This window comes from Notothenia rossii (genome assembly GCF_949606895.1).
Source record: "Notothenia rossii genome assembly, chromosome: 1".
Taxonomy (NCBI): domain Eukaryota; kingdom Metazoa; phylum Chordata; class Actinopteri; order Perciformes; family Nototheniidae; genus Notothenia; species Notothenia rossii.
Window position 1 is genome coordinate 31,030,653 of NC_136912.1, and position 72,089 is coordinate 31,102,741.

A 72,089-nucleotide genomic window follows, 5' to 3' on the forward strand; every position below is an offset into this window, starting at 1 on the left:
AAAGGTTCATGGTACAATGCATAAGCTTCAAATCGAGAGACTGAAACTTTATTTTCCTTTACCGTTCTGTTTTAGTTTCACAATAAAGTTAATAGTCATATTATGTTTGATATTATTATGTTGTATTAACTACACCACTGGTTTTTTAACCCGCACCGCCTAGTGGTTAAAGCACGTTATTGAATTTTGTTGTTGAATACGTTTTATTTGATGAAAACATTTAAATATTAACAGTAGCCTACATACAAAATTGGGGGAAAGTAGAAGCCATGATAGAAATATAGAATATAAAATATCAAGAAGATACTGTAGTGATCTCTACAATAAAAAAGTTTAGTGCAGGAGGTCCAAAGATATCAACAGGAGGATGTACAAAACAGACAAACTAATAAGGCTTTATTGAAACATTAAAGAATACTTTAAGTTAATGTCTTCTTTTGAATAACAAAAAAACGTTGGGGTTATCCACAGATACATATGAAGTCTGACAAAGTACTTAACGTCCAATATATTGCATAGTTTATTTTGGCACTTGACAATCACCTTCCCTGAATTTGACTCAGGTGTAACTAAAGTCTGATTTAAGGGTTGTTTATATTTCACATCATTAATCTGAATCTGCAAAGTAACTCAAATAAATGTAGTGGAGTAAAAATACCAGGTTCATACATGCCAACCTTTCCAAATCCAAAAGAGCTAGGTTTGCGCGTGGCAAATGTGCATGCCCAAATTAGGTAATCAGAAGAAATGGAAGTAATTACATGTATAAACCATGTATTTAACATACATTGCATAATTTTATGCATTTTTCAGAAAAAGTGGTAGTTTGTTAAACAGTGACATCAACGACATGTCTGGTCTGTAAAATGCCCGAAAAAGTAATGAATGGGAAATAAATATCCCAAAGTCTCCACATTTTATTATATTTTTAATGTGTTTCTGGTCCTCTTTCAGTTGAGACAGTGATGAAGGATGTGTCAGGATGTAGAACACTTGTGTGAACATTGGATAAAGCCAGGTTCATATTCTTGTTTCATGTTGTTGACATATTAGAGTCAAAGGTTTGCACAGAGCGAAATATCTTTGTGTTGCGCGATATATCAGAAAATACTGCATTCAAAAAGTCATTTCCTGCATTTTTCTACTGATAAAGTGTGATATAAATAATGTACAGGCTTTCTAAACAGAGACATTAACGACATGTTTGGTGTTGAAAATGTCAGAAAAAGTAAAAGAATGGGAGATATCCCCAAATCTCAAAATTGTATTATATTTTGTGTGAGTTGGTGGTTCTCTTTCAGTTGAGACACTGTAGGATGCTTCCGAAAAAGACCAAATACTGGATGTCTTTCAGTCGCAAACATGTGTTTTCGAGACACTGATGTTAACGGGGAAATCCTGCAGGACTCAAATGCCTCGACGGGGGTAACGCTGCCTTTCCCGCAGCGTTACCCCCGGTCTGCACGTTGTTTCTCTTTCAGAAACACAGAGGACTGTTTGTATGATGCGATCACAGACACGCTGCAAACGGTGTGCGCCAAAAGTCGAGTCCAGTGTCTATGGAGTGTCATTTTTATTTGTTATAGTTTGGGAAGATTGAAAATCGGTATGGAAAGCCAGCTAAGTCGGTAGGCGGTAGAAACATGTCAAAAGCGGTAGACTACCGCCCGAATCGGTAGGGTTGGCAGGTATGCAGGTTAACCTCTGAATTGTAGTGGAGTAGAACAAAGTAGTATGCTGCTTTAAAACCTCTTAAGCCCCACGGACCCGGTTCCGAAAAGTCATTTGCAGGAAACAACGTCTAAGGAACCTTAATATTTAATAAACTATGAATATTTTATATCCATATAACGGGAAAAAAACTCATTTAACTGATCTTTTTAATTTTAATTTTTTTTAAAAACACACAATGCTAACAGTGAGCCTCTGAATTAGCCCCGAGCAAAAAATGTTAACCTATTACTGCACCGAAAAACACTCCTAGCTCCCTTATTACTTATCCTAGCTGCACATCCAACACATCGTTTATGATTGTAAAGACACAGAATCTAATGGTGCCCACCTCAACACTGAAAGATACAAACTCGCGACGTTATCAACAAAAACGTACATCAAAACAAGTGGCGCCAGGTAGCCCACAATGCTAACATGGCTTACCTTTGTCTTTGTCTGGTCTAAACTGGTCTTCAATGGCATTAAAACGATAACAACGATGATGTAGTTAATAGGTTAATCCAATGTGGCAGTGTCCCCTTTGAAATGTTCTGATAATCTATAAGCAATAAAACTGCAATTCCGTTTTAAAATAGTAGAGCAGGCCATTCCTACGCTCTGTAGCTTCATTGAATGCACGAAGACGTCACTTTTTTTTAAAAACATGAGTGTGTGCAGGACGATTTCCCTTCGATTCTATTGGCTCTAACGGTCAGAAAGAGATGTCACATGTCAGACTCGAAGAAGGGGGGCCAGAGATAAGGAAAATCCACCCAAATGGCCCCAGAAGAGGGTTTTTTTGCTAAATCTGTCTACAAAGGTCAAATATCACTTGTTTTGCATCAATCTTGATACAGGGTACTTATTATATGTTGTACTTTGGATTCCTAAAGCTTTTAGTCTACTAACCCATCATCCAAGGTTAGTTTTCACTATAAGTACAAAATATTATTTGGACGGACACTATAATTTACAGTTTTTTACCATGTTCAATCTGAATTTTCTTTAAAATAAAAAACATCTATATTGATTCTGACTTTTCTACATCCAACTCACAGGTTTATCATTACTTTGAGAAAAAAGATTATTAATTTAACCCTTTTAGAAGGGAAGATATGGTCATTTGTCCTGGGAATGTCATTTTCGAGCCTGAAACCTGAAAAACAGGCTTGAGTATCTTATCTTATCTTATCTTAAGATGATCGATGGCTACTGTCATATTTGCAAAATTTGCCTCTAAACCTTGACAAGTGCATGTTTCATGTGGACCCGGGAGCTGGACCCGTCCAATTCCAGTTTTGGAAAGTCTGCCGTGGTTCCATTCCATGTCATAGAGTTTGACGCTCAGCGTAACCTTGTCGCACTGCCACTCCAACATCCAATCACAGGGCTTGATGACTAATCACGGGGTTTGTAAAGCAAGGCGGATGTTGTATTCCCAAACGATAGCTGGGGATTCTGGGTAGTGTAGTTTCTTCGGAAACTGTAGTGTTTAAACTCCGAAAAAACAATTTGTTTCTCTGAATCGAAGGTTAAAAACACAAAAGCATCAATATTGTGTAATTAACAAGGATAAACTGATGTTTTTTAGTGGATGAGTAATGCAGGTATAACTGTGTAATCATTTGACAGTGAGGGGAATATATCCGGTTTTATTATGAAAACTTTGACACCGGAAAAACTGTTTTCACCCATGCTAACTTTACATGGAAGCTGCATACACGTTATCCTGGCGAGACTAGGGGTGTAACGGTTCACAAACATTTCGGTTCGGTACGTACCTCGGTTTTTAGGTCACGGTTCGGTTCGGTACGTTTTCGGTACAGCAGAAAAAATGATAACAAAACATAAAATATATATATATTTTTTTTTATTATTAATAAACTGTGAATAATGTATTCACTAAAAATAAATACAACATATAATAAAATAAACATCAAGGTGCAGCATTTCGATGAACTGAAATAATCTGTATTTGAACGTTACTGTACTAGTACTCACAAAACATAAACTATTAGTTTTGGGTTTTTAATTATTATTAAACTGTGAATATTCACTCATAAATACAAAATATAATAAAATAAACGTTAAGATGCAGTATTTCGATGAACTGAAATAATCTGTATTTGAACTGTACTAGTACCTAAGCAGCCAGTTTGACATTATGACTTGCTTGTCATTGTATTTTCATGTTTTTTTAAAGAAAAATAAACTTGTCCACATTGCTTGCCGACAGGGCAGATCTGCTGGCACTAACAATGTCTCCTGCTGTGGAGGACCCCCTCTCGCTAGGGACAGAGGTAGCAGATACAGCCAGGTAGCGCTTTGCTAACATGGCAACATAAGGATATTTGGCGTTTGTAATAGCTTGGCTCGGTCTGAACTTTTTGCGAGTGGTGGAGGCTTAAATGCTAGTGGGAGTTGGGTTTGCACTTCAGTCTTTTTTCTTTTGGTACCGGTGATATTCATGTTCGGGTGATGCCTTTTCAAATGAGTGTGCAAGTTTGATGTATTGTCAGCCGCGTAACCAATTTTAGTTGAACAATGCCGACAAACAGCTTTGGTTCGGTCCACCTGTCTTTGTCCGTCATCCTTGTACGTAACTGCGAAACCAAAATGTTCCCAAACCGGAGACTTCAATGATGCTGGAGGATTCAAATTACTCTGAATGCTGAGACGCAGCACCTGAGATTACTTCCAAAAAGTTTTTCACGTTCTCAATTTTTTACGTTTAACGTTCGGTACACTTCGGTACACATGTGTACCGAACCGATTGGCCCGTACCAAATAATTTCGGTACGGGTACGTGTACCGTTACACCCCTAGGCGAGACTTTAAATCATCTTTGTAATATCTATCAAACTATAGATCCTACACATCGACTGGACGTGGATTCTAAGAGTACAATATACACTTCTCGCCAGAAATCGAATCAAAAAGCATTTTAATGGCCAAACTATTCCACAATTTAGGATTTTCCAGAGAGGGTTATTTGTGAATAAACGACCCTCCAGGACGTTTGCAATGAACGGGCCGGGAGCATGTTGGAGACGAGAGCACCTCTAGTGGTCGTGTAAGAAACAACATACAATTTAAAATATGTCTCTGGGTCGTAATAAGGGCATGAACAATCGGCCTATATGGTCGTTTTTTTGTAGGAGGACAGGCTGCAATGTATTCAATCCTTAATCTAAACAAAGAAAATGTATTTCTCCTTTCCACCACAAAAAATAAACGACTTGTGTAATATGAGCGGACTAAACATTTTGTAGATTTTAAGTTTCTTTCTATAACAGAACTGTTTTTGTACAGAGAATATACAAATCTTTAAACAGTCTGCTCAGTCTTCTGCTCTCTGCGTTGTAACTAAAGTGCAGTGTGAAGCATGTTGACCAGTGAACACTCTCCAGTCACATAATATCATTAAGACATATGTGAACTATGTCTGTGGACTGTAACCTTTGCAGACACGTTGACACGCTGCTCAGAGTACAGCGCAGAAGTGTGTATTGCCGTGTGTCTTAGGACCATTTACATACATTTATCTTTAGGTGTGTGTGTGTGTGTGTGTGTGCGTGTGAGCACAGGTCCATATTTGTATGTGACCCTCCTCACCTCAACTGTACATGCAGGGCATATGGAAAAGAACACGTCTCAGGTTATGGACAGTTTACTTGGATGTATGTCCTATAGCGTCCAGCAGACTGTATACTGTATGTGATGGCAACAGGGATATTTCTGTCACGTAATATGAAGCAGCTTCTTGTCAACCTGGTGAACCGGGCCCTGGTCATGGGAGGACACGTGTGGCACGAGGGCGGGGGATAGTGTGTACAGTGTATGTGTGTGATAAAGACTTATCTTTGTGTGTGTTTGGTTGCTCTCTGTGTACTGTACATTATGAATTTGCTGCATAGATAGGTCATGTGTAGGGGGTTCATTATGTTTCCCTGTGAATGAAAACTCATTGTGTTTATTACTCTGTGTATTGGCGTCACTTTGAGAAGTGATGGCGGTAATGAGGCGGTGTGTTTGGAGGTAGCAGGAACCGAGACTAAATTTTGTGCTCGGGAGATAATGAAACAACAGCTTGAGGTTGACCGTGTAGAGCTGAGAGGTCAATTCAGCTATGAGGAAGGCAAATATTTTCCCGCATGAACTGTGTTTACATTTCAGTTTAGTGAGGGCAAAGCGCCTGTTTTCCTGGCAGGTCAAGGGAGCGTCCTGCAGACATGTACATTTTGGGTCCATAAATTGTCTTTACTCAGAAAGATTCATGCTTGAAGATGTTTTATCAGGCCTTTTATGACATGGTGAAGTGTTCAGTACTTTAAGATTTGTTAGGCTATATCTCCCAGCACCTGTCTTCACTGTAGTATTTGAGCTGTAAAGGTCATTGTTTATTCCCGTGCAAGATGATGATATTCAGCTTTAGGTGGTCCCAGAAGGACTCCTATCTGCTGCAAACTCATTCTGGGATGTGTTCAGTGGGTCTTTCTTTTCATATATCAACACAACCGGCAGAACAATCATCCTCAATCACCCCTTTTCTGTCTGTCACTCGGAAACCCCATTCCACATTGGCAGTGCTCCCAAAAGCTAACGTGGCATCACATTCTTGACTAAACGTGCATAAAAACAAATTAGCCTGGCCCATACAATTTGCAAAGAGATGTGTGCAGCCAGCCAGCAAATAGATGTCATTCCAAACCAAGGTCATGATGGTATTGAGGCTGGAAATTTAGGATTGATGTTTGCACATGCCGAGCTCCTCCACTTTTCACTCTCAGGCTGACGGGTTTGATGCCGGCTTATTGGACAAGAGAGGCTGAGAGCGAGAAGGCACAGACACTATCCTCCACCACCTTGTGATTTAGAGCAGAATTAAAGTCTAACTTAACTACATTTTCATGCCTATTGGAAGCGATAAGTGCTTCCATACATTTGAAAGAGAGTTTTTGAGAGTTTTTTGTGCCAAAACCATTATTTACAGTTTGAATTAATGGTTTAACCTTAAAGAAAGTATGTGGGTGGAGGACAATGTCAGTTCCTAAAGACGTGAAATAATTGAGGAAAGTTCATTTTCCAGTTTCTGATCTGATCTGAAATTATAGTTTTAAGCAGATATGACATGACCCTGCTCAATACAACCACTCAATTATGCTATAGTCTTTCATCACCCTGTAGCTCTTACAATATTTTACACTTTTGATGGCGGATTATTTCTCCCCCTTTGTACTGTTAAAAGATGTATGACCTGTGTGTTTTCAACATCGGCTTTACATCCTCATTGTTCGAGGAATTGTTTTTACATTTATGGGAATGGATGTCCGTTAGGCTGCAGTGTGATCGATCTTCTTAGTAGTTAGTGCTAGCTGCTGCAGCCTAGTATTAGCAAGCCAAGCTACCTAATTGATACGCATAAAATATCGCTGATTTTTGGTTCTACGCTCAACAATGCTTGGACTCATAAATTCATGTTTTCTGTACTACTGTTGTCTAACATTTATTAGCCTTATCTCAACATGATCAGCTCATTCAGTCAATCACAGACATAGAAAATATACATACTATTGTAGCCTATGGTTTTAACTTGGGAGTATGAGACTGCAAACATTACGACATTTTCTGTGGCAAACTACTGAAACATGTCATCATAAATTATTCAATGTAATTCAAAATACTTTGTTGGTCCGACAAAGGACAAATTGAAGCAATATAAAATGCATATTACGGCTGTATTTTGTGTCTTGAAAACAATCTGAATAATGACAATATGGAAAGAAAAGTATATTTAACAAGGAGTATTATCGCCAATATATTGCTAGTCAAAAATATCCATCACTTACAGGAGCACCGTATTTCCAAAAGTGCCAATATGCAGGTGTCTTTATCATATTCACACAAATATTCAAAAACAGTTATCGTGAATTTGTGAGAAGTCAGGAAGAATCAAGGGAATGAAACACGTTAAGTACTGTATATGTTTTTGAGTGGTCAAGGATCCACACAGAACAATAATTATTCAATCCATTGTAGTATATCATCAAGGTATGTATTTTTATAAACGTTTGTATTTGTTTTACCTCATTTAAGTCATTGGGATGCATAGTAAATATACAGCGTGTTAAGGCGGAAGAGGCTTTTCACCCCTGCATGGTATGCAGAGCGGGGCTGTGGTGAACGGAGCAGGGCCGGACTAATAAGTCCCCAGGCTATGGCAGCCAGGCCTGTGGTAGGTGGATGATGGATCTCAGTGCCAGGGTACATAATGTGGGACAGGAGAGCACAGGGGTGAAGGACAACACTCTGCCCTCTCTCCTTAATCAGATGCAGATCAAGCTAAAAGCAGCGGAGCAGCAAATCCCTCCTCTCACAGCAAGCCTCTAGACCCTCGCACAATCCCCTCGCACAATCCCCTCGCACAATCCCCTCGCCTTTCGCCTCGCTCCTTCCCCTCCTTTTCCCCCTCCTCCTCCTCCCTTCATCCCTCTCTCTTTTCTTCTGATTGTCTTAGCAACAGAGCTTAGGGAGCGAGCCAGAAGGAGGAGATGGATGCTCGGGGGCCTTTACCACAAAGATCATATAGGATAAGTGCAAAAGCCCATTGTGGCTTGTTGATAAAGTATTGATTTCTCCGCAAGCTGCTGTTTACGAATCACCTTGCTGGGAGTGACCCGCGAGACCTTAGGGTGTGAGGTAGGAGCGTGTGAGGGATGAGGGGGAGGAATGGGGGACATGAGGGGGTAATGTGGGAAAGGAAAAAAATAAGGTAGGCAGAAAGAGAGATATAAAAGATAGATAGGAATTGATTGGGGACAAACATGGCCGTTAATTGAAGGGACGGATCAATGATGGTGGATTCTTGAAATTGGGGGAAAACGAGGCAGGAGGCTCTGATATGGCGGACAACAGACGACCAAGCATTCAAGCATTCAAAAGTGTGCTGCTGACACACTCAAATGGACACTGTCTTATTTGCTTTGATGCCCCTTCTCTTTGTCTCCTGTGAGATGGAGGCCTTGGCCACATAAGAATATGAGGAATGTTAATGTCATCCGCAACCTAGACGCCGCTTCCTGTCCTCTGTTTAGGGAATGATGGTAAACAATGTGGGTAAAGCCATTTGTAGCATCCAGGCTATAGTTCCAGGGTGACTGACACAGACAATGTCACTAGCCCTTAGGGTAGAAACAGGCCATACACTCTCAGTCTGAAGAGTTTAAGCCCCCTTTCAGACCTTTTCTTTTCTGACCCCCATCCTTACCCAGTGTCAAGGTGAAGGCCTTGGATTGTGTGTGTGTGTGTGTGTGTGTGTGTGTGTGTGTGTGTGTGTGTGTGTGTGTGTGTGTGTGTGTGTGTGTGTGTGTGTGTGTGTGTGTGTGTGTGTGTGTCTGTCTGTGTGTGTGGGGCCCCTCAATTCAGATAGCTGCATTATCCCCATCGATCTGATCAATAGGCCACCATTTAGTGAAAATGTGACCTGAGCATTGTTCTCTCTTGTCTGGGCTATATGTCATTCGCAAAGTCCTCAATACCTAGACAAAATAAATTAAAAAAGGTAATTAAAGTGTTGACCGCTAGGAGAATAATCCCATGATTTTCAGTGTCAAAGTCAAACCCTTTGAACACCCGTCCACAATCTCATCTCTGCTGACTTTGCTACACTATACCTTCTTCTTTAGTACCAAAAAAACCAAACGCTCAAATTTCACTGAGGGATAAGCACGAGTACTCAACCCAGTATCACGGCAAGACGTGAACATGTGACGATTTACCATGCTGGGAGACGTTAAGATGTCACGATTTCCTCCCTTCAAACGTGACAGTTATACGGTATTGTTAACATGGCCCAACCAGTGGATAAATAACCGGAAATGCCAGGCAAATGCTCTACCACGACGGTCAGTTGTTATTGTCAATATTAATATAATAATGATTTATTTTTTAATAGTCACACTCGATTTTGCCGATGTTCTTGTTGCCCCAGCTGGTCGACACCTCTTTTAGCAGAAACAAATGCTATATTAATGTATTAAATCAATGTTAATCCATGTGTGTGGTTGTGGAATTAACGGACGTGACGTTGTGCGATTGCGTTGCCAGGCAACAGCTTGGGTTCATGTTAATTTACAAACTCTTCAACTAGAACCCTAGTTATATTTCAAAACATTTTAAAAGGCATCACTAAATACTTTAATGTAAATGAAAATAAAAATGTGAAGGAATGTGTGTATAACAAAATACATCGGTCATAAACAATACCGGAAACAGACGTGAAATCCGAAAACATTTAAAAAAATAAATAAAATACTTTTCTCTTTAAAAGTCATCACATGAATGCATTGTAATACACGGTTTGGCTGCATTACTGTACATATTACACATCTGCCGTAGTTCTCTATTTATAGAGCCCTGATGAGAAGACTTCTGGACAAACAGGAAGAAATGCCGCCGAAACGGAATACGTGACGTGGATCATGAATATATCAACAATTGAACAACATCTTACATTTATTTTCACACAATACATCTCATTGCAGTATTAATACTAATTCGGCTGACTTTTAGATTTGATCCAATTGGTAGATAGGCTGTATTTACACCATAACGGTGCACAGCTGATAGACAGGGACTTGTCGTTTTCACATTTTCTTTGAATATAAGAAAGTAAATACTGAGTTGAGAGAATAGTCATGGGTTTTTGGGTGATGGGAGACACATCTATGGAATCACAATTTAAATAGCTTACCATTAAATGACGGATATACCTTTCTGTCTGCAAATCAGATATTAATGTGTAGAAGTAAAACTGTCATGTCAAATAATATAGCAATATCCTGTAAAATTATGTGAAAACATGAATAAAACTACACATCTTCAGATACTATACACACATAAGTGTCCTACACTAATAATAAAAAGTTATTATGGAATTGTATGCTGTGTGTATTTATTTCACAATAACGTTAATAGTAATATTATGTTTGATATTATGTTTTATTAAGTAGACCACATTCTGATTAATGATGTGAAATATAAACAACCCTTAAATCAGACTTAATTACACCTTATTCAAATTCAGGGAAGGTGTTTGTCAAGTGCCAACAATCAGGCAAAATATTAGTTGGTGCTTGAGAAGACTAAACATTTATCTGCAGATCTCTATAAAGTATATTCATTACTCGTTATTCTCTACTAATAGTTAATTAAAGACTGTATATAATGGCTATTTTGCACATCCCTTTCAAGATTTCGAGGTTTTCAAAGGTTTATTGACATATCATATTATACACAACTACGGTGTAATTGTGCAATGAATGAAAAACTTGGGTTGCAGGTTCCTCAACAGTGCATTACAAGACGTCATCTATCAATATGTGTGTATACCTCCACCATTAAACTGTCATATTCTGCACATTTCTTATACTATCTACATACATAAGAGTATAATTCATATGTATAATATCAGTTAAAATAAGTGCTTCAACATAGTTGACATTGCAGGAAAGCAATATATTAGTACTTTTTCAGGCTTGCTTAGGATTGCTTATTGCACAGCTAGCGTTAGCTATATTTACCTTGTTTACAGTTAGTGGTCCTATGTGTTAATATGTGTATGTTACACTTGCATGTATGAGATCATTAAGTGCTTTGTAACTTAATTTTGTATAGTTTCACTCCGTTTGAATATCAGTGGACTGCAAATAAGTCAATAAAGGAGCATGGCTGCTCATTCCCTGGCTCTCAAAAGAGTTTGGCTTGCTGTTTAATCTATGTTCACACTGAGACAGTACAACACATGGAGAGAACAGTACACCTATTGTGTAAGTACATACAAGCAGGTCACACAGCATGATCACAAATACATAAACTCTGTTAAAAAAAATCTGTTTTTATTAAAACATACAGGCTGCATTATGTGTTCTCAGCCTTGGAGAAACTTGACATGTTTTGGTATGTATCTGAACCTTTCTTCAGTGGTTCATTAATAAAACAGATATTTCAACGTATGCCTATACTTTGTTCATGTGATAATGTATTTACAAAGTGTGAAGAGGAGGCAACTTTAGAATAGGTTACATGTTCAGGTCAATTAGAGTCAAACTACTAGCTTATTGGTTATGAACAAGACCTCACTTTAAAATAGGGAACATATAGAAATACCTAATTAGAGTCAAACTACTAGCTTATTGTGTCAGGGTTGAGTGAAGCAGGCAGGACCCAAATGCAGATTTAAACAGAAAATACCTTTATTTCAAGGCTAATATAACAAAAGAACTCTTCCCAGTGAACACAGTCAAGACAAACAAGAATCTCACAAAGACTAACAGGAAAAAACGAACCTAAATGCACACAGGACTAATCAAAGAAACAAGAGACAGGTGAGGAGGGAGGAGAAAACACAGGGGCACCAGGTGAACACAATCAGGAAATCAGACACAGGAGGGCAAACACAGAGACAGGAATGAACAGACAAGACAGGGGGTGAACACTTTTCAAAATAAAACAGGAAACCAGAGACAGACAAAACACAACACAGACAGACTGTGACATATTGGTTATGAACAAGACTTCACTTTAAAATAGGGAACATATTCTTAGATAGAAATACCTAATTAGAGTCAAACTACTAGTTTATTGGTTATGAACAAGACTTCAATTTAAAATAGGGAACATATTCTTAGATGTAAATACCTAATTTTGAGTTATTTAGACACAATTAACACTTATAGTTTCATGTCTTGTTACATCAGAAGAGATCATATTTGTTAAGTGTTATTATGGGAGAATAACTATTCTTGTGGTACTACTGGCTTATTAGGCCCATATTGAGCAGAGCATATTAAGACCAAAACATGTACAACAACTTCCTTACTTGCAATAAATAAGCACTAATTAGAAGGTTATTGAGGAAAAACTCTCAACTAATGGCTTATTACTTGTAGAATATGGTCATGTAGAATAAGGCATTAATAAGTGTTTTATAATAACTAGTAAAGAGCCAATATACTGCTAATATGCATGCTAATTAACAACTAGTTGATGGTTAATTTGTGTGCCTTAATATAAAGTGTTACCTAAAATTCAATAACGTGCTTTAACCACTAGGTGTCCCTTTCTATCAGCTGTGCACCGTTATGGTGTAAATATAGCCTATCTACCAATTGGATCAAATATAAAAGTCAGCCAAATTAATGTTGATACTGCAAGGGGACGTATTGTGTGAAGAGAAATTGAAGATGTTGTTTAATTGCTGATATATTTATGATCAAATCACGTATTCAGTTTCGGCGGCAGCTCTTCCTGTTTGTCCAGAAATCTTCTAATCAGGGCTCTATAAATAAAGAATTAAGGCAGATGTGTAATATGTAATGCAGCCGAACCGTATATTACAATGCCGTTACAGTATGTGATGACTTTCAAAGAGAAATGCAAGCACACTCGGAATAAAGTATTATTTTAGTTTTAGTTTTCGGATTTCACATCGAATAAACACCATATCCCAACGTGCATTGCGGCTAAAACATCCAATCATCAAGCTGAGGATCTTGCCTCTGTTTCTGTTGTTTATGACGGATGTATTTTGTTATACACACATTCTTCACATTTGCATTTTAATTTACATTAAAGTATTTTGTGAGGCCTTCTAAAATGTTTTTAAATATTCTAGTTGAAGAGTTTGTAAATTAACATGATCCCAAGCTGTTGCCTGGCAACGCAATCGCACGTCCGTTAATTCCACAACCACACACATTGATTAACATCGATTTAATACATTAATGTAGCCTTTGCTAAAAAAAAAGAGGTGTCGACCAGCTGGGGCAACAAGAAAATCGGCAAAATCGAGTGTGACTATTACAAAATAAATCATTATTATATTAATATTGACAATAACAACTGACCGTCGTGGTAGAGCATTTGCTTGGCAATTCCGGGTATTTATCCACTGGTTGAGCCATGTTAACAATACCGTGTAACTGTCACTGAACTGTAACCGTTTGAAGGGACGAAATCGTGACATCTTCACATCTCCCAGCATGGTAAATCGTCACATGTTCACGTCTTGTCGTGATACCGGGTTGCGAGTACTACAGTTCTCGATGTACAGGACTGTCTCAGAAAATTAGAATATTGTGATAAAGTTCTTTATTTTCTGTAATGCAATTAAAAAAACAAAAATGTCATACATTCTGGATTCATTACAAATCAACTGAAATATTGCAAGCCTTTTATTATTTTAATATTGCTGATTATGGCATACAGCTTAAGAAAACTCAAAAATCCTATCTCAAAAAATTAGAATAGTTCCTCAGACCAAGTAAAAAAAAAAGATTTATAACAGCAAAACACAATCAAACATTTGAAAATGTCCATTAATGCACTCAGTACTTGGTTGGGAATCCTTTTGCACGGATTACTACATCAATGCGGCGTGGCATGGAGGCAATCAGCCTGTGGCATTGCTGAGGTGTTATGGATGCCCAGGATGCTTCAATAGCGGCCTTTAGCTCATTAGCATTGTTGGGTCTGATGTCTTTCAGCTTCTTATTCACAATACCCCACATATTCTCTATGGGGTTCAGGTCAGGGGAATTTGCAGGCTAATCGAGGACAGTAATGCCATGGTCAGTACACCAGTTACTGGTGGTTTTGGCACTGTGGGCAGGTGCCAGATCATGCTGGAAAATGAATTCCTCATCTCCATAGAGCTTTTCAGCAGACGGAAGCATGTAGTGCTCTAAAATCTCTTGGTACACAGCTGCATTTACTCTGGGCTTGATGAAACACAGTGGACCAACACCAGCAGCTGACATGGCTCCCCAAACCATCGCTGACTGTGGGAACTTCACACTGGATTTCAAGCAACTTGGATTTTGCTCCTCTCCAGCCTTTCTCCAGACTCTGGCGCCTTGACTTCCAAATGAAATACAAAACTTGCTTTCGTCTGAAAAGAGGACTTTGGACCACTGTGCAACTGTCCAGTGCTTCTTTTCCTTAGCCCAAGTCAGACGCCTCTTCCGTTGTCTTGAGTTCAGAAGTGGCTTGACCATGGGAATACGGCTATTGTAGCCCATTTCCCGGACACGTCTGTGAACAGTGACTTTTGATACCTGGACTCCAGCTTCAGTCCACTGTCTTTGAAGCTCCCCCAAATTCTGGAAGCGACTCTTCTTCACAATGCTGTTAAGGCTGCGGTCATCTCTCTTGGTTGTGCAGCGTTTCCTGCCACATTTCCCCCTTCCAACAGACTTTTTGTGGATGTGCTTTGAAACTGCACTCTGTGAACAGCTTGCTCTTTGAGAAATTTCTTTTTGTGTCTTACCCTCCTGATGGAGGGTGTCAATGACGGTCCTCTGGACAGCAGTCAGATCAGCAGTCTTCCCCATACTTGTGATTTAGTTTACTGAACCAAGCTGAGTGTTTTTCAAGGCTCAGGAAACCCTTGCAGGTGTTTCGAGTTAATTAGACGATTCAAGTGATTCGTTGAACACCCTACTAGTATACTTTTTCATGATATTCTAATATTTAGAGATAGGATATTTGAGTTTTCTTAAGCTGTATGCCATAATCAGCAATATTAAAATAATAAAAGGCTTGCAATATTTCAGTTGATTTGTAATGAATCCAGAATGTATGACATTTTTGTTTTTTTAATTGCATTACAGAAAATAAAGAACTTTATCACAACATTCTAATTTTATGAGACAGTCCTGTATGTGTTCATTAAATGTACATAGTAAACTTTTTTTTTTCTTTGTAAAAATGTAAACTGCTCCTGTTCTTCCATATCCATATAGCTAAAAGAAACTACAGAAAAAATTACACGTTCAACGTTTTTAGTCCGACTTCACACAATCTAATGTTACGAGCAGAATGGTGCCCAAGGATGTCTGGAAATATTAGGAAAACCATATGTGACCCGCTCTATCGAAATCAGTCGGAAGTCGCAATGGCTTATTTCAAAATAAATGCGGATTTGCGTAAAAAAATAGTTTTTCGGTGTTCGGGTGTTTTGTTTGATTTTAAATAAACAAAGTCTTGGCTTTCAGAACATGAAACTCTTATTTCCAAAATCACACGATAAATACATGTTTGAAGCTTGTAAAGGGAAGATGACAGCTCTCACTCGCCACTCTGCTGTTCCGCAGCATTGTTTCCCCTCCCTCCGGCTGAAATTATGTAAGGCGTATAGTAATCATAGATAACACGGCAGGGTCCGTTACAATTTGTTTTCATCTGATTTCAATTAAACAAAGTCTTGGCTTTCAGAATATTAAACTTGTTTCGGCAAATTCAGATGATAAATACAACTTTGAAGCTTGTAGCGGCATATTTACAAGCGGAGAACGGAGTAACTTGACGTCACAGCAGGCATAACAACAGCCGGTGTTTCTCGTGAGTGTTTTCCCCGAGAAACAAACACAATACACACAAACGCAAAATTACACAAACACACACAAACGTATACACACACTCGCGAGCTTCCCCCAGACTAGTAATCCAAACGAAAATATCTTCCCTCCGTAGTATTTTGATCATTTGCTCCGCTAATAATCAATCAGATCGATGGATTCCAGAGAAGAGGAAACTTTTTTTTATTTTTCTCAAAATGATGACTCGGTGACAGTCATTATATAATGTGACATATTTTGCTTAATATTTGGAGTACAAAAACAATCCTGATATCATTAGAAATCTAGGAATCTCCTCTTTCCAACAGTGTATCCAACTCAAAATGTGTCTTCGGGTCAATGCGACTGATTTCGATGGAGCAGGTCATATATATAAATGAATGTGCATTGAAGACTATTTCATGTTAAACTTGCATAATATGAAATAATTAGTTTAACCTGTTAAGCCCTGAGTCTGTTTTTCAGGTCTCAGGCTTGAAAATGACATTCCCAGAACAATTGACTATATCTTCACTTCTACAAGGGGTAAATTAAGAATCTTTTTTCTCAAAGCAATGATAAACCGGTGAGTTGGATGTAGAAAAGTCAGAATCAATATAGAATATAAATTCAGATTGAACATAGTAAAAACACGTAAATTATATCGTCCGTCCAAAAAAACCTTACTTATAATGAAAACCACCCTTGAATGATGGGATAGTAGACTAAAAGCTTTAGGAATCCAAACTATAACATATAATAAGTACCCTGTATCAAGATTGATGCAAAATAAGTGACATTTGACCTTTTTAGAGAGGTTTAGCAAATAAAAACCACTTCTGGGGTCATTTGGGTGCATTTTCCATATCTATGGCCCCCCTCGGTCGATTTCGATGATTGTCACCTCTTTTTAACCGTTAGAGCCAATAGAATCGAGGGGAAGTTCCTAAAATCCATCTAAACATTACCCATTGGTGAATGAGTGATGCGTAGCCAGAATGCCCAAAACCGGAAGCTGTCAAACACTCTGGCAGCCAGTGGTGTAGTGGTCGTTGGACGCAGGGGATCGCCGTCCCCCCCATTTATTTGGAGCCCCCACTTTTTCACTCTGGTAGCTCTCATAGCAACTATATATCAAAATTCCGTTATTGACATAAATATGAAGATGGAATATCAGTAATCATTTCAGACACATTGGATTAACCTGTTGAACCCCATCGACCCGCCCCCGGGCGGTAGAACGCCCGGGCTTCTTAATATTTAATAAACTATGAATGTTTTATATCCATGTAACAGGAAGAAACTCAGCTAACTGATCAATTAATTTTTGGGGGGGAAAAAAACACAAAGCTAACACTGAGCCTCTGAATTAGCTAACTGCGGTTGCACAGAAACTCACTCATAACCATGGGCGGCGGGTACTGTAGGCTAGGGAAGGCTACAGTAAGACTTCCCAAATATTTGTGTCACTGCATCCTGGTAAAAAAATATATAATGTATAATGTTTGTGTCTTTGACATTAGCGCTGCTATGCAGCCACCTGTGCCCTGTACTACGAAGCCAGTTCAACAGACCCTGGATATATTTGAGTTATCTTAACTAACCCAACAAACGAGATCTCGCTAAACGGTCCTACGATGCTGGTTATCAACTCGTTAAATCAAGCCAGGGCTTCTCTCTCCAGCTGAGAGCGCATTCACGTGAAAGGGACGGGGTTAGCTCATAGGGTTAGCTACATTTCACCAATCACAACAGGGACAAATGTATTGACAGCGCAGCGTCATACTTCATTAATGAAAAGTAAACTAATATTAGACGAATGTGAATTTGAACATCCATGACTTAAACATACAATCCAGGATACAAGCCACATAGTTGCACGGTGAATATATAACAACTTGTTAAAAAATAAATAAACTACAGAGTGTTTGAATCAATGTGTACAGCAGTTTTATGATATCACTGCCCCATCCAAGACACGAGTGGATCTGACTTTAATTACATTTGAGTGTTTCGTCAACCTAATGTGATGCTTAAAATAATACTTCTGCATACAGTATGTGACAATGTAGGCCTAGGTCAGGGGTCTGCAACCTTTTTGACCAAAAGAGCCATTTCGCTCCTTTTTCTCCAAAATATTTTTGCCTGGAGCCGCAAAACATATTTCATAGCTTGATAGCTAATAAAGTTGTATTTATTGTTATATCAGACAAAAACTACAGTTGTTTTGCATTTATTAGACTATTTATTACATTATATAAAACTGTTAACCTCTAATAAGAAACAAAGAACTCCTATAAGGAGAATTACAAATAATACACAGGCCTACTTTAAGATAAATTAAACACAGCACTTGGGGAGTCCTCTGCACATTTGAAGGAAAAAAAATATTATTAAAATAGGCCCACTTTGAAATAAATAAAACATATAGCTGCACCCTAAAAAGAGTTAAAGGTAGGGTAGGTAAGAATGGAGAAACCAGCTCGAGTGCGCTCGAATTTGAAAATACACAACTGGAAAAAATAGGCCTCTTCCTTCAGACTTTCTTACAGAGTCCCTCCTCCAACACACACGAACGCGCATCATCAATGAGGCCACGAGATAAGTTTGTGCACAGATGGAAGGCTGAAGCAGGTAGGCCATCCAGCTATTTTATTTTAGGTCGGCTAAAATGATTGGTCGTGCTTTTTACAGCACTACGGCTTCCAGAGATTCATTTTTGTAAGTATTTATTGTCAAAGTATTTAATACATTGCTATCGGGAGGTTAAGAGCATTCCATGGAATATAACAAAAAGTGTTTTCTGAAATAAATTACATACCCCATTGAATTATGACTGAAGATTGTCAGCTGTCTTCCTCTCCCTTGTTGTTCCTCGATACGTAAAGGCTGCATCACCGTTGACAACTTCTCTCTACATATCAAACATACCGGTAAACCAGCATCGTTTGCTGTGAAAGCATATAACTCTGTCCACACAGAATTAAATCCTGTGTTCCTCCGGTACTTTTCTTTGATTTATCCATAGTTCGCTCATCGAGCCGGGGGTCCCCGCGCGAGCGCCTCCAAGAAAAGGCGCTCGCGCGGGACCGTAGCAGGATGTGACGCATATTTTAGTTGACCTAATTAAAACCGTTTTGTTTTTTATTTATGTGTCACAGTATCACCTCAAAATACGAAACATTTTTAACCGTGCAACAAAATATAAATAGTCCTACAAATACTTTTATTTTATATCCTTCTTATTTTCGTCTAAGCTCAAGGGAGCCAGAGCGGAGGGCTTAAAGGGCCGCTTGCGGCCAGTGGGCCGCGGGTTGCCGACCCCTGGCCTAGGTGATGCACGGCCAGATACGGCTCAAGAAGCTGACTCAGATAAGGAAATATTGTGATATTATATGATCGATGAACTGATTGATGATGTGATATGAATAATAAGTGCGACACGTTGGCGTCTTCTCTGCAGGCTACTGCAGTTTAAACTGTATTTCCTTTATCCTGTAATATGGCTTGATAGATTTAATCTCCGCACAATGAGCTCTGATTGGTCAGCAGGTGGTGCTTTCACTGAGTTGATCTCTTTTCTATAGACGCCGGAGGCGGGCAGCGTCAGGTAAAAAAAGTTATTTAGCCTTCCCAAACCTGAGCCTCACGCGCCGCCTATGCTCATAACACCCTTATTACTTATCGTAGCTGCACATCCAACATATCGACTAGCATTGTGAGAAGACACAGAATCGATCGGTACCTACATCATCAGTCCATGATAAGAAGTTGCGACTTTATAAACAAAAACAGACATCACAACACATGGCGCTAGGTAGCAACAACGGTAATATCTCTTACCTTCGTTGTTGTCTGATCAAAAGTTGACTTCAATGGCATTAAAACAATAAAAACGCTGCTGAAGGTTAATCCATAGGTTAATCCAATGTGTCTGTGTAACTTTGGAATGATTTCTGATCATCCATAAGCAATAAACCTACTTTTCCGTTTTCAGATGTCTGAGCGTGAGAGAGGTTTGCTCTGGGCAAAACTGCGCGAAGCCCCCACTTTTTTTTTTGTGTATGTGGAAGTCCCCCTTCGATTCTATTGGCTCTAACGGTTAAAAACAGATCACCAAAATGTACCTATGGGTTCCGGAGAAACGGCAAAAACGCCCCTTTTCCACCCAAATCACCTCAGAGGTGGAGTATTTTTTGCTAAACCTCTCTAAAAAGGTCAAATGTGACTTGTTTTGCATCAATCTTGATACAAGGTACTTATTATATGTTGTACATTGGATTCCTAAAGCTTTTAGTCTACCTTACCATCATCCAAGGGTAGTTTTCACTATAAGTAAAAAAGAATCTTTGGACAGACACTATAATTTACAGTTTTTTACTATGTTCAATCTGACTTTTCTTTAAAATAAAAAACATCTATATTGATTCTGACTTTTCTACATCCAACTCACAGGTTTATCATTACTTTGAGAAAAAAGATTATTAATTTTCCCCTTTTAGAAGTGTAGTTATGGTCATTTGTTCTGGAAATGTCATTTTCGAGCCTGAGACCTGAAAAACAGGCTTGGGGTCTAACAGGGTAACCTATGGATTAACCTTCAGCAGTGTTGTTATCGTTTTAATGCCATTGAACACAACTTTTGATCAGAACAACAGTATAGGTAAAACAATGTCCCGTTTTTGCTCCGTAAAGCTCGGGGTTATGATATCTGTTTTTGCTTCCCCTTTCGCAAGTTCTAATCGCTCAGTGATATACTTATACCCCTGGAATCTCAGCTTGCTAATCGATATATTGGTTGTGCAGATCCGATATGTAATAAGGGTATTTATACCTAGAGTTCTGTGCTAAGTGTGTTAGCATTTTTTCGCTCAGGGTTAATTTAGACGCTTCTTGTGAGACTTGTGTTTTGTTTTGGTAAAAATGTTTCGTATCGTCAGTTAGCTGAGTTTCTTCCCGTTAAGTAGTGGGTATGACACAATAATAAGTTTTTAAATGTTAAGAAGCCCTGAGACACAGTTTTGTGACAAAACTGTGTCTCAGGGGGCGGGGGCCTCCGGGTTAAACAGGTTAACCAAATACAAATTTCGGATCATATTCTTATGTCGGATTTAACTTCACTTCCTGCACTAAATTACTGAAAATGCGCATCCCTAATTTTAACAAATGACCTGTGTTGTTTTATTTCTGTACGGGACACAGCATAATTTATTATTATGTTGCACAAGAACGACCGACAAGCATAACAAAAGAAAGAAAGAGAAAAAGAAAGAAAGCTGCTTGCTCCCACTATTCTTCCCTCTCTTACACCTTGTTGTCAGGAAATCTAATTTGTACCCGCGGCCCACAGAGCCACCTGGCAACGTATGCAGCATGCAAATAGGGCTCTGTTTTCGGCATTGCCAGTTGTAGAGGGAGAGAGAGAGGGAGATTGCCCTGGAGGATTAATGACATCATTCTGTATGCACCTCTGGACTCCCACACCGCCAGGATATTACCCACCTCTGACATAGAGGGATAATGTTGGTTCTATGAAGGCACCACGTTTGGGGGATCTATCTCTACCGGCTGGCGTACAAAAAATAATGGGGCTGGTTCATCATCAGATTGCGTGTCAGGTTTTGGGGGAAAAATGAATAAAAATGTGGCATATTGAGAATAGATGGGTCTCGTTAGAGTGCACCGCCTTGGCCAGTGACAGTCTCACTAATGGCGGCTCTCTTCGCTAGCACAGCAACACAACTTGCTTCAGCGGGGCACATACACCATCATTGCGCCGCATTATCCATCTTCCGGATGCTGATTATGTTTACTGCTTTTATTTGACTCGGTAGAACAATGTGTCTATTAAAGGAGGCACAGAGGACAATGAGTGCAAGTGTGTAAATTCCTCGGAGGATGCAAGAGTAATGCGCCACATCGGCCCTCTCTCCAGGGGAGCAGCTACCGCAAACAGAATCCATCACTGAGCCATCAACGCTGTTGTTGGTCTTTTAGGAAGAATCTGTTGTCATCAGCATATTACATGTTTTCCAGAGATCTACATTTTATATTAATTCTCTTTTTTTCACTGTTTATTACACTTGCTTTCCAGTCCATCATGCCAACCCTTTTAAGAATGCCTTGCTATGTTAAAGGTTTTCATCGTTTACACAATTCTTGAAAATGAACCAGCATTGAAATTGTATTTACGTACATCCTAAAAGATCACATCAACGTTTGCCTTGTTCATAAAGATGAAAGCTCCTTAACCTTTTCAACCCGGAGGCCCCCGCCCGTGGGTTTTTGTTTCACGAAACTGTGTCTCAGGGCTTTTTAACATTTAAAAACCTATTAATGTGTCATACCAACTTAACGGGAAGAAACTCAGCTAACTTACGATACGAACAAATTTTACCGAAACAAAACACAAGTCTCACAAGAAGCATCTAAATGAACCCTGAGCGAAAACATTGTAACACACTTAGCACAGAACTCTAGGTATAAATAACCTTATTATATATCGAATCTGCACAAACACTATATCGATTAGCAAGCTGAGATTCCACAGATACTACAGGTATTAGTATAATCACCGAGCGATCAGAACTCGCGACAGGGGAAGCAAAAACAGACATCACAACACGGAGCTTTACGGAGCAAAAACGGGACATTGTCATGCTGTTGTTCTGATCGAAATTGGTGTTCAATGGCATTAAAAACAATAACAACGCTGCTGAAGGTTAATCCAATGTATCTGAAATTATTACTGATAATCCATCTTCATATTTATGTCAATAACGGAGTTTTCATATATAGTTGCTATGAGAGCTACCAGCAGTGGTGTAGTGGGGATTTTTTTACTGGGTGGACGGGACGGGGGAGAGACACTATGGACGCGCTCGTGAACTGTCAAAGGTGGGGGGGGTACACCGGTTCGGTGCCGGCCGTCAGTGAACCGAGCCGGCCTTTCTGCACAACTGTCAATCAAATGCGGGACATAGTCTCAATTTTGTGGGACGCGGGACAAATTATAAAAATGCTGTGTGTGCAGTCCCGCACAAAGCGGGACACCTGGTCACTCTACACACACACACACGGTGCTGCCCCCTCACACACTCTTCAAATCAAGTTAAAATCATAAATACTTGAGCTACGTTTTTATTATAATTACTGTGAAATGTATTTTATTTTCGTCCTTATTACAACAAATACACACTTGATAACACTGGCAATGATTTTATACTTATTAGACTATTTAAAAAAAAGTGGGGGCTCCAAATAAGTGGGGGGACGCCAATCCCCTGCTTACAACGACGACTACACCACTGGCTACCAGTGTGTATGACAGCTTCCGGTTCTGGGGCATTCTGGCTACGCAATGGGTAATGTTTATATCAGTGTTTCTCAAACTTTTTCATACCAAGGACCACTTAACCAATAAAAAAACATTTGCGGACCACCTAACTCTACAAATATCAAAAAACACATCGTTTTTCTAGAACAGATCACAAATCTCCTGAACATGGTACAAACAGATGGCAAAATGTGTGATGAAGGTGTTGCGCTGGGCTATCTCATGCAATCGAAAGTGAAACTTAACCTCGCTCCATTGCGGAGATATTCTCGCGAGAGTGCGAAAAACTGAAAGAAGCACTGGTTTAGATGGATTTTAGGAACGTTCCCTCAATTCCATTGGCTCGAACAGATAAAAAGAGGTGTTAATCATCAAAATCGACCGAGGGGGGCCATAGATATTGAAAATGCACTCAAATGACCCCAGAAGTGTTTTTTTGTGTTGCTAAACCTCTCTAAAAAGGTCAAATGTCACTTGTTTTGTATTAATCTTGATACATGGTACTTATTATATGTTATAGTTTGGATTCCTAAAGCTTTTAGTCTACTATCCCATCATTCAAGGGTGGTTTTCATTATAAGTAATGTTGTTTTTTTGGACGGACACTATCATTTACATTTTTTTACTATGTTCAATCTGAATTTACTTTAAAATAAAAACATCTATATTGATTCTGACTTTTCTACATCCAACTCACAGGTTTATCATTGCTTTGAGAAAAGAGATGATCAATTTACCCCTTTTTAGAAGTGAAGTTATAGTAATTTGTTCCGGGAATGTCATTTTCGAGCCTGAGTCCTGAAAAACAAGCTCAGGGATTAACAGGTTAAAGGGGCCCTATTATGCTCATTTACAGGTTCCATATTGCTATGTTGTGCATCTACTGTGAAATGTCTCCATGCTTTAATGTTCAAATAGGTCTTTATTTTTTCTCATACTGCCTGTGCTGCAGCACCTATTTTCACCTTCTGTCTGAAACCAGAGCCCCGTCTGCTCTGATTGGTTTAGGCCGGCCCTTTGAGGATTGGTCAACTTCTTAGAGATGTCCCGCCCCTTTGCCTATCAGGTACAATGTGTTGGGGTGCTCGCACAAGTGTTACATAGTAATGTCACTGTGTCTGGAAAGTAAACAAAGGACTACAATAGAGGCATTTCAGTTAGGGGGGTTGTGGATGATAAACTCCCTCTGGAGGGAACTTTGGGATTTGAGGCTTTGCAGACCCTTTTTTATTCACAGAAACCTATATAACACACTACAGGAAAGGGAAAGCCCCAAAAAGTATACTAGGACTCTTCTAAAGAGGAAATTGACTGATATTTATTGTATGCACTCCTCAGCATTTTTCTATCTTATCAGCTGCACTGTCCCTCTGAAAGAATGACTCTCTTTGATGCCATTCTAAAATGTTCCCTGTTTGATGAATATGAAGTATACATACTTTAAATAAAAGAGCTGCACTTTTCCTGTCACTTTCTTATGCAGCATATAACTGTTTCAAATAACACAATTGTAACATTGGGCTTTTTTTTCCCTGAGCAAGCAAATTGTCCGAGCATCTCCAGCACTGAAAATCAACTCACTGTTCTCACATGACGCTGACATGGAAAACTGCCCAAACGTTTATGGGTTGCATGTGGGAAAGGGGTTTCTCTGTCTCTCTTTCACACACATACACACATATGCACACACATCTATCCTGTTTATCCTGTCCTCTGGACCCGGAGGCCCCTGGCTTCAAGGCCAGAGAAGACCAGCCTAGAGGCTATAGGCTGTCCTATCCTGTTTCAGGCCCCTCATAGCCAGCCACATCTGTTTAATGCATACATCCAGTCATGAGGTCATGAGGTGGGAATGTGACAGGGAGCCAAGAGTGCTCTGGACTCTGTGATCATTAGTGCCTACGGCTATTGTGATGTTTGCTAAACACTGCTAAAAAATAAGTTACATAAGGGGAGGATTTGATGCCTACTCTATCCAACGAAGGTGGTGGGTGATGGAAGCAAGAAAGCTGCTCCGATCATTCAAATACTTCAGCAAAGAACAACTTGAGCTGAGTTTTGCAGGCAAATCGCCCCCTTCTCCGTTGATCAGGGCATATGTCGTTTCTTGTTGAGACCCAAAGGTGCGCTGGGGAAAGAACAGAGCGTTTTTCACCCCCCGGCTCTGTCATTGAGACATAATGGGACCTGCCTGGCCAAAGGCCCTTTTTTTGGTTTCCATCAAATGGAGGGGAGAATGTATCCCAGAGGAAGGTATCAGTGTCCGCACGATGTTCTTTGGTCCGGCTGAGGGTTGCCAAAAACAACACAGCGGGTTTAGTGCTTAGGAGCAGGAGAGGAAATTACAAGCTAAAGACACTAGATGTTAGGACATTTCCAGGTATTTAAGGCTATTAATCTGCTGAATTCCTTAATGACAATATTATGGTTCGTTGGCTACTGCTTTCACTCTGTCTGCCTGTCTGTCTGAGGACACACAGGTACACACACATGGAGCATTCACACACATATCAGAGACCCGTTTATGCATTCAATATATTCACATACACGCCAACAACCTTTTATAAAAAACACAGATACACTACAGTAACTACTTCACTTCCCTTATAGATACATGTACCAAACAACACTTGAGGAGGGTCTACTCTAACTGTAGCACACTGCCACTCACTGGTCTGTAAGAGGTGCTGCTGTGTCTCCTTCTTTCTCAAATACCTTTCTCATATTCTATTTAATGTTCTTTCAATGCATATCGATGAATTAAAAAACAAGAGACTCTCAATTAATCACAAGTTATTGGAAGAAAAAACTCTTGCCGTGAGCAGACTTTGTGTGTTCCACGTCTTACTCTCCCTGTCTCCTCTTGGTCTCCCTTTAATGAACCGATAACCTCATGCTGCAGCGGTGAACATTCAGCGGAAGATTAGAGGGAGTAAAAAGAAGACAGGAAGCTAGATAAAAGATTAAGAGATGGCAGAATGAGCGAGGATGTGCAGAAAGAGACAGGGAGGAAGTGAGAGAGCAGCGCACTGTGTGACATGCGGACAGATGGTAGCCACGCTGCATAGCCGCCGAGGCACATGTGATTGCCGAGAACCATGTAGAGCCTCCCGCACCCACCACTCTACTGTTGACACCTCTCAACATACTCTGGCCAGGGAAGGAGTGGGGGTGCAGCCAGGACGCTGGGTCTTACACTGGTACTGGATGTGTTGGACCGTTCGATGTGTGGCATTGCGCTTGTGAAGCTAGAACCTCTGAGTGTTGTTCCAGAAGTAAAGTTGTTCATTTGATATTTATGTTTGAGCACCAGTTAACAAAACCTTCACCAACGTCAAAAACTATAAATGTTGGTAACAGTCTAGTGGCCACTCTCAAACAGCTAGAGTTGGATGAGATTATTAGGGTTAGGGTTAAGGCTATTATGGTGGCATGGTGCCACTTTGAAAGAGAGAAAAAAATACTTGTTTTCAGTCAGCATTATACATATCATGGTTGTGTGTTTACATTCTTATTCCTGAATGCAGTCCTTAGCACCTTCTCTCTTATGACTTCATGCTTGTTGTGAAAGAAAGCTTTGACTGGTCGTGAACCAGCTTGTTATTTGGCCGAGTGACAATAAATGACTCTATCGTTGTCCTAATCTGGCATCGCATCCATTGTTAGAGAGAAAAATATTGTGTGGTATGAAACACACGAAACCACATGAAAAAATTGCCAAAAATAATGAACGAAAAATAGGAGACCAAACAGTATGCAGGCTGTGCATCAGTCACAGTTTACGAACTTCATTGCATTTATTCACATTTTACAAGGGGTAAAGCATTTTTTATATTTATTAGACGGCTGGTTTGAATACTCAATTCTGATTAGTCAATTTGGACATTTCAGAGGTTGTTAATACTCGATAGCACACCACTGCTAAGCAAAATAATGACTATTGCCGAGGAGGATCCAGGGAGAGAAGGAAAGAGGTTAAAAGACAGAGCGTTGGACGTCAGATAAATCAACAGAAGAAGACAGACAGGAAGTAAACACTTACGGGAACACGGTATGCGCTCTGGCATTGTTCAAGCACTTGTTAGTGGAAAATAAACTGTGAACAGACTTGGACAATTTCAGTAAAGCTAGATCAGTGCTGCAGTTCATTTGAATGTACCATGCTGTAGCCAAGTTCCAGCTGTTGGTACACAGTGGAACAGAGTATATTTTTCTTAGCAGAAGTAATACGATAATCTTTAAGTTATACAATTATTTTGAATTAATATTGTGAGTCAAGTCGTCAGTTTATTTAGTATTTGGCGGGGTAATAAACTGGATGATGTGCAGCGAGGAGGTCATTAATGATCCCATTCGCATTGGGCTCCATAATCCCCCTGTTGGGTTTTCTTTTTTAAATTAATGACCGCCCCGCTGCACATTATCCCTTACATATCCGTAGGAGACTTCTAATGTCACCAGTTCAAAACCATGATTAAGGATTCTTTATAAAAATAGCAAAGGATGCATCAAATAGTTAAAAATATGTGTCTGTATTTTGAGCTGATAAAAAGGTTTACAGTTTTTTGATAAAGGAAACTCCATCACAGATTGCATTGCTTATGGGAGTAGCGTCAGGACTCTATTGTGCGTCGGAGAAGACCTTAGCAGGTGTCCTCTCTTTAATGAAACAAAACCACATTTTGTTTTTTACTGTGTGCCTCTGCCTCTTTTTGTGCCTTTTTCACATCATCCACCCTTTTCTCTCAACCAGTCCCTCCCACTTATTTCACAGCCGTCTCTGTCTCTCTCTTAGTGTTTTCCTCCTCTTCCCCCTTCATGGTACCCATGCAGGTTGGTCCGCACAGTCCGTTGTGTTGTTTAATATGCACAGCCCATTCTTGCTCCTTTATTATTGTCCCACTGGTGGCGGAGGCCCTTTTCTTTGGCCAGACAATGGGCGGCGTCGTGACAGAGAGCACGGTGGTCATGTCCCATTTGCCACCCCGCGCTATCTCTCTATCCTGCCCCCCCTCCTCACCCTTCGTCCGCTTTTCAATAGTACCCTAATACTGTTACAGGAGAGAAAGACCTGGGAGCCTTCAATACGCCCCAAGCCTCCCGGGCCACAGCTATATACATACTATTAGCATAATTATAGCCTGAGAGAGAGAGAAAGACAGATCGACAGCAAAATAGAGAGAGAGAGAGGCAGTAAAGGTGTTTGTAATGTGACAGTAGTCCCCCCTCTACCCCTCTACACACAGACACACCGCGGAAAGACATTCTTATAAAGGACATTTGAATAGATCTAGTATTGGATTTGTCCCGATCTCAGTTGGAATGGTTCACTCAGCACTGGGGCTCGTGGGTGGGCAGTTCTCCTGTTTGTACCACCGTTGCATGACTTTGAACTTGAACTTGGACCCTGGGGTCGAGCAGATTGAAATTGAATTGAGGAGGGCTCCCCCTGGAATACTGGCCTGGTAAATGCAGGCTGGAGCAGCTGTGGTCCTGGCGAGCGGCTTGTTTACATGTTAACATCTCTTCCCTTTTTTTATGTTGTTCTGTTGTATTCATTGGTGTTCCCATGTAATGATGGGGTATTTGAAGTTGAACCTCAACGATTTTTTCCCAAAACATCTATCATTCATACACAATCTTTACTTGCATGCAACTAAAGAATGCTATGGTTTGGTGTTAACTTGTTTACATGTGAGAAACATTGAGTAAAACTACATTTCTGTGTGATTTTGGAAAAGTGAAGCTTGTTGTTTTGGTTGTTCTTGGTTTAATTGTTTTTTCCCAAAAATAGAACAATGGTTCTTGAGAAACATTTATTTTTTCACATCTCTTTTAGTTCATGAAAAACCTGTGAGAGAGTTTGTGAGTGCATTCCTATCCTGTTGTTTATTATTGAGTCAGCAAATACGATTGCTGGCTTTGCTGGGATGGAAGTTGGTGTAATGTACTGATGAAAACAAACTGGGTAATTAAAAACAAACTCAGCAAATAAATCATGGCACTCCAGCTTCCAATGAAGAGACACAAAAAAAACGTGTTGAGGATTGTGTTGAGCGTTTGGGGCGCTGTGAGGTTTCTTGAATGAACACGCAACATAAATGCAATAATTGCTTCCTGTTTTAAATTGCTTCCCATTTACTTGAGACCATAAACTCAAGTTATATTGTTAACATAGGTGATAAAACAAAGTGAGAAGTAGGTTCACTTTCTCATAGCCTTCTATACAATCTGACTTGAAATGCATCTAGTGGAGTCGCCCTCGCTTGCCATTATAAATAATGCAGGTTAAAGGCACTGCCGCATAGAGTGGTGCAGAAACAAGTCCTAAAACCCAGAAATAACTTAGCATTTTACCCCCATCCGGTTCCCTTGTGTTGAAGTGAACGCTTATTTTAACTTGTTTGTGGTTTGACATCGAAAACAAGGTCTGTGATTTACACGATCTGAAGTGATGTTTATATTGTGTTTCGACATAAAATATGTCAGCAGTGAATGTCCAAAGCGTCTAAAAAACTAAAAGAGAATACAAATCGTCATGACGCCGACATAAGTCTGCCTTTATGTGATGTAGTTCGTTAATAGGCTAGCGTTAGCTCTTCGCTTCTGGCAATTGTATTTAGGCTTCAGAAATCACAAAGTGGTGTTACTATGTGGAGATTATCGATAAAATACAATGTGTATCAAGGCAATCGCAACATCTTCTCTCTCCACATGTAGGACACATGTGGAGAGAGATTACAATAGTGGATTGTAATGGTAATTGTAATTGTCATCACAATCCACTATCATTAAAGAGCAAGCACACTGAAAATAACCTGAAAAGCAGCATTGAAATCCCCCCATCGCTGCGTCACGAACACTGTGTGTTCATGGAAAAAAGTAAACACACTGTCTCACTCAGACAGGCGGCTCTAACACTCATATTTTTCCTTTCATGCAGTATCTGCTGTCTGCAGAGTAAAACGATGATCCGTTCTCCACCCAGTAGATATTTTTCACAGGAAAGAATACCACAGCAATAGAAAGAGGCAACTCCTCGCCACCACCGGCCCAGTCATCCTGTTTTAGGGGCGGCTTTAAAGCATGTCACAAGACCTCATGCATAGTAAACAGTGCGGCCTCCATGGCTGACTGGTGAGCAATTTGCCTCGTAGATTGCCTGGCCCCGGGGCCTTGGAGCTATGTTTATGTATGAGCCCTCCTGTTTCATATATATCGGCCGCGGATCATTTTCTCCCCCCCCTCCCTGTTTTCTCCCTGGCAGAAGTGATGGCATACACATACAGATAAAAACACACACTGGACAATGTGCGCAGAAACACACACAAGCATGCGTATACGGACAGACACATAACGTACACATTAAGAGTGATGACCTGCACAAGGGGTGACAGTGTCCCAGCAGATTACACTATTGTCAATGCAAATAGAAATGTACTATACATGTGTTGCAGCTGCTGCTGCTTACCGTGGCAGTCACGCCTTGCAGGGTGAGGGGAGATGTATTAGAAACATGTTGTCTGTGATGGTGTTTTCACACCTCCTTGTGTCAGCTATTTAATACCACCTTTAACCATATTTTCTGCCTTGAATAAATAACTTGGATCCAGTGTTGTAGCAGGAGATTTCTGAACTCTGCGTCATCAGCACCTTTTCATAACACAATCATAAGGCCATCATCGCATGTAAATAGCGATATATTTAAACACGTGTGAGACATTATTTGAATTTCCTGAAGGCGTATGCTGCCAGACCACATGCAGAGAGACAATTATGAAAATGAATACATGTAAGATGAGAGTCCGAGTTCATTAACTCTTCATCTTTCTCCATCCTCCATCTCCCACATTCTTATCCCTCTATTTTCCTTCTCGCTAACCTCCACACTACCAATCTCTGTTTAATGAAAGAGCGGACAGGTTTTAGAGATGCACAAAGCCCGTCTGTGAAAAGAAAAGAAGAGAGATGGTCTATGTAAGACCATCTTAAGGAATATTTACAGCATCAAAAGTCGGGCCGAAGATGTCCTCTATGTGTCAGCTAAGGGCGAATCATCTCCAAAGGGCCTGAAATGTAATGGGTTTCACAGGACACAATTTGTTTGATATGAAATGATCCTCAGCAGACACAAAGTGGCCCCCATTAGGGGCCAAGCAGATTAGCACAGTCCTCTGAGGGTCCGTGGCTCAGTGTCAGTGGTGGAGGACTCTTCTTATCTTTCATTATGCGCACACAGCAGGGCGGATTCAGCAGCCCAGGAGGGGGGGTTTGGACTAAGAAAGAGAGAGAAAGGAAGAGAGGGAGGGAAACAGAGATTGGTGCCGTTTAAAACATCATTTCCACATATCATAGCCCCATCTCTAATTCAGTGCTAGAAGCGAAAGAGCCGTAGGGAATGCACAGCATCTTTCTCTCTAAATGCCAAAATTGACCAGCAGGCACAGAGGAAATGAGGCTGAACACAAATACACACACACACACACACACACACGCACACGCACACGCACGCACACACACACACACACACACACACACACACACACACACACACACACACACACACACACACACACACACACACACACACACACACACACACACACAATCACATATACTTGTGAATACAGGCATGTTGGATAAATGCACAGGCAGAAAAAGACGGCATATGCAGGCAACAAACACACATGCCAAGTCTTGAAAGGAGCCAAACACAAACTGCAAAAATCAGACCCTCAGAGGGGAATACCACTCTTCACGCACACACATCCTCACAGCACGGGGATGGCAGCATGCCACACGGGTTCATGCCTAATCTGTGTTTGTTAATGGTTGGCGTGTGCTAATTACTGTCACCGTGCACCAGGGGCCTTCGTTGGCCAATCACCAAGTACACTAGCCTCTGACCGGCCAATCGCTTGCCGGTCTAGCCTCTGAACCAAAAGGGCTTCTGGGATAGAGGGACTTTCAGCGGTGGTGAAATTGGCCTTGGAATACTTGTCTCATGCTGGAACATGATGAGAGTAAGAGAAAAAGGAGAGTCGAGGAAAAGCTTGATGAGTGTGTGTGTGCGAGAGAGAGATGGAGTGAGCGCTTCAGTGTGTGTGCACATGTGCAGGGCCGGCCCTTGGCATAGGCAGTATAGGCGAATGCTAAGGGTGCATCAACCCATCCGGGGCGCCTGAAATTGGGGAGAAAAAATAAAGATTTTTTTTATTTCATGACAACACAAATCAGCTAAAATCCTGCCTAGGGCAGCAAATTGGTCAGGGCCGGCCCTGCACATGTGGCACTATGAGCATGCAGTACTATATGTGTGTGAGCAGCAGACGACAGAGTGGAAAGGAAAACAAGGCCTGAATGTGGGCCAAGTCAACCACTCCACAGGCTCAAAGGCAGCAGTAATCCAGTGTTGACATGGTAAAAGCCATGAGCTTAGTGTCAATTAGATAGAAACAATATGCTTACTCTTCTGGAGTAAGTGGATAGTACCTTTTAAGTAGAGCAAGCCAAGCAATACTGAAATGAATCTGAGGCTGTGAATCTGACTCTTCCATCCATCATTCAACGCCCACATCTCCCGTGTTTTAAATTCTTACAACATATTTGTTCAGCTTGTTTGTAGCAACTGGAAATTCACACTCTGTTAGTGTCAACCATCAACACAGGATTTTACCTCAATTTATGCTGGTTTTATATTCTTCTACCAGAGGCTAGCTAGTTGGCCTTATTACATTTCAGTCACAGAATGGGTTTTTGGGCCATGACAATCTCAAATCATGCAGGCTACCATCATTCAGCATTGGAGAAAAGAGGAGAGATACAAAGGGTGAAACCATCTCTGACATTCCTGGAATGGCCCTGAAGCCATAAAAGGGAGGTGGTGCATGTGTGTGTATGTATAGTATGTGTGTATATTTGTATAAATGGCTGCTTTGATAATGCCATGGTACCAGCCGAGGCCAGAGGGTGTGAGGGGGAAGAGGATCATGTGATTGGTTGATGCGTTACGCCATCTTAAACGATAGTGAGAGTCCATTTACAGCAATCGCCTACTGATGCTGCCCCGGAGGGTACAAGGCACACAGACACCTGCATGTAAACAAGGCATGTATTTAAAGATGCAGTACATGCATGCACACTGACAATGGTACATCCATCAAGGATTTTGGAGTTTAGCCAAAATGCCTGATTAATATTTTCTTTCATTAAGACAAGGCATTTGGCCTTGGCAGATGTTTACGCTCGCCTTTCTATTTTAGATTTTATTTATGGAGCGATTTTTAAGACACTTTGCGAGACGCATTGAAAGAAACATTGTACTTAACACAAAGTAGCAAAGGACATTAAGTCAGAAACAGTTCTTATAAGGTGAGTTTTCAGTAATTGGTGCTGTGGTCCTGGAGGGTGCTGACAGGAGGTAGTGTCGCGGTGAAGGAGGTTGGTGAGGGATTCATTGTTGGAGTTTCCAGTGAATGTTCAAGTAACTATTAGATGGACATCAACGACATAGCATCAACTGTAAAAAGTTGCCCCTAGCTCAACACTTTAGAATACTAAACTCACGCAGTGAACATGGTAAACATGGTAAATAATCCAACTGTTAAACAACAGCATTGTCATTGTGGGAATGTTGACGTTAGCATTTAGCTCACTTAAGGCTGCACTCAAGCACTGCTGTGTTTAAGTGCAGCCTCACATCCGTAAGCATGGCTGAAAATGAATGTGCTAATTCACAAAAACCATCACTTGCAAACATTATCTGCCATGTCTCTCCATTCACAAAACAGTCAAGGAATTAGAACCTGACAGAGAGAACCCATATCATCTGGGCACTATTATCTTGGCAGCGCAGATAGGCATTTTTTGAGAATAAAACTGGTTATTTGTATCTTGCTTGGGACGAAAAAGCAGCACAATCACTTGTAAATTTGACCCTTAGTCTATCAAACAAATGCTGGTTTGCTTCTCTCTTAAGCCAAACATGCACAAAATGACATACATATTTTTCTAAATCAAATCATGATGTGTAGTGGAATATGAGACGACCAGGTTCCCCACAATTACAAAAACAATGTACTTTGATGAGGGAGTGCTACCATCCCAATCAACTGTATCTATCCATGTGTACCTCCCTCTGTCCAACCATCTAAATGTAACCTATTTTCTGAGCTGCACTTTACTCAAGCTTGGCACGTCTACCAGTCAACGTATTGTTTGCTTAAATTGAAAGGTTGGTAGGGGGAAGCCAACTAATATGACAAACCACTTCAAAACCACTTTTCATCTTTGTTATCAGCCTCAATCATTTTCATTTACCATGCAGTGTGAGAAGGGCCTTTCATCTGAGATCGAGAAAGCGCGCAAAAGAGAGAGATGGTGAAAAGAATAAACAAAATAGAGATTGCAATGGATGACTTTAGGTGAGCAGGTCTTAAAGACTTCTCTCCTCCTGATTACTCTGCTTATTATCCGACAGAACAGCCTTCCGCCATCAATGGTGGCTATGCCGATGGAGATTTTCCTTACAAAGAGAAGAAGAGAGTTGAGAGGATTTCCTCCTTTCTATTCTGAAATTACAGGGGCTTTCAGTGAGGTCACTGCACTGTCATATGAATAATAGATTTTAATTGATTTAACCTGGTCGTGAAGTGGGCTAAAACGCAAGCCCTGTCACTTTCAGAGGGCAGCAAGAGGGGAGCATGGTCCAGCACACATCTTTAAAAGCCCCTTGACGTAAGTCCGGGATGAAATATTTACGCTGTAGCAAGGACTGACCTCCTGCTGCAAAACCACGGTGTGATCTCCGATTGATTTCTGACAAGACAATTGGGGCGAGAGAAAAATGCAGCACTGTCCAGCGAAACCTCCGCACTGTACCGAAGTGACCTTGTGGAAACCAGAGCCATCCACCTTTAACTGCGGATCAATTTGGCTAAATTAAACAGCTGCTTCTGAGCGCTCAATGGTTTCAGGTGTTTCGTGAGGATGAAGCTATTTGGTGCAAGCTATTTAATAATGTGGTAATATCCGTCAAGTGGATTTTTAAATATTATTTGAGCATCCTGCCTGCTATACCTGCATATTAATCACTAGGAAGTAAAGATCCTAAAATAGCCGACTTCTCACAAATGAAGAAATTGTACTTATTATGATACTGGCAAAGCTATAAAACATTGATTTTTTCAATGGGTACATTACGTTATCACTCATTAAATTTGACCTATTGATTTGTTGTACACTATTCTGCATAAAAGTACAAATTCAATATTTTGCTCTATCTAAGTCTGTTGTTCGCAGATCCAACAGGCGGTGCTGAAATTATGTAGATTTATTCATAACATTAGCATGATAAATTGGGAACAAAATGAAGCAGCTACACTTGAATTATTAAGATTATGAAAAATTATAATGAATGCTTTGCTCTTGATGTGACTTGTTTTCCTGATAAACAAAGGCCTCTAATTACCACAGAAACATCTGGGGACGTTGGTAACCTTCATTAATCTAACCCAATCCCACCATTCATCTCCCTGCAGAGTTTCACATTAGAAAGGATAAGTGCACCAGTGACACTGCATATAAATACGGAGCAGTTATCAGACACATTCTCTCCAGTTTCTTCCTGGCATCGTCCCTCACCTCAGGGATATTGCCCAATAAATGCCTTCTGCTGGAGCCACATTCTCCAATCTCATTGTCTCTTAGTTTTAATTGCAAGATAGTAAACACTGATTACAAGTCAATTAGAGGCTGCTTCAAACAAACTGTCGCTGCCTTACTTTCCAAAAACAGGTGATGTAAGGAACTGTTGAGACAAAAGTTTGACATCTCTACTGATTTCTCTGCGTGTTCCCTAAGGGGAGAGCACTTTGAGTTCAAATTATACATGATAACAAACATCACATATATTCAAAGTCTCTTTTTTCCACCTCAGGTCTCCAAAAACGATGGATTCTCCAGGCTCAGATCCATCACATCAATCTGTCATATTTTGCACATGGTCTCTGTTTCTGAATGTTTGTGTTCCTAAGGGTCACATTGAGTGTTTCTGCTGATGTTTATGTGTGTTCCCCTAGTCCCCTGCATGGAGTGAGAGCCAGGGGTAGCGGTGTGTGGATAACCCCTAAGACCGGGGCCTTCAGGCTGACAGAAAACCTGGCTCAGACCGAGAGAAGAGAGCCGGGATGTGAGGTTGGATCAGACTGGGAGTGATGAAGGGTTTCGACCAGGTGTGTAAGTGTGTGTGTTTGTGTGTGTAAAGGAGGTGATGGAGGATTTAGAATAGAACGTTAAAAGTAGAAGGAGAGCGATTGCTGTCAGAGTTCTTTTAAACTTTTTGTTTGTGCTCTATTGTGTTTTTTTTTACTTGAAGGTAGTTCTCTTTGCATGTGTGTGTATGTACTTGTGTGTGTTCTGCTCCCCATCTGACCTGTAGGATGAGTAGGGGGGAGACTCCTGCTGATTAATGGACCTGTCGGCTCTCCCATGGTGGCACCTTTCCAAACTAAATTTGGCCACTGCTGGCTACCGGGGTCAGGTGCAGGCAATGGAGACATTAGGGAGGGCCTGCCTCACAGCAGCATCTCCTGAACACTGGACCTCAGCGCCAGGAGAACCTGGAATAGGCTCAGACAGGTCATCTTGCTGAATTGTTAAAGGTACTATTCATAATAATGGACAGTCATTTCTGAAGGCCCTCTTTGCTTAAAATAATGCAAAATTAAGTTCAAGAAGCCCTCAGAAGGCACATATTACAACTTACCTCTTTTGATTAGTGGTCGCACATCAATTTACAGTGAGGTTGGGTCACTGCTTTTTCAGTCGTCAATAGAGTAATAGTTCAACATTTGTTAAATATGTTGCTGGGAGATGATAAGACGATAAATAGGCGTGTGGTGCAGTGGTTTGAGCGTTGGTGTTCGGATCACCCCAAATTGCTCCTGTGGGGATTTCCCACAGTATTGAGTATGTAAGTTGCTTTGGATAAAAGCGTCTAACAAGTGACAATGTAATGTAATGTAATACATAGGAAGCTTTACTGTTAGCCAGTTAGCTTAGCTTAGCACAAAGACTGGAAGCCAAAAGAAAAATGCTAGCATGGCGCTATCCAAGATATAACTAACAATTCAAAATGTTTTATCTTGCTTTATTTTACCTGTAGAAAAATTTAATTACGAAAACAATATATTGGGGTTTTATGGAGAGCAATGTGGTAGAATGATTTCTTGGCCTGGAGTGTGTAGATGTATTCTTTGTTTCGTAGCCAGGAGAAAGTAAAAAAAAAAAAGAGACAAATGGAGCCTCTGAAAGTTCAAATGAGTAATTTAATAAAGTATCGTTAGTGGAACAAACAGAGCAGGTCAAACACAGCGCCGTGTCAAGAGGAGAGAGAGAACGAGTGTCTGTGCGCGTGTATATTCCAGAGATTTATAGAGATAATCTATTCTATCTAATTCTATCTACACGGCGCTGGTATATCCGATTCCTGGCTCGTCTTCTCATTGGCTGCTTCAACGATGGGCGGGTCTTCCTCCCGGCTTCGTTTCTCTGGATTAATTTCGCATAACATAAGGAGATTTATACGTTTTGTGTTTAATGTGTAACGCCACAAGCCTTTCCTCCTCATATTCTCATTCATTACTTTTTATTCTATACATTCTGACGGCTGTAAACATAGATAACGTGAGTCCGGAAGTGACGTCATGTAAACGACAAGGTTGTCCTTCAAAATAAAGCTTTTCAAAATAAAACGGTGCATCCATTCAATATTCAAGTATCATATTGATTTTAATTTCTTACAAGTGGTGACTAATACCCTTGTATCAGTGGCGGCCGGTCGATAGGGGCGCTAGGGGCGCCGCCCCCCCTCTTCCCACATGTTTGATTGTCATTAAAAATAAAAAACTCATAAAAAAATATATTTCCAAAAAATATTTTTTTTCTTTTTTTCTTTTTCTTTTTAAAGAACAAGGTAAATATTATATAGTTGGTATCAGTAAAATGTATAATCTACAATAAAATCTTGTTTAAAATTGTTTTACGATGTCTAAAGTTACTGATAAGTCACATGTTTCCTGCCTGGCCGCAGCGTGTATCATTACCCTCTCTCGTCCGGGCGGTAGAAAAGAGCCCTCAGCCAGAGCAGCTGCAACCAACAAGCTGACTGTTACTATCTGTAAACTATGCCGCCGAAACATAATTTCAGCCAATCAGCGTCGTCAGATCTGATGCTCAAAGGGCGCCCTTTCAGCCCCCTGGCCTGTGTGTCTGTTTAGACTCGTATCCAAGGTGACGCTACAGTAGGGGATGGCTGCGTCTGCAGTTGTAGACTCCGGTGCTAGTCGATCGCCGGAGCTGTAGATTAACATTTGCATGCTTATTGTAGTTGTAAGGGCAAGGCCTGTGGCACCATGGAGCATATGTGTGGGCTGGACCTGTATTTTACAGGAAAGGAGTGATCAGAGGGTCGAGTTGTCGATTCTTGTTCAGTTTTCATCTTCCTCACCCTCTCAGACTTTGAGTTGCGCGCGCTGCTAAAGAGACGCGCTACCATGGAAACCAAACAATGGTGTACCTGTATTAAAGTCAGAGTGGAAACAGTCGTGAGTAAATCTGATTTTGTCAGAAATCGGGAGAAATGCGGGTGTCTCCCGCGAAAATCCGGAGGGTTGGCAAGTATGACACACACACACACACACACACACACACACACACACACACACACACACACACACACACACACACACACACACACACACACACAATGTTCGTATTTAGTCTCCTGATTTTAAATGCCCTAGTATGGTTTTGTCACCATTCCCATAGCCCCACCAAAAATATTTTCCACCAGCCGCCACTGCCTTGTAGGCCTATGTATGTTGTCTTTTTGTCTTTTTGCTAACCTGTAGCTAGTCCTAGCTTCATATTTCAAAGTCCTTTAAGGTAGCTAGAATTTAGCAGAATAAACTATGCAACAATCTGAATAAGGTTATGGGCAGAGATGGCCCATTTTAAAATGTAATTGATCTCTTTGAGCATACAGCCCATCGTGGTTATGTCTGAGCATATTCACTGAAGTTAAAGCTTCGTCATGGCAAAGGCGTTTGTGCGCCTCAGTAACTCTCCGAGAAATGTTGCTAGCCTCTTAAAAAGTGCAACCCTAATATGCAATATGTTGTGTGAACACGAAGGGTGTATCTGTAATTCAAATGGTCAGTGCCAGACCTTTCCATTCAGGAGAAAATCAAAAGCATTCATGGTCTTACAATAGTAATAAAATGATATTTTGTTCCGGTTTACCCCTAATCGATGCTGATGAAAGACGCAGCACCGTTAAACTGTAGACATAACCAATATCATCCCACTCATCCATCCCCCTCAGTGACATTTCCCCATCCATCTCACAGTGCAATCAGAACTATCCATTATGTATTCGCTAGGTAACAAGCGCAACTTGACCAATTACAGACACAATGATAGACCCCGCAGCTCTTTTTTCTTTGTGTTTTTGCCAACGCTGTCATGGCGACCTGAACAACGGACGGACGTCAAGACTGGTTGGCAGGTCACCCAAGGTGGGCAATGTGAGTACATAATTACAGCTTGGGAACATTTGCCCTTTGCAAATTGTATGAAATGCATAGTGGCTAATTGGGCCACTCTGGCATTTGTGGAGTTCAACGGGTCATCTTTTATGTGACGGCCATTATCACTAAAGTGATAAGAATGATAGACCCACTCAGCTCCCACTGGTTCCTTTTGCTGTATCCATAGAAAAACTAGGACTAGGTCAAGTTGAGGAAGACATTACAGTCAGTTGTACAGGTCATAAAATATAGCTTTTTATGTCCTGAAAAGCTGTTTTGGTTGGGTATTTATTTTAATAAGAAAAAACATTTTCTGTTCAGCTATCGGGTAAACTTGAGATATTCTCACAACAGCAGGATTTCAACTCGTTGGTACATTCTGTTCTTCCGATTGTGGCATTTAGAGGTTAAAGTTCTCTGATATTAAAAAGTGGATTATTTATACATTGTACCTGCTACTTTTGTAGGAACCAATTTAATTTGAATTGATTCCCTCAGAAGGATGTAAGAGCCCCGATTCCTCAGAGTTTAATTATCTATATCAGAATGAGAGATGACCTGACTTAAGGCAGGTGAAAGGATAGAAAGAAAAGAAAACATAAGAGCTTTAAAACTGGATTGACATTGGTAACCATGTGCACTTGATAAGAATACCTCTGCTGAAAAACATCTAGATTATTCATTTACAGAGAACCTTGGGTTTTCAAAGTGACAACAGCAAACCTCTTCACCTTCAGGAACTCTCAGCTCATTTCATCATGCAAAGGGATAAAGAAAAATCCCCCCCTCTCTGACAGCTAACTTCTGCCGTTCCACTACACCTCCCAGTTCACAGTGAGGCAGGAATGTGCTAAATCCTCCTCAGGTGGGGGAGTCGGCCCGCCAGCCATCGTCAGACTCGGCTCTCATACAGACGGATAAATATCTCCCCTTGTATCCACACCCCTACATTAAGTAAAGGTAGCGCCATCTGCTCCCTATTAATTCCCCAGCAGGCGACTTATCACCTCAACCCCCGTGACCCGCGTGTGCCTCCTCCATCCTCCCTACTCCTCTCTCTACTCTCCACTTCTCCCCTCTACTCCCTCATTCCTGAACCCCATTCATCTCATCCTCTGCATGTTTTATACACTATAGTTGAAGTGGTTTGTTGACATTTCATTTTACTGTGCCTTAGAATATGGATTTATATACATACACACATATTAACACACATGCTATAAACTTTTGCTAACCGCTAAACTCTCCAGCAATCCAGCTCCCCCTATGTCCCAGTGGCAAGGGGTTCAGTGGACAAGTCTGGTCCTCTAGGTCAATGGCAAATGAGAAGCAGAGCTTTAGGATTAAGGAGGAGATAGCTGAGGGTTCAGGAGCCTTTCTCTGGTTTTGATTAGCTCCCTTACTTGATTAAATGCCCATCGTTGAGGAAAAAAAAATGCAAATTGGATGAGGGGAGAAGAAGAGAAGAGCGGGGAGAGACAGAGTCAAGGCCATTTGTTTTCTCAGCTGGGGCTAGTTCAAGTGGTCGTCTTCTAGAGCCCTTTGGCCCGGGTTCACACACACTCACACACACATAGAGGCACTGCACACACATACATGCGGAGATTAATAAAAATGTCTTGAGGGAGGACAGAATAAGTTAGAGGGTTGGCTTTCAAAGTCCACCACCTCACTCTATAACTTTCCAGTCCCATCCTTCACTCACTTGTTTATCCCCTCTTCTCTCTCCCTCAGTCTCCCTCAGTCTCCCTCCATTTCTCCCCCACTGTACTCTCCCGCAGTTGGGTCTGTCAGGGTAACCTGACTCCGGCGGCTTCTGACACGATCCAGACCGCTCATAGCCTCTGCCCAACACTTTCACCACCAGAGCCAGACAGTAAAACACCCAGATTACTACCACATGTTCCCCCCTATTTCTCTCTCTCCCACACACACATACACACAGATACACACACTTTATGTTGTTGGCAAGCATCCCCCCACGGCCACCATTGCTCTCTGGGCTCAGGAACACAGGCTGCAACAAAAAAAAACAGAGTCGGGTGAACTGACCCAACCTGTGTAGGAAAAAGGAGGGGGTGTAGTTGGGGGGGTTGACCTGTAGGTGTATGAGTGTGTGTAGTTATGGTAGTTGGTAGATAAATAGTAACAGCTTCAGACAGGAGAGATGAGAGGACAGGAGGGGGGAAAAGGAGAATAGGCCATAGTGGGAGGTTAGGAAAACACAGTGAGTTCCCGGGGAAGAAGTTTCACCTTTACTTCCACTGATCTGTAGCAGTAATCAAGCAGCATCATGGGTAATAGTACATGTAGTATGTATATTTCATAACTAATGCAATGACGTCAACCGACAAGGCATTGGCCATAAATAAATACAAGGGCAGATTTTGCTATTGCTTTGTAAGTGAACTGCCTATGAAACAACCTGCATTATGCACTGTATGTGAAAACAAAAATATTGAAATGTAATTTTACTTTATTATGTTATACATTGATTAATTGTGATAATTGCAATAATATGCTACATATTGTGACTAGTAAAGCTAGAAAAATGACTTCATGGTGGAATAACACCATTTGTTGACAGCACAATACTGTTTCTATTGTATATCCGGTAAAAGTTGAACCAAGGTGGAAAATGTTGTATCTTCTTTGTCAGCCGGCGTGCTACTCCACCACTCATGATCTAGTTTTGTTCAGAGCGGGCGGACTGGACTTCTGCAGTGCCACGGGGCAAATGTTATCTAACTGACGCTTCTCAGTAAATACCTCCGAGCCTTGGGCTGGCTGCTTGTCAAACCACACTGTCCTGTTTTTGGTTTGTACAGGTGTCAGAAGATGTGTGGGTGTGGAGCTTTTAAAGTTGTTAAAGGCACCTTTTCAATGTGTATTTTTGTAATTAGTATGCTAGGGCGTATACCACATAATGGATCCCTACTTCAGCTACTGTCACTGTTCCTAACTTTAGCTTTTATTAAGGATTTACAAATCAACCCTTAACATTTATCTTGGCTTTATGCAACCTGTGATGCTGCCTGATCTGCGGAGAGTCATCTTAAGAGAGTTAAAGTCCCCTTTTGACTTTGCACCTGCACAACGTTCCCTCCCCCCCCCGCGCTTGGTTGGCGAGGGCCGTCTCGGTCATTCTGCATGCCCAGGCACATTATCAACTTGCAATTACACTCACACGCTCTGTTCTGCTCGCCCAAATGAACCAGCTGGTGATACAGCAGTACTGCATTACAAACACATTGACTACTTGCACATGCCTAAATAAGAGGTCTTCCTATCACAAATAACCCTAATATGAATTTAATGCGGAGTAATGAATCTGTTGGAGTTTCATTCCGGCATACGGGAAAGTTAATATAACAATATTGCGATTGGTAGGGATGGAGAACCCTGCGGACCACGCTTTAGATTAGGCCCCTAATGGCTCTGAAGCCGGAGGCTAAATTGAAATGTAAAACCCAGAGCGGGACCCTAATTCACCCTTATCTGTGTGAGTGACGAGCCTGCCTCCCCCGACTGAGATTGGGGCCATGGAGTTGGATGAACCGCAATTTGCTTTGTTAGAGGTGTATGCATGCAAGGCCCGGATCACAGTATGGAGATATAGAATGCGTGTTTGGAATGCATTTGGAATAAATGAATGTGTTTTTTTCCCCCGCCTCTCTTTCTTCACACCTCAGTGAAGTAAAAGTGAATGCAACATGGGAGGAAACACATCTGTCAGTATGTGCAAATCAAATAACAAGCACTCTCACTAACAACGTTTTGTGCTTTCCTTAACCCTTAAATGGGCAATCACACATAGAAAAAAAACATTATTTCATGGGTATTTTCTACCAAACCCGTATTACACTGTTGTAACAACCATATTACACCTGAACACACCCCATCACATTATTATTACACCAGTATTTCTTAGTTTTTACACCCATGTTACACTGTTATTAGACCAACTGTTATCACACCAATATTACAACCATATTATGCCGTTATTACATTGTTCTTACACCTATTTTACACATGGACACAGCCTGTCAATTGACTGTATCCACAGAAACCATTTAAGGGTTAAAATCTGAATGCATTATTACATGTGAATATTTACGCTGTGGAATCCTTGAGATTTCGTACACGCTTCAGGACTTTACGGCCCTGGATTGGTTGCACTAAATCACACCAACACAACATCAACCCCCTCCTCTTACTCCCCCAGTCAACAGGCCACTCGTCCACCTGTTCCCATTATGTTACCTCAGTGATATCTCTCTTCTCCTCCTCCTCCTCCTCTTTCTAATACTCCTTCCTTCCTCCCCTCTCACCCTAATATCCTCCTTTTCCTTTATCTCTCCTCCTTTTACCACCATTGGTGCCTCCGCCGCTGACCGTTCATTACCCTAATCAAGTCCAGCAGCTGAACAACCGCTCACTGCCACTCCAGGAGCTGTTTTTCTTTTCTTTTTTCTAAATCCCCCGACTCATTTGCATATGCATCCAGTTAATTAGCGTGGGGGCGCAGGTGCGTGGTGATAATCATTATTAAACATGACAGTCACCTGTGACCGCGCTGCCCTCGCCAACCCTCCACATATACACACTCACACACAAATACACCCTCTCTCTTTCTCCTCCTGAGCATCACGGTCAACACAGATATTATGTCATTTCCTGTTTCTGTTACAGTGGTCAGATGCATTCATCGCTTGATGACATTTGTACTCTGCAGTGAGGCGTTTGAAAATTAGCAGAGAAAAACTAGCATCGTGTGCAGTGTCTTCTGGCAGAAAGGTGTCAGATGGAAAAGGAATTAAATAAAAGAAAGTTATTCCCCACTGACAGAAAGAAGGGCCGGGTGGAAGAGTGTGTGTGTGTGTGTGTGTGTGTGTGTGTGTGTGTGTGTGTGTGTGTGTGTGTGTGTGTGTGTGTGTGTGTGTGTGTGTGTGTGTGTGTGTGTGTGTGTGTGTGTGTGTGTGTGTGTGTGTGTGTGTGTGTGTGTGTTGGCCTGTTGACATCACTGGGTGGGCCAAGATTTTTCTGTTTGCGTGTGCCAGTGTCAGCATGCCTAAGACTGTTCTGTGCACTATACATCTTTATTTGTGTGTGTGGACGTTTCTCCAACTACGGAGGCGTGTGTGTGTTTGTAATATAATATATACTTGATGATAGGTTACATTGTGGAAAGTTGATGTGATAGGATCTGACAGTTACAACGTAGCCTACTTACAGCCGGCACAGCTTCGATTCCCACAGGCGGAGCAGACATCCATGTGGATGAATACAGGTTAAACAGTTAGTTTTCCACTTATTTTCGACTGTGGTATTTTTATTTGGTGCTCAGTTACACAATACAAATAATGTTCAATTCTCGCCGCTGTATATGGTTACCAAATGTAATATAAACCTTTGAAGTGAAGATGTTGGATACCCTCAATGTATTGATGACATTAAAACGTTTTAGAAGAATTTGTAATTGCAACTTTTATTAAAGCCTTGAACTCAAGCTACTCAATCTCAGTATTTCTTAAATACAAGTTATAATGTATTTTAGTCAATATTTCATATGTCAGTATAGTTGCTTCCGCGCTCGGTCTTACTCACTTAATAGAGCTGCACCACCATCTGCTGTGTGAGTGTGGTAAATGCAGTACATTGTTGCTAGACGATTTTAAACTAATCAAACAGTTTTAATACCTATCATCTCACACATCAGACCAATCGAATAGTAATTATAGTCAATTCACATGCATTCACATGCTTTTTTCAAGTCATCTTACACACCCCGATATTGTCCTCTAATGACAACAATCAGTTTATGTCAAATAAGGAAGAGCAGGTACAAGTGCAGAATAACCATAGAATATTTCATCTTTAATTTTCATAACGATGACTTTATATCATTGTTACGGCTGAGTTATGTGTTCCCTATGCCTTGTTTTTCCCTCGACTATCTCTTCCCAGGTGTGCTGCACCAGGAAAAGGAAGTGCTCAAAAGCTCCAGTGCCAGCAGCTCAAGAGTAGAGGCCTCTGGTGGGGGGGGGGGGGGGGGGCTGTCAAATTGTCAAACAATCAGGTCCTAGGCTGCATCTCACTTCGGTTAAATTAAATCCTTGCGTCCCTCACTTGCGTCATTTCCCTGCGTTTAGTCCCTCCCACCAGGGAAGCATGGAGAGACGCAAGGAAACCACGAGAAGCAGGGGCTGTTTCTCAGGGTGTTTCTCAATGTCGAGGATGCTTGCTTGGTAGCACATGTCTTCCGAGTCACTTGCTTCAGAAGCGAGGCAAGAATCCTTCCTTGCCTCGGTAAACGAAGGATTGTGGAACAGGCTAACAGGTGTGCAGGTGTGCGTCATATGCGAGGCCCCGCCTTAAATGGAACACGATTTCCGAATAGTCCAAAAATCAGCTCCTAACGTCTATCCCTATCATCTATCCCTTGACCTCTGAGGACCTCAGCGGAATACAACATGGATGTATAATAAGAACGACGGATTCATCTAGAGACTCTGCACCGTGCTCTGATGCTGTTGCTTTATGCTTTATGAACGTTGACAACAGAGAAACACATTCTTCATGACCAAAGTTGGAATTGAAATAAAAAAGGAAAGTGAAACTTATGCTCGTCTCCCTCTGCCTCCGGTCCACATTAATACAAATGATCCCAATACGTATGATTGTATGAAAATATCTTAAAATAAATACTGCATTTATTACAAACGTTAGTCCTTAACATCTATCACTGTGTATATCATCATTAAAAAGAGCTAAAGAGCTAAAACATCAAGCTACTCAACTGGCTTTAGATAAGCCAGCCCTTTATTAGTATATAAGTGCTTTGTTAGCAATTCTTTGTTAGTAATTCTATCGCTCGAAGTGGAGTCGAAAGAGATGAGTTTTCAGTCTGTGCCGGAAGATGTGCAAGCTTTCTGCTGTCCTGATTTCAATGGGGAGCTCATTCCACCATTTTGGAGCCAGGATAGCAAACCAACGTGTTTTTGCTGATGGGAACTTGGGTCCCACTCGCAGTGCTGGGGGACACATACGTTTTAAAAAGCTTAATAACTAAGTAACTTTCATGATATCATTTCTCGGTCATAATCGGTTGTTTCCGTGAATGGCTGAATGTTGTGTGACGGCAAATGCTGCGGCTGCAAGGCATTGTGGGGCAGCATTTTCTCCTCTCCTTTGGTAAAGGCAGGTCCAGTGGTTCCTAAGCTAAAGGAGGTTATAAAGGAAGTTTGAAACCGCCTTTCCTATCATCTCTAGAGCAGTGGTTCCCAACCTGGGGGGCGCCAAAGGTCGCAGGGGGGTCGCCAGGCCTCAGATAATTTGAGGCCAAATATCATATTTAGCCTTTTTTTTTACAAATAATTGTTGTGCAATACATGATTTTCACTAAAAGCCATGTCTCTACATTACAATAAAATATAAAAAATTATTGATTAATTCATTTCAATAAAAATTCCAGTTAGTAGCTATTATAGGCATAAAAAGACAGAAATGTATAATTCTTTCTTTAATAAAAATGTTTATTCGGCCCGTAAACCAGGCTTTTCTGGATAAGCGCATTTTTAAAACATAGTCATTGTTCATGCCGGTTTCATTTGGATTATTTATTTATCAGATCGATCTCCTCCATTTTGTAGATTATTTACGACTTTTGAATCCACATAAACACATCGGCAAAATCCGGCTTACTTTGAGCATGTGTTTTAAACAGTTTAATCCCTTTGTGAATTGTTTCCACTTCCGCGCCGTCCTTTAATTTGTTCATACAGCGGGAATCCAAATAAATTAATCCTGAGTCCAATAATCATCAGTCACTCCAATAGTTCTCCTTAATTACGCTTTCATCCTCCTTTAACAAAACACTTCACATTCATCCAGTTTGTGACAGTAGTTGTAGCATTTTTTAGACTTTTAAACTTTAATTACCGCTGTTGCGCCCCCCCCCCCCCCAACTTCCAACAGGAGTCAGTTGGAGGGGCTCTTGGGAAAAAAGATTGGAAACCCATGATCTAGAGAATTCGAACGGCACTTATCATGGCTGCCACTGAGGTACTTCAGGGTCATTTCACTCCGTTAGGAAGGTTCCTAAGCTAAATGGACTATTCGACGGCAACCTTGGAAATCGGTCCGTGCGCAAAGCATTATAGGGATTTTAAGAACGCGGAGTCTACACATATGCAGCCTCGAAATGTCTCGCTAGGAAGTACGATGACCTCGGTAGAATTCCCAGTATGCTGGACATTGGAACAGTCCTTCTGCGGCACTCGATGACGTAGTATACTTGAAATAGTGGCTCTGGAGCAGCCTTCCTCGACATTGAGAAACACCCTCAATGTTGAGTATACCTGCTGCAGAGCCACTATTTCAAGTATACTACGTCATCGAGTGGCGCCGAATGCTGGGCATTTAACATTCATTTAAAGAGCAACTTGCAGGTTGGACACACCAGTGAATAAATGTCTAGGAAAATGATGTATACACTAGATTTTCCCAAAAATATACAGAAATATACACTACAGTGACATCTGGTGTCGTTTTTGTAAGACATTTTTACTTCCGCATAAAAAAAGCCTCCCACGTAACCTCCCGTGACCTTTTCTGTATAGTGGACTACATATGAATTCCAATTCGTATGATTTAGAAAATATTTTTAAATAAAAACAATTTTATGCAAGATGTGCATAACTTGTTAGGCCTACACATCTATCAATGTATATATCACTATTCAATCATGTTTAGAAAACCCGACACAACTTTATTTTATTTAATATAGTGTTGAAGGTTAAAAAAAAAGCATCTTTGCAAGTTGCGGCATAAGTTGTAACATGCTCAATAAGCACCAACTCACATGCTACGCATTAGTTTTAATGTGTGTATGTGTCCTTGTAATAAATCCAATAGTTTTGATTGTTCTAATGGTGTCATCATCCGATTTATTTGGGTCAGTGGTGGAATTTTGTTAGCCCCATAGGGCCGTCTAAAGGAGGGGCTTAACAATCAAAAGTCAAATTCAACATTGTTAGGCTTGCATACAGTGCAGTCAACTGTACTTAGATGAATAATGTATATATAAAGTGAAGCTAGCAGTGCATGGTCTCAGGGTTAAAAAAAAGTAAAAGCTTTTTGGCAATCAGCTCTGTTGCATCACTCTACTAAAAACAAGATAACACATTTTCTACTTTACTTAAGCAATAAGGTATCACACTGTATCTTCCGGTCCAGAAAGACTTTTTCCCATTGACTAACATGGGTAAAGAGACGTCTGTTAATCAGCGGATCATTTTTTTAAAGGTCCCATGGCCATTTCTACTGATCATAATTCGATTGTTGAGTTTTGCCGCTGAGAGTGTGTGTGTGTGAGGAGCTCCACGGATTGGTCCATTTGGACCAATGGGTCCATTTGGGTATGGTCACGTCACTGTACCCAGCAAGAAAAAAATGGAAAAAGAAAAATCTACAACGAGGCGTTCTGGGGCAGCATAGGCAGGTCTTTTCTGTGTTAGAGTTTTACTCGCTACAGGGTGTACTTTGAGAGTTTGCGACTCTGCAGACGGTTTACATGCATAAAAAGCTATAACACACAAGGGGACGGGTAATGACCGGAAAAGCATGACATGGGACCTTTAAACTAAATAAACTACCCAGTATGAACTATTTTATAGCCCTTATTAGAATCATTAGGTCTTTAAAGTTGTAAAATGCACTAAAAGCCGAATCTAGATTTATCTTCTCTCTCCATTCATTCTAGTGAGCCGAATGAGCTCGGGGGGCGGGGCTTAAGGGGCGCATGCTCTGTGAGTGCACATACGGGTTATTCTGCTCTGACAGCCAGGCATGACTGGTAATCTGTGATGTTTCGCTCTCTCAAAAGTTGGGACATTTTGCCTTCATGCGCCAATGAGCAGCTCTCATAGGAAAGAACGAGACCCCGCCCCCGCTGTATCCAGTTCTTATTATACATCCATGACTAGAATGGGTGATCTTTTTGGTATTTTGAGCAAAACACTTACAGTAATAGAAATGTTTTTATATATTTTAGAAATATCTGAGACCTATGCTATTGCTTAAAAATAGAATGATAGGTGACCAATGTATTTTAGATTTTAAATAATTAAGATACTATACAGTTATACATCACCTTAATAATGAAAATGTGACACAAAAGAATGTTCAAATGCTTTACAATAAGTAATTAACACAATGAATTGAAACCTAAGTGGTAGGAAACTTGTCAACCTCAATTGCTGGTATACAAAACACCATGTAGTGCAGCTGTTGTTCTGTTCTTCACATATCAATAGTTTCTTGGTCATCCGTTGTCTCCTTTTCAAATGTGGGTTCTCTTGACCTTTGTGCTGACCCCCACCATAGATCCATTGGCCCTTCAGCATTGAAGTATTGGATTGGCCAGAATAATACATTTCTAATGTTAAATAAATGAAAACCATTCAAAGTTAAGAATTAGATATTAATTATTAATGCTGTAAATTACCTTTAATATGTCTAACTATATTTAAAATGTGTTACCTTTTTATAGAAGTGATTATATTGTTAGGCCAATATTTTCCTATGGTAAGGTTTAGTTTTGCACTTTTATTTTGGTAGTAACATGATCGGGACTCTTATTTTGAAGAAACTTTTACCGGAAGTGAATGGACAACATTCCTCTTTGCTTTTCGTCCGGGTTTACCTTACGCTTTATCAGTTGAATCACTTTGATCATTCGTTTGAGATGTTGACGGATTGGCCAAACTTTTTACCCCACAGTCAAACAACTTAATTTGCCTCGCCATTTTTTGTAAAACAAACACACGGCGCCCGTGAGTAAACGTGCATCGCTTTCCGGCTCCGTAATCACACCAATGCACGTGCAACTTAAGTATCAGGTTCCGACTGGTCAACACAATCATTAAATATCACTCTTAATACAATAAATAATTAACATTTATCTATTTTGGTGTGCACATTTTGCTGTTTGATGTCCTTATTTCTTTATGTTCAAAACTGGTTGCCACTGATGGCAACCAAAGGCCAAGAAGTGGTTGAATTTTTTTCTGAATGGTTGCCAATGGCAACCTGGCAACCGTTACTGTCGAGCCCTGTATGTGTATCATATATATCATAAATTACAACAATTATTATGTCAGTTGAATACATTATCTACGCACAAATGTATGTTGAGAATTTCAAGGCAATTAACATTCAAAAATATATAATTGATAGCAGCTCCTTCTGTCCAAGGAGGATACTTTTTTTTTTTTATATTGAAGTTAAAAGCATCAATCTGGTGCACTTTGAGAGCAACTTTAGGATATCTCTGGATACATCTCTCAACACCCACATGAAACAGAACTGTAAGCAGATTTTTTCTTTTTCTTTATGGATATTTTACAAATCACTCCCCTTTCAAACTGTATTCTTGTTTATTAATAACAACTTTTTTTTAAGGTCATATAGTATTTTATACCTGTTTTTCATCTATTCTCTTATTTTTTATAGCTATAATGATAATATGTGTGCCTTTGCCTCACTGAGCTGAGGTTATCAGAGCTGCTCAGTCTTTCAGGAGAGAGCTCTCTAAAGCTCTCCCCCCCACGGACGCTTACACAGTAAATTCCAATGTTAATAAAAGCACACAGAAGCTCTATATGTTTTTTGGAGTTTGATTTATTTTAAATTAAGTCAAATACAAAATTAAAACCTATAATTGCACACTAAAACCATTATTTCAAAAAAAGAACAATTTCGCATAAACCTCTGGTTTTTACTGGGGCTGGGGCAGTTCAATTAGATTTTTTTGGGGGGTTGGGTGTGCTATAGTTTATGGGCGCTGTATGCAATATATTTGTAGTTTTGTTAGTATAAGATAATAAGATGTACTTTGTTGATCCAAAATTGGGAAATTGTGTTTTAAAAATGTAAATAAAAAAAAAAATCTTTTTTGCATTTCTAACTTTTCTTTTTTTTTTCTCCCCAATTTTCGGCGCCCCCTATGGGTTGATGCGCCCTTAGCCTTCGCCTATACTGCCTATGCCGAGGTCCGGCCCTGATTGATAGAAGCATTTCAAGACTGAATTGGTGGATGACTGGCTGACCCTCCTGATGTTGCAATCCCCAGAGCTGCTTGAACGGCAGAAAACGTTTATGGCCTTAAAATATTACAACATATGTGCAGTTCAAAGTTGAAAAATAAATTATGTATTTCTCACTATAGTATTAAATTGGTAAATGAAACCCCTTTTGCAAAATAAATGTACAGATAACAAAAGATGTTAAATCAACGTTGAATTATGGTCAAAAATGTTGATTTTTGGTTAAGGTTGAAGATTGATGGTGGATCAACCTTAATTAAATGTTAAAAAGATGTCATTGAATCAACGTTGTATTGCGGTCGAATTTAATGATTGAAATGTTGAATCTATGCTGTTTGCATTTTCTTTTCTTTTTTTCTTGATGGGGGAGGGAGGGGGGTACTCTGTAGGGGAGGGGGAGTGTATTCTGTGTGTGGTGGTTGGGGGTGGAGAAATATCCCACATAAATCTGAAAAATTGTTAGGCCAAAATTAACCACCCAAAAAACATTTAGGAGCACGTTTCAGACAATTTGGATTCGATTGGTAGTACTTTGTAGTGGCACTATTTGGGGTCCCTAACATTATAAACTAACGACAGGGAGGAAAAACAGAGAGAGGGACCAGACAATACACAAGGAGGAAAACATGACAGGGAGAACCGAACAGAAAAATACACCCAAACCTAGACATACAAAATTAAAAACGTGACATTCGGATCTCCGCAAATCTCCTCCGAATCTCGCATGTCATTTGTTAGCCCTGGAAAATAACTAATGAAGTGGGTTTATCACATTCTCTAGCTGTATGGGGGAGACCGGTGAGTCATGTTCCTATATATATATATACACGTCATAAAAATGCCTGGGAATAACTTGTGGAATGATGTGCATCTAGAAACAGATGGTTGAAATGTTACCTATGACTGCATCAGTTATTAATATTCCTAATATTTGCAACATATACAATATCTCTGTCACCCCTCTTTTTTAAAAGAAATGGTACCTTCCAATGGGAACCGCGAAAAGGGTCCGTTAAGGGCGTGTGTTAGGTCAGGTGCACCACTGCACCTAGCTTCAGGGTTGCTGGCTAGCTTTCCTTCAGGAGGAAGACTGAACCTCCGTGATTTCACATTTAACTACGCCATGCATGAAAATGGAAGAGATATCACATATCCGGGCATGGATGCTATAGCAACTGCAGCATTAAAAGGTAATGTAATTGTGTATTTTATACTGCACCTCTCCAGCAAGCTTTACATTATTTGAATCGGTTGGACAACAAGTTAGCACGCAAAGTAAGCTAGCTAGCTGGCTACATATCTAGTGTTAACATAGCTAATATCTACTGTAACCTGTTAATAACTGCACAAATGACAAATCGTGGTTAACATTTTAATTTATACTGTATTATTGCCAGAAATAATGTCAAGAAGCAAATGGGCCTTTCACAACTGACCGTAAAGTATTTAGCATAGCCATCTTTGGCGCCCTTTTTTGTTGTAGACAGCATTTCACAATGGGTTGTTGTATGATAGTGCGGGCTATTGTAACAGCAATTTTTTTAATTTAAATTATAAGTAAGTGCAATACATGTTTTAATGTTAAATAAAATCTTGTGAAGCCAGCCAGCAATGTACATTACTCTTTCATTTTAAGTATTTAGATAAATATGCTATTAGTTGCTTTTTACCTTATTATTAACTGTGTGGTTAAATCTGTTTTCAGCTGCTAATTAGACCCTCCAGAAAAACGCTATTCTGCGATCGCAGAATTTCCCGCATGCCGCAGATTTTTAAAAGTCCGCATATTTATCAAAAGGCCGCATAATCCCCGCATTATTCCACACAAAGTTGAAAAAAAAAAAAAAAAAAGTTAACTCGTCTTGACGAGTATTGATGATGACGCAACGTCATCAGCCCGCGCATCACAGAAGGCAAACACCGTCGTGTGAAGGTGTGGAATTCACACACCAAGATGAACAAATCGAATCCATCACATTTACCCACGAACATTTCAGCTAAAGACCGGGCAAAGCAGTACCCCAATGTCTTGCACGACAGTGGGGGGAAACTGTTCTGTACCCCGTGCAACTGTGTGTTGGAGCATAAAAGGAAATCGACTGTGAATACCCACTTCGATTCGCTCAAACATTCAAAAATGGTTTCTGCTGCGGACAAGAAAGCCAAGCAACTCACGCTCACAGAGGCTTCAACCCCCAAAACCCTTTCGAGGGTTGCAAGAAACGAGGTGAGTAGCCTACAATATTGAAGCTGGTCAGATAACGAACGAGTAAATGAAAACAGAATGAGGAGGTGTGTGTGTGTGTGTGTGTGTGTGTGTGTGTGTGTGTGTGTGTGTGTGTGTGTGTGTGTGTGTGTGTGTGTGTGTGTGTGTGTGTGTGTGTGTGTGTGTGTGTGTGTGTGTGTGTGTGTGTGTGTGTGTGTGTGTGTGTGTGTGTGTGTGTGTGTGTGTGTGTGTGTGTGTGTGTGTGTGTGTGTGTGTGTGTGTGTGTGTGTGTGTGTGTGTGTGTGTGTGTGTGTGTGTGTGTGTGTGTGTGTGTGTGTGTGTGTGTGATGTAGCTTGCTTCTAGTATGCTTGTTTATCATAGCAACTCTTTAAAAGTGCTCCCTTTCATTCAGTAGTAGCCTAGTAACAGGGTGCGGGAGAATAATCACCTTTTTTCCGCTTCCCGCATATTTCACAACTGTTCGCATATTTCGCAACTTTCCGCATATTACGCAACTTCCCGCAATTTTCCCGCATAAAATCACATAAAAACCCCGCATTTTTTGCGCATAATCAAGGATTTTAGCCCGCATAATCAATGATTTTAGCCCGCATAATTAAGGATTTTGTCCCGCGTTTTTCTGGAGGGTCTAGCTAATATAAGCAGAGACATGCTGCCCAGCCTATCTAAGGAGGACTTGCGCGATCTCCTTCCCGGGCCTGAGCACTTCTTCAGAAGAAGAACCATTTGGAGACTCACTCATGATGATAATGAGGTAATTCCAGATTCTAACATTTGAGGGACTTCAAACCTGTTACCAAGTAAGCCTTTCCTAGTCATCATGCAGCTATTTGAAGAAGTGGAGTTTTTTGGTTGTGTTGATTTTTTTTTTTTGTCACAGTGTGGTGGTCTTTTCATTGTAAATACCATTATTTATATATATATATATATATATATATATATGCATCTTTTATACAGGGCCAGGAGAGAGACCTGTGTAGACCGAGTACCTCTCATGGGACTTGTGATTTCAGCCCTATTCCCACCCCCCCAACCTTCCTTGTTTCCCTCCTGCCAACCCCTCTCCATCCCCTGTCTTTTCTCCACCCTCCTTCCCCTCTCAAAGCCCACAACCCCAACATGGTGCCAGCAGAACCGTACAGCTTCTTAGTCCACTGTATGTCTTATACACAGACGCAGAATTGGAGTAATCACAAAGCACCTTTTCTGAAAAGCACCGTGCTGGAGAAGAAGGAGACTACGTCCTTTCCAAAGATCTTCGCTGTCGATTGATCAGGAATACAGTCACAAGCATGATTTCCATTAAAAGAGCAGCTGGGGATGACTTTAACTATCCATGCAGCCGTGAACTCACTGTAATGGTGAAGCGTCTAATTGAGTAATACCCAATGCTTCGGGACAGATCTCAAACCAGTAGAGCTGAGTGGGTATGTCACTATTCAAGTTTTCAACTCATGGTTCAGACAAAGCACTGCAATCATTTGTCTATCAAACTGGGAGTGATGTGTTTTATCCAGTTCAATAAGAGCTCTGTGCAACTGCTTGTGTGGTGTATTTTGTTTGATACAAGTTTGTTTAATGTGAGTTATAACACAACCTGTTGTGTGTGTGTGTGTGTTTGTCTTGTAAGGAAACTGAAAAAGCAGCTTTTGAAAAGGATCCAGAATGTGACAACCCCCAAAAAGAAGCAGGGTTCAAGTCCTTCAAGAAAGAGGCCTAGGAGTTTAAGCTTTCAGAGCATCCATGAGACGTCCACTGATGAAACTGATGAATCCACCGGATCAACCTTGATCTTGGAGAGATCACCACCATCTCGATGCAGCGCCCCGGAAGCTGAACAGTTATGTGGTAAGTACATAAATTGAAATAGTAGATAGTTCAATCTCTTCAAGAAAATGTAACAATATCAATAAGCTATTTTAGAACCCTTTTTTATTCAAGATTACTCATCTATGTTTGCCCTGTGTCAGTCACTATGGCTGTGTGTTAATGTCTCATTTAAACTTTAACATCAGAAATTAAAATAGTGGGGTTTATGTTTTCTAGCATCAGAAACTGAGAGCCCGCAGACCCAGGCGAGACACTATAAGACTCTAAAGGCGATGTATAAAACCAAGGCCAGACCAAACAAGATGGATGTTGCTCAGCTCCTGGACCTCGAAATCCAAGCGAGAAGGGCCTTCATTGACTCTGATGTTACAAAGGAGCACAGGGTGTCCGCGGGGTCTTAAAAAGTATTAAAAGTTGATAAATCAATTTAGCGAAAATTAAGGCTATTAAAAAGTATTAAACGGCATTTGCCAAGGTATTAAGGAATGAAACACCCTTTAATTTACTGAAACGACATATCGGGAAACCGCCTCAAGGCGGCCCCATGCATAGTGCGCCACTCCGCTCTGTGGGGGGGGAAGGGAGGGGAGAGTGTCTGTCGATGGGGATCAAAGCTGTCTGGTCCCACATGCTAAGTGCTAGCCAGAAAACCGCGGCGTTTAAGTCCCGATTCTCCTGATGGCCAATCCGTGCCTCCCCTGACTGCACGTCGCTGACACACACCGCTGCAGTGCAGGCTCTCTGCACGGAGGAGCCGCGGAGGAGCTGCGGAGTCCGGGCGATGCTCCTCCTCCAAGGAAGAGACACATGTTCACTAAGCCAAACTATATCCGGTCACAGAGATCTGCTATTTTAAAGTAAAGTCAACACATATCGACCCTAAATATAGTCTATATTAAGAACGAGAAAAGTCTTTACATATATATCGTTTTGTGTAAACATATGCCAAATGTGTTAGGGTGATGCCGTCAGAGCATCGTCCTATGTGCAGGGCCAATTTAACCCCTGGGTATTTGTGAGGGAGCTCCTATATGTCATTACCCTGCTGAAGCTCACCAAAGTTTAATATATTTCATAGTTCAAAGTTTTGTTTATTGGTCAATTACTGGTTTCTAATGGTTTCTGAGGAGTTTTACTGGAATGAAAGAGCACAGTCTACAGAAGCAACAAAGCAGCATACTGCATTAAACCTGACCTTCAAAGAGAGGTTGAAGTTCATGTGGAAAGGAGGCTTCAGTAGTCTGTCTGCACTCCGTTTAGTTGTGCTGTCTTACAATCAATATAGTAAATGTGAGGTAAAGTGTGTTGCCAATGTAACCGGTTAGAACTCGAAGTTGCGATGAGGTCTTAAAACGTATGGAAAGGGTCTTAAAAAAGGTCTTAAAAGGTATTAAATTTGACTTCAGGATTCCTGCATATACCCTTGAGCAGGACAGGCTTTCCAAGATTCTTAAAGCTTATCCTTGCTTTGGAGATCATGTAAGCAAATGTTTTCGTTTTATGTACAACTATGCTTCCTAATTCGGTTAACGTTAGACCAAATTTGAAATGGTATGACAATTAAATCAGATCTGTCTCATTATTCATAAATAAATGACTCAAATATGCTGATTGAATACACATATTTATTCTGAATAGATATATAAAAACCCTCCACTTATTTAAAAAGAACACATTTCACAAATGTGCTTCTGAAACACACAACATTATTTTGTTAGTAGTATTGGTCCACAATACGTATTTAAAAATAGTGTGTGCATCAGACATACGTATTTCTATGTGCACTGTAATATTTTTGTTAAGTGACCATTTCAATCACATTATACACATATTAATCTTTTTGGGGAAATTTAATTATGAGACGAATTAGTAACCCTTGGAATGTAGATTTGAAAGTTTCTCCTATATATTTTCTCTCTCGTTGTCTTAGCTAATGGATGAACTACGGCGGGTCCTCAATCAAGGCAACTCCCACTTCTTAATGGAACTTAAGACCCGGTGGGGGACCTTTTGTGAGAGGGCACAGTTTTATGGAGTTTTCAAAAAGCTCATGAGGCCTCCGCAGCTTGACAAAGGTGATTATTATCTCTGACCATGTCTGTTTATTAACTGAATACAGGAAACGGAATGAAACATTTTTTTTTCAACAGTAAAGCACTCAATTGCCATGATGAAGGCTTTACCAGAGATGTTCCCATCACCTATGGCCCCACCCAAGAAGTTAAGGCATGCAAGTGAGGCTGTGCTCCACGCCCTTGAGGTAAGAACATTTATAAGAATTTTCTCATGTCGACACAAAGAGTGAAATGTTGTGATCATATTTGTTTGGCTTTTTGTGATGATTTCTTTGTCTGTTTTTGTGTCAGTCTGCAGAAGACCCCAACACCTTTCTTCAGACACGACCACTCTCCAGCCCTGTTGTCATCATCTGCGAAACCAACTGTATACTGGCCATTGGAACCATGCCCATGCTCACCTTCCCAAAAAAGGACATTCATGAAAGCGTGATGTATCTCATGGCATGTTATTACACCTTACACCTCACCTATCCTAAGTGCATTGCAACACTTCTGTCTGTGGTGCAGACAGAAGTCCTCTTGGGCGCCATTCACGACTGTGACATGACTACTTCATACAAAAAGGCTATGGCCGACTGGAACAAGTTCCAGTGATTAGTGATTAGGGCACTTATATATGAGGGGCCGCTAGGAACATTATTCAGACATACCGTTCACATACACATGTGAAACACTCTCACACACACAACTAAAACCAAAATAATTTACAAACATATGCAAAAATCTCTCATATACACATATGAAACGCTCGCACACACATGAAATCCAAAGTCATTCACATATACATGTCAAACGCACTCATATACACATGTGATACGCACTCACACACACACCTGAAACGCTCACACACACCTGAAATGCTCTCACACACGCCTATAAAACACACTATCCCATATCTGTGGGAGAGCGTTTCAAGTGTGTGAGTGCGTATCACATGTGTATATGAGTGCGTTTGACATGTACTGTATATGTGAATAACTTTGGATTTCATGTGTGTGTGAGAGCATTTCATATGTGTATATGAGAGATTTTTACATATGTTTGTAAATTATGTTGGTTTTAGTTGTGCGTGTGTGAGAGTGTTTCACATGTGTATGTGAACGGTATTTCTGAATAATGTCCATAGCGGCCCCTCATACTTGTAGTCCTATTCAAAATTGTTTGCTGAGTCAAAAGTGTCATGAGAATTTCACTTGCGTTGCATTTTACAGTGAAATAATGTTCTCTTTTTCTCTAAAGACATATCTGTGACTGACCTTTACTACGCTGTTTGAAAACAATAAAAACATTAAAAGAAATCATTTGAGACTCATATTTTTCTTTATGCAAGCAGTCAAAGTTTATATTGATAGGATTAAAGATTTTTGAAGGTTTTGTCTCTACGTTTCTTGGTATTTAGCCTTATTTTAAGAATACTTTAATAGCACCAAATGCTGAATTTAAGTAGATTTTTCTACATATTAAGAAAATAATTCTTAAATCTTATCTTTATCTAGACAAATGTACCTGTTTAAACTGAAGCTGCACTGGATTTAAGATATGTTGCCTAACATAAAATAGAATTTTGGGACAAAAGCAGTAGAATATGCTGAATTCAAGCACATTTTCCTTATAAGATTATAATTCTTAAAGATATTCCTTGCTTCAATTCAAATTTACTTAATTTTGGTTTAAAAACACTTGTTTTAAGATATCTGTAGATCTTTTTAGGCTAGATTTATTTACTTGTTTTAAGAAGGTCTTGGCAAGTGAATTTTTCTTGTTCTGTTGGCAGATAATTTTTCTTATTTTAAGTAATATATTACTCATTTTACTATTTATTTTTCTTGTTTTTTGAGGCTTAGTTTTTGCAGTGTAGTGTGTGTTTACAAGTTTGGACCACTTCATTCAGTACAGTATTGATGTTGCACTTGTTAATGGTCTGTTAAGATGTAGACCTATACGCAGAAAACTCATTGGTGAAAAACATTCACTTTTTTAATGTGTTACAGTATGCTTAGAAAAGTTGAATATTTTAATGGAAGTTTTACATTTAGATTCCCATTTAGATGATGTTTGAATCAATATTGATTCCTAACATTGATTCAATGTAAAATCAACCAAAAATGTGCATGTAGATTCCTATTTAGATGATGGTTGAATCAACATTGATAGTGTCAGTTATGGTTGAAAGTCCAACGTTTATTCAACATTAAAACAATTTGCGCTTTCTGTTTAATTTCAATGTCCGGGTTTCAACATGGATTCAATATTTCTGCCTAGCCATATTTCAACATTGATTCACTCATATTTTGCTATCTGGACAGAGTTTCACGAAAGTGGTAAAAAGAGAGAACAGACCGGTCAAAGCTGGCAACCCAATATTTTTTCTTGAATGATAAAGCATTAATAAATGTTTCAACCACCAAAACATCTATTTAGGTCTGCTTCATTGTGGTAAGTGGTAGCCCTGTAAATGTTTTACATTGCATTCCCTTCTAAATAAGGGATCCCCACCTCATTAACCTTACTGTGTTTTGCTGAAGTCATGCACTCTTGTGGTATAATGAGTTTGCTGTTTAGTCAGTAACATTAGGCTGATTTAAATTTGCCTAAAGATCCTTTTTTAAATTACTTTAGACTAGACTGAAAACATAAAACGTAGAATTTTATTGTTTGGGGGGCTTGGGCATATATTAGTTGATAAGTCTGTAAAAGTGAGAAAAACAATAATATTCTCCAATGTATCTCTGAATAATCTCAAGGAACCTCTTTAGTTAGGCCGCCTCCCACTTTAAAACCTCTTGTAATATCTGATGACTGCAGCTTTAGATATGGCAGCTGTGCTTGCTATTCCATATCCACTAGATGGCAGCATGTCTATTCAACACCACTGTGTCAGTGAACCCCTGTGGGGAAAGACTACTCCCCCTGAACAGCCTCAGAGAGCTGATCAGGCTCAACTGATGTCTCTCAGGAGAGCTAGGGCAAGTCACCTGAAGCAAAACTTCAAAAGCCAATAAAAGTGTGCCAATCTCTGTCCCTTTATACGTTTGACTCTTAGTGTTTTTATCTAGTGGTAAAACACACATACAGAAGTTTGTGTGCAGGCATGTATGTGGTACAATTCATGGACGAGCATAGCATGTGAGACATTTCGTGGGGGCATTGCAGATTTGAATACCTCGTTGCATTTGCAGATATTGTATGTGCGCATATATGGTGAGAGCATTATGCGCCCATGCATGGTGATGGATGGGGGCATTCATATGCAATACTATGTATGCATTATTGAGAATAAAAGGGTGAACAGAGAAAGAAATAGCAGCCATGAGTGTGTGACTGTTGGGAAGGACAGTTAAACAGAGACACATTACAAAGGAGCTCTTTGGGACAGACTGAAGGTTTAGGCCCTTGTTAATTATTGAAGCAACATTTGCTGTTGTGCTTCAGTCAGCAATGTGTCACTTTACTTCCCTGCCCCCCTCACGCACATAAACACAAACAAAGCAACAAAGATATGAGGCAATTTGTCAAAATAGATGCTATTGTTTTGTGTATTGTTCGTCTTATTCGGCCACGCACACATGATTAATGATCATCGCATACACGAATGATTAATGGACAAATTATGTTTAAAAGGTCACTTTTCACTGAGACTTTTCACAGACTATTAATGATGTTCTTTGGCACTGTGGACTGATAAAGCAGATGGATTTAAAAAAAGAGTGAAATGGCTCAGTTTTTGACTTACCTTACATGACATCACGTCACGGACACGACATACTCTGTCAGATAAGATGCCTTCACAACATATGCATTTTGCTCTTCGCTCGCTGCTAGGACGTGGAGCCTTGCAGTGAAGCAGCTAGTTAATTTTTTTTCTATGGTTTGCTTCCCTGCTAACCGCTTCCTCCAACCGTCATCTGATTAAACTGAGTAAAGCAGTAAACAAGGTCAAAGTGGAAAAACCTTTAACTTTGAGCACAATGGTCAGTAGTTATTTGAATAATTTATTTGGCACAGCCGTTTTACCGCTGGTTGATAACTCAGCTACATAGTGTTGAAGATATTTGTATAAGGGATTCTTCTCTTTAATATAATAGAACAAAACACCCTAAAAAGCTGATTTGAAAAACTAATTAATTAGCAATGTACAGAAATCATGACCCGGTCACTAAAGAGAATTTGAAGACCTTGTTGTGAGCAGTTTCATGTAGAGACTACTTTCTGTCTACCAAACTATTCCCTCCAACTGTATCCCTTTGCAGAAGGAAGAGTGCATCTTCTCAAATAGCTAATATTACTGTTAAGTGGAGGAGGACACCTCTAATGTTCTTACATCTCACGCTGTCAGAAACACAAGCCTCAAGTCCAAGCAACTACTTCCATAATGGAAAACTGGAGAAAAGGCAGAAATCTCTATGCCAATATCTCCAACGGTCTGCACCTTATTCCAATGTAATCTAGCTGGATACACTACACTAGAGGTCCATGTAAAGTTTCAAAATCTTTATTCTGCCTTGTAAATGTCTCTAAAAGATGATCATTTGTGTAATTGAATTTTTCAAATGATTGCCCTTTAATTGTTTTCATTTTGTATTTCATTTTGTCTGGGATGTTGCAAATGTATTTAGCCAATATCACCTGTGCAGTGTGTCGTGCTGTGTGAAAAACCTGATGCTCATCGTATCCGTTTCTTTTTCTCTGTGGTCAGTCTTTGCATGCTGGTGCAGCATGTTCTTTGATCTTTTCTTAGCCCAGAGAGCGGGTGGAAAATGGAGGTTAGACATAACTGTACATGGAGCGGGATGGGGGATGGGGACATTGTGCCTGTTGGTGATTCTCGGTGGAAGTAGGTCAAAGGTAGGTCAGCTACTCCACTCACTGCGAGACAAGTCCATCCAGTTGGTATTATCAAGAGTTATGATCCCTGTTTGTGAGATATGCGGGGAGGAGGTCAGTTCATCATCCTTGGGATTTGATTGGATACACAAGATGTATACATTCATCCTCAGACGGGATGCTCGGTCGCAGCAGGGCCTGTTGGATCAGATCATATGTTGGTTTCTCCCATCTATCACTTTTCCAAAAGTAGACCAGTAGAAGAAGCTAATTCTCATGTTGACAGGGGCCTGCATGTTGTAAATCAAAAGGCTAATTTATCACAGCATCTGTACTGTATTTCTGTGTGTGTGTGTGTGTGTGTGTGTGTGTGTGTGTGTGTGTGTGTGTGTGTGTGTGTGTGTGTGTGTGTGTGTGTGTGTGTGTGTGTGTGTGTGTGTGTGTGTGTGTGTGTGTGTGTGTGTGTGTGTGTGTGTGTGTGTGTGTGTGTGTGTGTGTGTGTGTGTGTGTGTGTGTGTGTGTGTGTGTGTGTGTGTGTGTGTGTGTGTGTGTGTGTGTTAAGGGGGCGTTAAGACAGAAGGAGATCTTATTTATGTGTCTCTCATTTCTGAGCATGGGATGAAGGTTTACTAGTGAACTTATAACTGTAATCACGACAGCAGGCTGTTTCATTTTCTAGGTAGTACTTAGCGTGATGAGTGTTTTCAAGGCAAGATTGTGGGTAACACAATACTAGGTATTATAGTGCCTGTATGGAATCAAAAAGGGCTGTATGAGTTTCCTCTGTATCATTATCTCCTCTTCCTGTCTCAAAGAAACCTACATAAACAATACCCAAGAAAACAACTGAGAACTTTGAATAATAAATCAAGTTTATTGATCAAAGCATGCAATGTCCTGAGCCCTGAAATCAAATCCAGTTGTTTTCATTTTTGAAATTCATCACAGTATGTTATAACTGGTGCATACTTCTCTCAAAAGCTTTGAAATATTCACCAGACATGTAATTTCTTTACCAAATTAATAATCCTAAAAGGCTGGATCTATTACCAGTGATGATGGCTTTATTATGACATAATGTATGGCTTCTGCCCAAAAACATTTGTGTCATGCAGTTAACATTTTAACAATGTTCAGTTCTTCCGTTGAGATGGCAGTCAATCGCTTATACGCTGTCTTTTTCAATGGTTGGAAGAGAGGGTCGATGACACTTACTTGCATATACCATTGTGAAGTATGTATTGTAGGATTTGACTTCATATGCTGAGCAGATACTGTAAACCAGTAATATTTAAATAATAAATAAAGGTAGTTTCTAATAAAACAAGATTATAATCTACAAAATATTTCAACACACACTCGGCGCTAGTTAGCCACCGTGAATATCTCTTGCTAGCTTGATGCTACGTTTCCTGGGTCAAGATGTTTACAATTTTTTTATTAAATGGTGCATTTATTCTGATAACAAAGCTCGGAATGAGGTTTAAATAATCAACCAGCAAGTATCCTGATATGTTTGTATACACAACACTGCATTTTAGCTATTGTATCATAAAATAAGTAAAAAATAATAAAGGCAGAGTTTGTGGAACTAACTGTATGGAGTAGACGGATAGGAAGATTTAGACAAAACATCCATATCTACTTACAGTGTGAAACTGATGGAGACAAAAACAGATTCCTTGTCTCCCCAGCTGACCTTGGTGGCAGCCGAGCTGTGACTTGAGGGCAGAAACCCAAATAACCCGGCCATGAAAATAAAAATCAATGCAGGAAGCTGATATGTTGCCAGAAGGTAGTCCTCCAAGGTCAACAGCCCTGGCCGGCTGTATCACATTCAGCTTTCCACCCAGTCGCACAAATGTAGACAAACAAAAGACATTTGAAGAAAAATGCCCACAACAATAATCATTCCACCTCACAACAGCTTGTTCAAGCGAAATAAGTGAAAAAAGGGTGAATCCATTTGGTGCTCATGTTCGGACAAGAATAAAACAGTAGAATGCATATTGTACAGTTTTTTAAAGTGCAATGATGTCAAAAATCACATTTTCTTTTTCAGATATTAAACCAAGGTTTAGAAGCTTAACATTTAAGTCAGTGCTGGTTAGTAAGTCTTTATAAGTGGTACTGACTCTAATCTTAGATCAATGCTTGCTGGTGAGTGTCTTTCTTGAAAATACTACATTGATAAAATGCATTAAATGAGATTAAGCATGTTTTTTTTAATGTATTATCTCAAAAAAATGCATTAAATTAGATAGAAACCCAATTAGACGTGATTGGTTTGTGTTGACATTTTTCAGTGTGAAGGTAAGAAATAAATGTAGCCATCAGTTTATTACATTTCATTATATTTGGAAATACCTCAGTCACTGATGTCCAGAGATCACCACAAATGGTAACTCCCAATCTTCTGTAATTGAATGAACAAGCCACAGGTTAGGGACCTCCAAACACGTCTTGGTCCGAAATCTATCAATAATGTATACAGTGCTCTGAGTAATTATTGGAGTGGAGAGAAAAAATAGTGTCTTGGCATGACAATACCTTTAACTTGTAATGTGACATGTGCAACTTGTACAGTATACTGTTCAAGCACAGATGTAACTGATCAAATTAAGGATGGCTCAATGTTCTGTATTGCTGCTTCAGATTCAGGATTTATTATTCTGCGTGCTTGTCAGTCTAATAGAAAAGAGCCTCTGTTAATGTCATAAATAACCTGTGCTTTTACCTACTAGGTTGTGAATATGCCTACATGATTTGGCTGCGTTCAGGAGTTTTTTTTTTTCAAACCACCCTCAGCTGTCAAATTAATTGATCCTGATTAATTGAGGAGGCGTGTGGCGCAGTGGATAGAGCGTTGGTGTTCGTATCAAGGTAGCACAGGTTGAAACCCCACTGCAGTCAGCATGTCGTTGTGTCCCTGGGCAAGACACTTCACCCCAAATAGCTCCTGTGGGGATTGCCCACAGTATTGAGTATGTAAGTCGCTTTGGATAAAAGCGTCTAACAAGCATGTAATGTAATAATCCTACTGAATAGTATAAGTGTTCAATACACATATATATGTACACATATATTTTTTTTTAAACCTGTCCATGAAATGGTAATCATTGTTCATTTAACTGCTGACTGTTGAAAATAACGGTGTGTTTACAGCTGTACATTTCCTCGTAATATTTATAATTGCTGCTTTTCCTGTATTAGTCCCAGTTCATGTCGGTCTGTGCAGTCTGTATACTGTGCGTCTTTCACTTGCTATTTACTTCAGTAGGTAAATAGCCGATGGCTGTGTAACATTCATGAGAGATTTTCCAGACGTAGGTTGACACGCTCAGCTGCACAAATGTAGTGAGTTCATATCAGTGGCAACACCATAGTGTTGTGAAATTATTAATTTCTACTAAGGTGTGCAAGGACGGAATGTACTGTATTCTTAGGGTAAATATTACATTGCATAAACAGGCTGCATAGCAGTTGTGCTGAAATGACTGTGTTTATAAGTGTGATCTTTTATAGTGTACGGTGTCTAACTGTGGGACTGACCAGTACTGTATGTGTAAACTTACAAAAATAGACACATGGCTTCCCATCCATCATTTTATCACCCAACAAAGTTCAATGCAGAGATAAAGGACAAACCAGTTTCATGACTGACTGTACTAGCGCACATGTAGCAAAGCTGCTATTAATGGTATTAGCTCCCTTTAAGAGCATTGTTTTCTGTCACGTCAGAATGCTCACTGATGTCAAGTCTAAATGTGCTAACAAGAACAATTGTACTTCCATAGCTCAGTTGACCAAAGACCCATTACATAAACGAGGCAACGTTACCTGTTTATGTGCAAAACGGACTTACAGCAGATATTTTGACTTGTCAAAGAAGGAAAAGCAGAGGTGTTCCAAATAACACTAACCAGCAAGTATACTTGCAAATTGAAATTGAACCAACTAAATGGAATTAAGCCATAAACTACCTTATTTACAGCTGTGGTTTTACTAATCAACACTTAGAAATGTATCTGTAATTAAGGCTTATTCATTGCTAGATGCAACGTTCACAACACAAAGTGACATTCACTAGTCCACATAAAAGTAGGCGGGGGCCAGAAGATTGTTGACTATAGTGAAAATCTGCTGTAGCCGGTAAGCTAACCGTTAGTTAAGTCGCAATAGCTCACCACATACTATTCCATTCAATTTAAAAATGGGGAAATTAAGCATAATGAGTTATCAAACTTGTGAGCTTAGCTCAGACAAGTAATTCAGCTGTACACATGTACCACATACTACTGACTCATAACTAACTAAAAAAAAACATTGCTTTTAGTTGAAAAATTTTTTTACTCTGACAGAGGAGTTCACATAAAAAGGAATTTGCTGCACAGCAAATATATATTGTATTCTGCAGCTCTACGTCTCCCAAAAGGTCAGAACTGTAGAGACAGCTTGGTCACCAGAGTTTAACTCTTCATGGGACATTCGTGCCATTAATTTCGTCTCCTGAAGCAGTTTGTCTCTTCATGCCGACTTCATTCGAAAGGAATTTATTTTAATGCATGATTGCACTGCTTTAAATCATAGCGTGTCCAGGCCTAAGAGTGCCTCAAGCTGATTGAACTCGTTATGGTACATTTGGACCAGCTGGTCTCAACTCATCACCCAACTAACTGATCAGAGCGTTAAGCTGGTCATACTATCAGGTAAAAAAAAAGCTATACAAAAAAAAGTTATACTCGGAGTAAGGTAGAGCAGCATCCTAAAATGAATAAACCTCCAGCAGGAAAGACCCTTCTAAAAAAGCGTAACTTACATGAAAATAATGAAAATACTGTCCAGTGGGGTTTTGCGTTCTGTTGGAAAAGGCAGGGGCATGATATCGCCAAACAATACAATTGTTTCAGTTTCAGCATGTAGCAATGATAAACATAAGAAAACCATTTGATAAAGATATGCCTGTTGTTCAACAAAACGTATACTTTACATGGCATAGTAATTGTCATTGTTTATCATTTAAATTCTTAGTTGCGAGGATTACAAAAACGATATCCTCTTACGGTACTTTGTGTGCTTTTTTCCTAGATGGTTTATGGGTTATTTGGTGATTTTAGCGCACATCTCTACCTTATTACCCCTCAGAAGGACATGCTAATCTTCTCATGGACGAAAGACTTTAGAAGTTGACTAATGTAAACAATAATGGCGTCCTCCTCTTCAGAGCTCTCAACTCATACCAAAACACTGATGTAAGGATGCATCTACTAATGAACAAGAAGCTCTAAAAAGCAAAGGAGAACCTGAACAGCCCTCTCCTTTACTTTTTAGAGCCTCTTGTCCATTATTAGATGCACCCTTACATCAGTGTTTTGGTATGTTGGTGTAATTTGGTACAAAGAGAAACGGATCACAACAGCGTCTTAAATAACCGAGATATACATTTTTAAGCAGAGACATTGCTGCATTGTAGACTTTTTTGGGCAAAAAACAGCAAGTGGAGTTCCATCTCATTCTACAGAAAAAAATGTTTCCCCCTTGTTTTCCTTGGCTTAGATTGCAGTAATCTTGATCTGTTAAGCCCCATTGTCCCCGCCGGCGGGGACCCTGTTTTTTTTTTTCAGGACACTCTGTCTCAGGAGATCTTAATATTTAAGAACCTATTAATGTGTTATACCAGATTAACGGAAATAATCTCAGCTAACTGACGATATAAACCATTTTTACCAAAACAAAACACAAGTCTCATAAGAAGCATCTAAATGACCCCTTAGCGAAAAATGCTAACGGACATTGGCACAGAACTCAAGATAAAAGTACCCTTATTACTTATCGTAGCTGCACATAAAAGATCTCCGATTAAAGCTGAGGTTCCACAGATTATTTAGGTATATAGTATTATCACTGAGTGATCTGAACTTGCGACAGGGGAAGCAAAGACAGACATCACAACACGTACCTTTACGTAGCTTCTAGGGAGATCGTCTCACCGTAGCTGTTAATATGATCAAAAGACGTGTTCAATGGCATTAAAACGAGAAAAAACGCGGCTGAATTGGTTAATCCATAGGTTGATAAAGTTCCTGGGCAATAATTGGAATTATTTATAATCCATAATTCCATTTTTATGTAAAAATCGCAGAGCAAAAGTTAGCTGCTAATGGTAGCCACCAGAGTGGCTGCTGCTTCTGGTCTTGGCTATGCGGCAGTATAATACACACACATGACCAAATAAGGACTATGTGGGAGTTCCCCTCGATTCCATTGGCTCTGACGGTTAGAAAGAGATGTCACATGTCAAAATCCAGCAATGGGGGCCAGAGATATGAAAAATCCACCCAAATGGCCCCAGAAAAGGTTTATTTTAGCTAAATCTGTCTAAAAATGTCAAATATCACTTGTTTTGCATCAATCTTGATACAGGGTACTTGTTATATGTTGTACTTTGGATTCCTAAAGCTTTTAGTCTACTAACCCATCATCCAAGGTTAGTTTTCAATATAAGTAAAACATATTTTTGGGACGGACACTATCATTTACAGTTTTTTACCATGTTCAATCTGAATTTTCTTTAAAATAAAAAACATCTATTTTGAATCTGACTTTTCTACATCCAACTGACAGGTTTATCATTACTTTGAGAAAAAAGATTATTGATTTAACCCTTTTAGAAGGGAAGATATGGTCATTTGTTCTGGGAATGTCATTTTCGAGCCTGAAACCTGAAAAACAGGCTCGGGGTTTAACAGGTTTTAACCATTTTGTTTTATTACTCCATCTTTGACGACTAACCCTTGAGCAGTTCCATTGACGTTGAAAGAGCCTCCTTTCATTGGTTGGAATTGGCAGCAATTCGTTCTTAGTCACCCAAAAAATCTATCAGTTTATACCTGCTTTGCTTAACCTGTCGTTTCTTCATGTCGGAGAAATTAACTCAACAGCACACTTCCTAAACGTCTCAGAGGAAACTTGTCGCCTTGAAACATAATGAGAGAAATCTTCAATCACTGGAGGCCAGTTTAAAGGTCCCATCATATGCTTTTCTGGTTATTACCCGTCCCCTTGTGTGTTATGTAGCTTTTTCTGCATGTAAACGGTCTGCAAAGTCACAAACCCTCAAAGTACACCCTGTCGCGAGTACAACTCTAACACAGAAAAGACCTGTCTATGCTGCCCTTCCGGGGCATATACTGACGTAGCGCTAGACCAAATGGACCACACACACACACACACACACACACACACACACACACACACACACACACACACACACACACACACACACACACACACACACTTTTGCTCAGGCTGAGCCCCGCGGTGTCTCGATGTCTCGCAGACCCCATGCAGCAACCAGGAAAAGACACCAGTAATCCAGCTCACACTGTCCGCTCCTCGAGCCTCAAAGGGCGGAGCAGCGAGCCCCGCAACGTCCCGCCAACACGGCACCCAGACCCCACGCAGCATTCTCATCTGTTTTTCATTACTGGTGTCATTTTCTGGTTGCTAACAAACGCCATTGTAACACATAATCACTGATGTTCCGCTGTAACGGTGGTGGACTCATTAGAACAGAGTGGGCGAGCTGACCAATCAGAGCACAGTGGGCTCATAGGGAGTGGGGGGGTGGGGGGCAGGAGTTCCAACAAGGCGTGTAGGACAGAGTGAATATACATACTATACAGAGATGCTGTTTGAGAAACCAATGTGAGTTTGGAACATTGAACAATGTAAATCTATTCTAGTAGACCTCAACAATGGAATTATAAACAGTAGAAATGGCCATGACATGGGACTTTTAAGGGCAGGCAAGTAATTAATTGGGGCAAGGTTTAAGGAACGTGAAGGAAACAGAACATATGGTATTTAGAAGGTGGACCGAGCAATCTGGGTGAAGGGAGTCAATAATTTGTTGCTGCTGGAGTCCCAAGTAGATTTCAGTAAAAACACCTCCATCAGAAACATCCTTGAAAGTTTCCTCTCCCGACAGGCGCTTCAGATCTTAGAACATGTTCATATGTAAGGCTGTTTGTTGACATATTTATCATGCCCCAACAACGTGTGCCAATCATACGTGCCCCGCTGAAGCTACTGGAATGTTTGACCAGAGAGCAGGCAAGGAAGAGATTATAAAAGCACTCTACTTGACATTTCTTTGGAATGGCTTAATAGACAGCAAGTGACAGAGTGCCATTTATATTTTAGAGCACATACATTGCAGTTTAAGAGACTGTCCCAATTACGTTGTTCAGTTTTTCCGATGTTCCACATTGAAGGTCAGAGGGAGAGAGTGAGTGAGTATTAAACACACTGATTAAGCCCATGCAGCACTGGAGTGGTCGCAGCTGTCAGAGGAAAAGAAGACAAGACATTTTTCTGCAGTCTCATTTCAAAGGAATATTGTATAATCTTTCTGTATTCCTCCCGTGTGTGTCTCTGTCTAGGAGTTTACGATTATGGTGCAATGGCTTCATTTGCATGAGTAATGATCTTAATTTAAACAAGAGAACACTACATCTATGTGTCCCTTTTGTTTGCAGAATGTAAGTGAGAGAGATTGCTATTATGCAACACAACACACACTGAATTCTAAAGCCAGATTTCTAGCTGCCAGCTTGACAACTTGCTGAGGTCCAGGACATCAGCACTCAGCTCTTTTCAGCGAGCTCGCTCCCTTAATTACCTTACAAAGGTCAAGACAGACAGTCCCTGAATACGCTTATCTGCTGGGATCATTGGACGCTGCACAGGTGAGCAGTCCGAGCTGACGATCCATCATAGGCCACATGGGACCCCCTCTGCCCGGAGCACAACCCGCCTGCCACGTCACTGCCATGAACCCTGATTCTACAGAAATGGCTGAGCGGGTTGAGAGAGAGACGTCACTCCTTCAGTCAGCAGTGAGTAACGATTTCTCCCTTAGTGTCCTGATTTATATCAGCGTGTTAGCTTGTCACTTGAAGGGCATTACATTTGTGATCAGTAGAC

The 72,089-nt window shown here is 40.3% G+C and overlaps 1 protein-coding gene across 5 annotated transcripts; it reads left to right on the top strand.

The window, feature by feature from the left end:
- Positions 1-53,176: 53,176 nt before the first annotated feature.
- On the top strand, positions 53,177-59,575 carry LOC307030523 (uncharacterized protein). 5 transcript variants are annotated; one of them, XR_013805679.1, is made up of 5 exons: positions 53,177-53,331; positions 55,543-56,217; positions 58,130-58,274; positions 58,350-58,459; positions 58,566-59,575. XR_013805679.1 is itself a non-coding variant. In XM_079667012.1 (5 exons), the coding sequence occupies exons 3-5, from the start codon at positions 58,133-58,135 to the stop codon at positions 58,869-58,871; spliced, it is 558 nt and encodes a 185-aa protein (XP_079523138.1). In that variant the 5' UTR covers positions 53,180-53,331; positions 56,000-56,217; positions 58,130-58,132; the 3' UTR covers positions 58,872-59,575. The 5 variants fall into 5 exon arrangements, 3 of the variants coding, with proteins under 3 accessions (XP_079523138.1, XP_079523137.1, XP_079523136.1); XM_079667012.1 differs by having other exon boundaries at positions 53,180-53,331; positions 56,000-56,217; XR_013805680.1 differs by lacking the exon at positions 53,177-53,331 and adding an exon at positions 54,575-55,123.
- The last annotated feature ends 12,514 nt before the right edge of the window (positions 59,576-72,089 follow it).

Coding starts and splice junctions, on each gene's coding strand:
- LOC307030523 (XM_079667012.1), top strand. CDS start 58,133: ATGGATGAACTACGGCGGGTCCTCAATCAAGGCAACTCCCACTTCTTA. Junction 58,275..58,349: donor GCCTCCGCAGCTTGACAAAG/GTGATTATTATC, acceptor TTTTTTCAACAG/TAAAGCACTCAATTGCCATG. Junction 58,460..58,565: donor CTGTGCTCCACGCCCTTGAG/GTAAGAACATTT, acceptor TTTTTGTGTCAG/TCTGCAGAAGACCCCAACAC.